We start from the raw sequence: 62,262 nt of genomic DNA, 5'->3' as shown, positions 1-62,262 counted from the left end.
TAGCACTAGTTTGTTATATCACCAACATTTTCTTACCAAAAATTAAGGACTGTGATAATATTACATCGTTCTGGACTTTCCAAGTGTTACCAGTATATACATATAACATCATGAGCTTTAAACAATACTTTTATTTTTAATTCAATTTTTTGAGCAGAGGGCTGTTAGTTTTATTATAGTGGAAGATTATGGCTTCATAGATTTATATATATAAAAAATAAATGACTGTTCAGAGCAAGTTTATGCAGAATTATTACTTTTTAACACAATGTTAAGGCATATTGCCAACTGCCAGGTGACAAAGACTTCGTATATAACTCAGCCCACAATTTATCAGGCTCAAGTCCCCGATTCAAAACCTGCTGGATGAAAAAGTTTTTTAACCCTTGAACAAAACATGAAAAGGGGGGGACCATAGAATAAGAAATCTCCTGATCTGAAAATTCTGAAAAAATCATGAACTATCCCAATTTTCTCGGGATTTTTTGATTCCAGGTTTCCTTGATAAAAACTCAAAGAGAAGAATTAGAAGCATACACAAGCAGCCTGATAATTTTAGATGCATGATTTCGGAATATTATTTTTGTTGAAACCGTTGGGCAATGCTCTTCAAGTAGAACTCATGTACAGCAATCTTGAAGGCCAGAACCCACATTAATTGTGAACTAACCACACTTAGCAGTTCCATTGTGTTTGAACATTGCTGTTGAATAGATATTACCTATGAGACCAGCATCTGTAATTGACAAGATAAATATGAGAAGAATCCAGTAGAAAATACAAGCTATACCAACCATGAAACAAAATGAGGAATATCCTTGACAATCTACCATGTGCAAGGCAAGCACAAGCATTACAGGAGTTTTGAAATATAAAATTTCTAGAAGTCAGGAAGCATACATTGGTCAGTAAAATCTATTTTAATATTTACTCAAACCTGGGAGATGTTTGGTTGATTAGTTTTACCATAAAAGGGTTTATTAAAATTGAAATGAATGAATTCTACCAGAACTTTTGTTTGGTTGCTTTCCATAAAATCTGTTTTGCCATGACTGAAAGGTCATATAACCTGAAACATGAGTTCTACGAAAAACGAATCTCTCCTTTTTCATAAGACATAATTCACAAAAAGCATATTTTATAAATATTTCTTTAAATAAAGCTTACAAGCAATCAAACAGCTCCATACTGAAGGTTCATGTACTATCATATGCTCCTAAATTGAATCTCTGACATTTTCTTTAAAAAGAAAGAATGAATTCCATTTGAATGGAAAGAAACATATTCCATACTTCGCAATGAAGGGTTTCTCTGCGCACTGACCACCTAGTTTAGCAAAGCAGACTCGCAAAAGATCGCACCTTCAAATTAACTGACATAAATCAAGGAAGAAGGGATTTATGGAGAGTGTTAATCCTTCTGGCGATGTGGTCAATCAATATTGAACTAGTCGAGCTCAATCTAATTCTGCCATTGATGCTGCTGAATTCAGATATGACGTAAATTTCAATATAATATTATATACTCTTCCATACAAAGGGGAAAAGAGGAAAGAAATCTAAGAACTTTTCTGCTAGTTACTCCTTTGGGACTCCCCACATGCTATCTATAACAAAATCATTGGCATCATTTATCACTGAAGAAACAAGCAGCAGCAATGATTCAGTGGCAGTAGTACAATAATAGTACAACTTTTAACAATAAATTAGGGATCTAAGGAAAAAAAATAGGTAAATTAGGGAAAATAGTAAAGCAGCTTCCCCAGTTAGAAAATTATTGGATTTGAGGAGCCTGAATAGAAGATGAATTGCTATCAGCGCCATTAAAAAAAGCATGTTTGAGTCATGTCACCAATCTAGGCTAATATTCCTTGAAAGGAACAGATTGTCAATGTATTCTATAATGGGACTACAAGCATCGATATATCTCCTCATTTCCTTCTGTACAGAGTTTTCTGCAGCAACAGTGGAAGCCCGTGACGTGCCTAATGGACAGCCAAAATCTGGAATTTGTATAAAAAGAAATTAGCTGGCACAACAACTACTTAGATATTGAACTTCAGTACAGAATGAATCAAATGTCAAAATGATTTATAACCATGGACAAGTGAAGTAAGCTAACCAGTTTCATTTAACCTCAATAATAGCTGTTCTCTCGTCGGAAGAGTACACATCCCGGCACCAACTGCTGTCCTGACAGCCCAGGTGTGAAATGGTGCACAAACTTGTCCATATGCAGTTAAAGCAGCCTCTTTTAATGAGCATTCACTGAGAGATATAAACATAATGTATGCACCAGATCAAATCTGAACTAACCACAGATAAACTGAGAAACAAGAAGAATTGGTGTTGCAAAAAGCTATTTGCAATGGAGTGCTTAAATATACATGTGATTCATCATTCCTTGTATGTAGGCAAGTTTCATGTCAATCAGGAGGAACAGTCTGATGTATTAGAGCTGCCTACATGCAAACAAACATAATGCTTACATTTACAGCTTAAAAACAGTCAAGATTCAGAACATAGAAAGTGCGGAGAGTCAGAAAGTGCGGAGACTCCTTTGATAGTCATGTAGTTATAAGTACACACATTTTTTTTAAAAAAAGAAACACTATTTTTGTGCCTGTCTTGAAACAGAGTAAAGATAAAACCTGAAACAAATTGCATGATAGAACAAAAGGAGTGGATCATCAATCCTCAAGACCATAGTGGAGACATCCACCTAAAGGCATGTGGACATAACCACATGTTATCATTCTATATAGAGAAGTGTATATTTGGGATCCATGCCCCCTTATCCTCCTTAGGTGAAAGGGGCTCAAGACACCCTCTCATTCCCAATACATCTAGGGAATGAGAACCTACATCTTAATTATCACTCAGTACTGACATCAGCTGTCCTACTTCTTGATAGATTAAATCTAATGGAAAAAAAAAACAGTGCCTTGCTTCATCTCTGGAAAGCTTCTTTTCATTTGTGTGGTCCAATGATTAGATCAATTAATAAAATGTCCGAGTACTCCAATCCCATGCCCTTCTTTCCCAGAAAATAAATAGTGCTAAAAATTGATCGTTTCATCAAATCTCCATACATAAGACTAAAACTTTGAATAGGAGCTCCATTGTTTTCCTATCAAGCATCCCCTTAAGCTTCAGTCCACCTTTGTTAGTTGTCTGGAGATTTATAGCACCAATAATTTGGTAAAACTGAACCTGAACCTATTTCTTCCTTGTCATCTGCCCTCTGGTGTTCATTTTCAAAATAATTTAGGAATCACCCTTTTTCATGTTACTTTTCATCTGAACTATATTCTGTCCTATTAATTGAGATTCGAGAGTAGTCTACTCTAGATGGACTGACTGATGACCCTTTTCTCTCGAGCTTGTTACATGCTTAGTACAATTTGGCAGATGAGAACCAAATTTTATTACCATATTGAATGATAACAATAAAAAGAGTAACTTTTTGTGCTTTGTCATTTGTTTTGTGACTTCCTAACAGCTCAAACTGCAAGTATTTATGTTCCATGTGCCTTTTCCTCATTTTCGGACAAAAAATTTAAACTACCAACTCTCCATTCTTGCTGATCTAAAGTTTTTGGGGTCCCATTGATTTAGCAGATTTAGTATCTCCCACTAACCAACACTTGCACCATTGCATTGAAGTTCATATGCTCGAAATATATCCATCCACCAATCACTCAAGCCACCAATTTAACATGTTTTCCCAATCAACTTCCTTTTATTATTTCTTTTTTTTCAATTTTCTCATCATATTCAGATTCCCATTTTGTATCAGCTTGTGAATCTAGAAATATTTTGAGTAAACTCGGATTTTTTTTTTTATGGTTCAAGATAACCAGCTGAACAATGAGCTACATTCTGACTACAAAGTAACCCTTCAAAAATTCTTTACTTTTATGTTTAGCATCTAGGACGTGCTTCCTCTTATGGAGCATTTCCAGCTATCTTTCTTCTCATTGTATCATATTTGCAACTTGAAGACAGTACCAATTCCAAATGTGGTTGCATCCTAACTATTTACAAAGTCATCCCTTGCATATTGATTTGTCTACTCATTGCTGCCTCTTATGATTCCAAAGGGGACTTTGCAACTATGAACTGTCAAGCCTGCCCAACCAAAACTGTTCTAGTAGATAAACCTTGTTCAAGCATTGGTTCCTGAGAGCCCTTCCAGTCATTCTATTTTTCATCCATGAAATGAAAAATAACATGCTCGGCATTTATGGATAAACCCTGCTGGCATGAAGAAGAGGTTTGCGAAAATGGCTACAAAAAGCAGGATCCTTTTCTTCATGCATTAAGTGCAAAATTACATCCTCACTCTGCCCATGAGCCAAAAAGCAGCCATAGCAAGTCCTTCATAATATGACAAGTGTCTCCACTAGTGACTTGCCATTGATATCTAATATGTTCTGCAGCCCACATGGACATTGGAGTATTGGATCCCATGCATTACTACTAAGGAATTATCCCTCCTTATGAAACTCACATGTTTCTTGTTATCATTCGATCCAGTATCCTGCAGATTGCCTTAAGCATTTTAATGTGGTCAATATATCACAAGTGTTCAAACTACAGTGGCCAGCTGATCTAAAATGATTTGCAATCTATTCACTCCATAGTGATTTGTTTCCATTTGTTGGCATACATGCTCATTTGGAACCTCTCATTTTTTTACATAACATGAAGGTATCAACACTGGCAATTCTTATACCATGACTGATTCATGCAGATCACATTAGTTATCTAATCTAGCATATATATATATAAATATATTCGGTTGACTCTGCTACACTTTGTAGCATTAAACACCACCTTCGAAGGGTCTATTATAACAAAACTCCAGATCTATAAATCTAGCAGCATATAACCCCTATTTATATTTTTGCCGCATGGAAGTACAAAGTGTCATCACAAGCATAACCCTCATATCATGATTGGTCCCTACTTCTATGCACTCGATTTCATAACTAGCATGATGGTTGTTCACTTTGACACCTGGACGTATTAAGTGTATTCAAGTTTTCATCACATCTTTGTTTGAACTCAAGCATACACCATGATATGTTTACATCAAGCTTGGAACAGAAAGATTAATGAGTCATATTATTGCATTTATTCAACTCATACACTTCTTGTTAAGTCCAGACCAATATATTGTTTCATTTTCCAAATATATAAAGGTGGTCCTTACCTTCCCTTCCAGTCTCATTAATGCTCTACCTCATTTTTTTTCCCTGGATCAACATTGCATGGTGTGTTTTTTTCTCTTTTTTTTTCTTTTTTGTTTTTTTGGTGGGGGGTGGGGGGGGGGGGGGGGGGGGGGTTATTTTTAGAAATCAATATATTATAATGTGTTGCAGTATGCACATGCACATATATTATCTCAGACAACTTCCGACATTTAATTACATTCACATACTATTTGAGAAGGGCATCGCCTAATGAGTTTTATAAATTGATTTATTCCTCTTAACCGCCAAATAGACTAAGCCAGGTAAAGTATATGGGTGGGTTGACATCATGTTGCAGCTATTCACAAAACCCAAACAAAAGATTAAGAAGTATTCACACCGCCCAAAAAAAAAGATGAAGGTTAGCATTTACAATAATAAATAAAATAAAGATAAGTAGATAGAGATGGAAAAGGAAAAAAAATGTGAAAAAGGAGTAAGACATACTTAGATGATAGAAATCTCTCAAACAAAGCTTTGATGAGGTCAAGACCTAGTCTGACTCTACGCAAATTACGCGAGTGGCTTCCATGCTTTGTAACCATATCATGTTCGACATCATGGTCTAGGATATTGTTCAAAGTATCATAAGTCTTTGATGCTTCAATTAGGTCATTTACCTGAAGAAATTAATCAGAACAAAATTTATCAGTTTGAATATCTGATCTCAAAATTGAATATTATTGAATACATTAGCGAGAATGAAAAACAAATTTCACAGATAACAGTAGGATTATAGATTTACGGCCATGTTCAAATCAATAGTGGATCTCATAAATGCAAAGCGTATGCAAAAGGATGACTTGCTTCTCAATTATTACCAAATCTTTACATGGACATACTCTTAAGTAATTTTGATAAAACAATTCAAAAATTTAATGAAACTGAAACAAGTGATTATTGGTGCTTATACAATGAATCAATGCTCATATTCATAAATATTTGGAAAAAAATGGGAGCGGTCTCGTATCTGCCATTATTATGTTTTAAGTTGCAGGCAAGTGTGGTATTGAGAATCAGGGTAATATATCGATAAATTGATTTTTTTTCTTAAAAAATAGTCGAACCCAAGGTTTACAATGCACCAATAGTCAGTTCCCATATTGCGTCTCAAATCAGTATGCCATTCTTGATGGAGAGATGAAGGCTATAACTGCTCCTCAATCAATTCATCATCATTCTGTCCTCTATCAATGCAACTCCTATACTACTCTGAGATGCACATTACCAAAAAACATTCACTCTGCCATTTGTAATTTAACATTCCAACCACGACAGAATTTTTGCAGGTTAATTAACTTATGTTCCACAATAGCTTACACTCTCTAGTGCATCTCCTGTCAAAAAATTATGGAGGAAAGAAAAGGAGGGAAAAAAGAAAGAGAGAGCAGGAAAGAGCCGACCTTGGACACGTACTCCATCTCGGCGAACTTGAAGGCGAAGCCGAGGCAATTGAATAGGACGGAGACGAGCGAGCACGCGTCGGAGAAAGCGGCAACCTTGAGGTCCTCGGAGCTGGACTCCCGCGATCTCGCCAGCTCCTCGAAGGCCTCCGCCACGGCCGCGAGGGGCGTTCCCGACTCAGACTCCTTGAAGGAGGAATCGGTGTTGGTCTCGGTGAACGAGCCGAAGGGCGTCGACGAACAAGACTTCATCTCCTCCCCCATCATCGTATCTCGCCGGAATCTTCTTAGATGAACGGTGAGAAGGCCGAACTCAGACTCTGTGGGATGGGAGGAGTGGGGATTAGATTAAAATTCCCCTTCCGAAGTTTTCGGAAATGGAGGGAAGAGAAGAGGAAAGGAGTCCATCGGCCGAAAAACGAGAAGGGTTGGTGGAAACTGGAGTCCATCGTGCGTTCCCCTCAAAGAAGCCAAATGCAAGCCTCGGCTTTTCCTACGGAGGCGGTTTACCTCAGAAACTTCCCGTTACGTACTTTATATTTCCCTTTGGACGAGTTAAATTTAGACCCAAAAACGTAAAAAATGATGAGAGGCACAGGTTTTATCATACGGACCGCATGCTAGCATGGTGGCTATAGGTGGTTAGATTCGCCATCTCGATTTCTAGTGCGAAGCGGAAAGCTGCTTGAACGGATTTTCGTCATGCCCGATGTAATTTATGAGCTAGCTCTATTATTTTGGATGGTGACTCGACCATGGTCATCAGTTGGATCCGGAGGGGCCAAGGGGTGAATGGCCGTGACCACCTATTGCTTCGAGATATCTGGACAATACTGAGCGACGGAGGGGCCTTCCAGGCCAAGCATGTTTTTCGAGAAACCAATAGGGCTGCAGATTGGGTGGCTACTTATGTAGCCAGTCATTCCGGTAGTACCTTGTGGGTTGGAGACAAGAGTTGCCCTGGGCGCTCCGAGGCATTTTGTTTTCTAACTTTCTTGGGTGCATCCGTACTCGTCAGGTATGATCTATCCGCTTTAGCAAAAAAAAAACATAAAAAGTTTTAATTAGTCATCAAAATTTTATTTTCATTGTAATAGAATTCACTCGCCTATCTAAATTCTAACATTATTAATAAAATAAAATATAAAAATAAAAATCCAAATTATGACTTTCATGCGATCCCAAAATGCTTTGTCCTCCACGATTCATCCACTTGCACAAATCTTAAAGGTCTCCATACTCTTTCATTTATCCATATGTATAAATTTTAAAGCGCTCCATTCTCGATCACTTAAAGAACTTCATCCTCTATCATCCATATGCTTACACATATCTCAAAATGGTACATTCCCTAACATTTATCCGCTTGCACAGATCTCAAAGCACTTTATTTGTCATTTATTCATCTGCACACATCTCAAAGCGCCTCATCCTCAATCATCCATCTACTAACATAGATATTAAAGTACTCTATCATCTATCATTCATCTACCAACATAGATCTTAAGGCACTTTGCCCTCTATCATCCAACCATCTACACAGATCTCAAAGTGTTCTATTCTCTCTTATCTATCCACCTAGATAGATCTCAAAGTACTCTGTCCTTTCTTCTTTACCAATATACACAGATCTTAAAGCACTATATCCCTATCATCTATCTGCCTGCATAGATCTTAAAGCACTTTGTCCTTTGTCATCCATCCAATGCACATATCTCAAAGCCCTCATCTTCTATTATCCATCAATCTGTATGGATCTCAAAGCACTCTATCCACTATCATTCATTTGTCTGCCCAGATCTCAAAGCACCCCATCCCACCTACATAGATCTCAAAGGCTCTATTTTTTATCATTCATCTGCCTGCACTGATCTCAAAGCACTCCATCTTTTATCAATTGTCCACCTAAATAGATGTCAAAGCATTCCATCCTCTATCATCATCCGCCGCATAGATCTCAAAGCCTCCACCTAAATAGCGCATATTATTATTAGCAAAGGAGTAGGAAAGCTAAACTAAAGAACGACATACAGTGTCTCCAAACGCATCAGCAACCAGTAAATAGGCTGATGCCCAATTTGGGTGGTAACAATGCACCCTTTTCCCAGCTCACATCAGCTTCAAGACTTCAAGTGCTTTGGAGGCCCACCAATCTGCAACACGATTGCCTTCATGGTAGAAATGTGAAACTTTGAAAGCCCAATAACCCGCTTCAGCTGCACTATATCATCGAGAAGAGGTTTCATATGTTGCATATTATAATTAGTACCCTGCGTTCGGGGTATGACAGTAGTTGAGTCCTCTTATGAGTCCTCTTATTAAGCCGCTGCTAACTCAGCCTAAGGGACAGGGCAAGTCGAAGTTTTCCTCCCCCCTACATATATTAAGGACCCATAAGAATCCCTAATAATGTATCTGGCTTCCGCCAGCTTACGGCTGACCGGCTATGGAAGTTAACCCTCAGAAAGGTTACTTTAGACTAAAGCTAATCATGGGCTTAGTCTGGGTACAGAAAATATCAAATACTATATATACATCCAGCCGAAAGTCTAATTAAAAATAAATAGAGTTTAGATCCAAAGTCCAGCCCATGAACAGCTCTACTCCAAAGCTTCGGACCAGAATCCAAAGTTTTAAGATCTTGGCTCTGCCTAACATCTTAATACCAACTATTAAACTGTCGGGTTATACTTTCTGGTGGGAATATAGGATTTGAAAAAATCCTCAGATTTCTACTTTAGCCAAGCTGTATAGGCCAAAATTGCTTTGATCCCCTACTCCACCTGGGAATTGGATTAGTATTCAACCAATTCCAGCGGAGAATTAGGGATTAGTTTCAAAAGAAAAGACAACAAAGATATGGCTAAAATATGACAAGCTGGAAACCATAGTATCTCTCTCTCTCTCTCTCTCTGATCTCCATTAGAATGAATGGTGTTGCGGTGATGGCCTTTGGCCGGAGCCTCACACAACAGCATAACCCACATTAAGCTAGCAGAGAAAGAGGACTGCATTCCTCCCGAGGTATTGTCTGCTTTGGGCGCTCCGGCCCGCGCGTCCAGCGCAGACGGAGGGAGACCACTGCCCTCATGGTTTTGCCCTTCAAAAGGCGCCTCGAGAGGAAAGGATTTCCATCTCCCATTTAAGGCACATAACCTTTCTGCTACTAGCTGATGTGGGACTTAAATTCAAGGCCCCCTCCCCCCCCCGCAACATAGCCCCCCAAGCGGGAAAGTTCTTGAGCCTCTGCAGTCCCGAGGGGTAGTCAACAGTGGGAGGAGGCGCCACCAACCTGGCGCGCCATCTGTTGCGGGGACGGACGTTTTGACCGGAGCCTCGCGCAACAGCATAGCTCACATTAAGCTAGCAGAGAAAGAGGATTGCATTCCTTCTGAGGTATTGTCCGCTTTGGGCGCTCCGACCCGCGTGTCCAGCGCAGACGGGGGAGACCACTGCCCTCACGGTTTTGCCCTTCAAAAGGCGCCTCGAGAGGAAAGGATTTCCATCCCCCATTTAAGGCACAGAACCTTTCCGCTACTAGCCGATGTGGGACTAAATTCAAGGCCCCCTCCCCCCGGCAACATAGCCCCTCTAGCGGGAAGGTTCTTGAGCCTCTGCAGTCCCGAGGGGTAGTCAACAGTAGGAGGAGGCGCCCCCTACCTGGCGCGCCATCTGTTGCGGGGACGGACGTTTTGACCGGAGCCTCACGCACAGCATAGTCCACATTAAGCTAGCAGAGAAAGAGGACTGCGTTCCTTCCGAGGTATTGTCCGCTTTGGGCGCTCCGGACCGCGCCTCCAGCGCAGACGGGGGGAGACCACTGCCCTTTGGGCGCTCCGGCCCGCGCGTCCAGCAGACGGGGGGAGACCACTGCCCTCACGGTTTTGCCCTTCAAAAGGCGCCTCGATTTAACGAGAGAGTGCTGGAACAGCTCAGCTCGGTAGAGCAAGGTATTGTCCGCCCACATTAAGCTAGCAGAGAAAGAGGACTGCGTTCCTTCCGAGGTATTGTCCACTTTGGGCGCTCCGGCCAGCGCGTCCAGCGCAGACGGGGGGAGACTATTGCCCTTTGGGCGCTCCGGCCCGCACGTCCAGCGCAGACGGGGGGAGACCACTGCCCTCACGGTTTTGCCCTTCAAAAGGCGCCTCGAGAGGAAAGGATTTCCATCCCCCATTTAAGGCACAGAACCTTTCCGCTACTAGCCGATGTGGGACTAAATTCAAGGCCCACTCCCCCCCACAACATAGCCCCCCCAGCGGAAAGGTTCTTGAGCCTCCGCAGTCCTGAGGGGTAGTAAACGGTGGGAGGAGGCGCCCCCTACCTGGCGCACCATCTGTTGTGGGGACGGACGCTTTGGCCGGAGCCTCGCGCAACAGCATAGCCCACATTAAGCTAATAGAGAAAGAGAATTGCGTTCCTCCCGAGGTATTGTCCGCTTTGGGCGCTCCGGCCCGCGCGTCCAGCGCAGATGGGGGGAGACCACTGCCCTCACGGTTTCGCCCTTCAAAAGGCGCCTCGAGAGGAAAGAATTTCCATCCCCCATTTTAAGGCATAGAACCTTTCCGCTACTAGCCGGTGTGGAACTAAATTCAAGGCCCCCTCCCCCCGCAACAAATGGCAGTTTGAGATTCGACTAATTGATGAGGAGTAAACGGAAAATAGGTTTGATTTGAATTGAAATATATTTTTTGACAATTATATATAGGCATGACAACAACTCTTTCATCACTGTACATTTCACATATTTATTTTTTAATTTTGTATGGCACAATAATATAAATTTTTAATTGATAAAAAAGAAAAAAAAAAGTTTGGCCGACCCTATCTACTGACGAAAGAAAAAAATAATTTAATTTTTTACAGAACTAATCCAACCAAAAAATGGGTATACATTTCAAAAAAATATTTTTTTTTAAACAAAAATTATAACAACGCTTTAAAGCGCCGTTATAAAAAGTTAAACTCGGATTTCAGCGACGCTTTTAAGCATCACTAAAAAGCATTTCTAGAAATCAACCCTTTTGTGACGCTTTTAAAAGCATCGGCAAATTTTTTTCTCTCACACATTTCTGGCACTTTTGCAACGTTTTGAAAAACATCGGCAGAGAAATTATCGATGCTTATAAGTGTCGGTATAGACTCTAAAAGGCGTCAGAAAAATTCATTCATTTTTGTTGTAGCGAGGGGAGATAACTCTCCAGCATGAGTCGTTTTTCAGAAAAAGCAAGGTTGGAGATTGGGCAAATCATTTGGGTCGTGAAATGGGGGAGAAGTTGGACCGAATTGTCCAAGAGAAGCTGGCTGGATCCGGTCTGACCTTGCAAGAGTCGTGACTTCTTAGAGACGCTTGGCTGTGCCCACCATGCATGCCTCCAAAAAAGTTCTCCAGCCTCCTGATGATGATGATGGGGTGGCAGCTCAATATTCATCTCTTTTTCATGTATCGCATCTAATCCCATAAAGCATTAAAGCTGTGCTTCCCTTCTGTACGCGTGCGACCGTCTTCTCACTTATTCAAGATAACTTTTCATGCAGCAAGGATCCTCTAGTTTGAGATTAATATTTAAACATATGAATCTTAAAATAAGTTATAAAACTAGCTAGTTCTCAAACTGATGCGGTGAAAGGTTGCTATGATTTGTTGGGGGTGGGCATGAGCGACGGACAATATGTTGTGCCATTCATGGGTGCAGTACGATTGGAAATCTGTTAGGATAACTAGTTTGAGCTATTCATGGAACGGATGTAAGGTAGAACCATCATCAAATTTTTTGCCTCTGTTTTCATATTTTATTTGGTTACTCTTTACCTTAATTTTAGTTAAATTTCAACTTTCTTGGATCAAGAATTCTCGTCTTCTTCCTCCTCTAAACATGCAGAGGAGCATTTGGCTGCAAGCTAAGGATTGCCATGTCTCCCTTCTCAGATGGGGCCCATGCCCGTGGACTTTTGTGAGATTGTCCAAAACTCTCTCCACCTTTGAATTGAAGGAGACTACAGGAATGGTGCAGTAACCTTTTGTTGCGAAAATTGGTGCGGTAAGGAGGTGGTTGAATGTCAGACTTGCATAGCCTATAATATACAAAACATGCAATAAATGTTTGCCGGGTCACGAAATCTTTCACGAGGGATGCAATATTTGCCATGCCGTGTTGTTATTTGTCCGAAACTGGAACATACTGCAGATCGAGTTGACAGAATTCCACAGGAATGGCCCAAGATATTAAGGGTTTGTTTGAAAAATTTAGCAGAATTGGACGGAATTTCTTATAGAATTATGTATTACACAGCCTATTTAAGTAATCGCCCATATCAACTAAATTTTTTTAGAGCCCAAATTCTATGGAAAGAAAAAAGAATCTTTATAGATTAATTTTTTTAATTCTCCAGTCCATCAGACCTATAGATGGGATACAGGCTAAAACTATGACATTTCTTCTACGCAGACTAATATGCCCGATTTCTATAGAAAATTCAGCCCAGCACTACAGAATTTTTTAAGGAAATCCTAAAAAAAATCCGCAATGTCAAGATGGTATGTTAAATGAAAATGGCGGACATCAGATGAAAACTCAACATGTGGTTAATCTAAAGGAAAAAAAAGGAGGGCAAGGGTACCCTACCAAAGGAGCCGACGATCTCATACCCTCATTTCCGAATGGGAAGGATGCTATCTCCCGGCAGGAATATAACAATAATGGCTTTTGTATCCTTCCATATGTCATGGCCATCCATGACCATAGAAGGATGTTTACTTCTTGCCCGAGCCCCAAGGAAGGATTCATACAGCTGAATCGTAAATAAACAAGCTGGCTAGAAACAAGTTCACATCTTCCCCCTTACTCGTTGCCTATCCCATCATCCACGAGATTAAATAACATAACAAGGCCATCCATTTGATGAGCTTACCTTCAAATATGGAAAAACACGCCAATGGTTGGTCATGGATACTTATTATCATGCCGACTCTTTTCAATATGATGCTTTGCATATTTTATAAAAAAAGCATCCACTTATTAGCTATATTCTCTTTCCAATGTAGTTAATTAGTCAATCCCCTAGGAACCAACTTCTTATCTCAATGCTTTCTTAGGCAGCAAGAATTATCAAGTTGGAGTATCTTTTAAGTCTTTTGACTAATTCCACCCCCGAATAAATATAACATGATATAACATACACCACAATAGGCAGCCTGGCCCATGTAGCAGAATTTAATTAAGTGGCAAAAAAATAGTAGATCATTTTCATTTCAAATAAAAAAAATGATTGAAATGCTAAGATAAGAAGCCGATTATTTTCATTTTTGAAACTTTCAGCACTAAGTTTCTCAAAATTTGGAAAAACTCACACTTTTGGAGAACAGAATAGTAAAAATTTCGTTCACAAAACATATTATTACCATGATTAGTTGATTTCGTTCACAAAACATATTATTATTTATTTATTAGTTATATATTTTTTTCAATGTAGTTAGGTAGCCAATCTCCTTCAATATGCAGGAACGAGCTTCTTATTTAAAGGCTTTTTTTTTTTTTTTTGCTAATAAAAAAGGGGAAGAGGGGGGAAGGGCAAGCCCACCCCGCGTAGCAGCCCCACACTGGGCCCCCACCCCGCCAGGAGCATATTCGATGCGGGCAGAATGACCGTTTGGTATAGGCCCAGCTCACCAGACCCCATCCATATTTTACTCATACCCTTCCCATTCGTGGCCCCGGCTCAGTTACCCCACTGGGCCCTGGCACGAGTACCCCGTGTGAGTACGTCACACCTGGCACCACCCAGACTACCAGCCGACCAGTAGCACTTTCAGACCCCGTGTCCAGGCGCGGGGCATCCGGTCCCCAGATTTAATCGACGCCCGTGCATTTCGAACCTGAAACCACTTGGTTAGAAGCAAACGCCCCGTTCCAACTGGGCTACCACCTTGGCTTTCTTAGGCAGCAATGATTATACGCTTGGGTTTCGCTGCTAGAATAGAAATAATATTTTGTAACATGCACCACAATAAATAACTTGGCCCGTGCTGCAGACTTTAATTAAATAGTCAAAAAAAAAAAGAGAAGTAGATCATCTTCTTATGAGCATCGAGTAAATAAATACATAAAAGATTAAAAGAAAGACCAAACAAATAAAGCCGTCTTCCGCCATCATCGGCCCTTCGGTCCACCGCTTTCTCCTCCATTCCCGCGACTTTCTAGAGGTCGCCTTCCCGTTCTTCTAAGCAGCCTTCGTCTGCTCCCCGCCGATCAGATAAAACAGAAAATATTAAATCAAAATAAAAGAAATGATTCAAACGTGAGGATAATAAGCTGATCGTCTTCGTTTTTGAAACTTCTAACACTTAATTTTTCGAAATTCAGGAAAAATCACGTCTTTTGGAGAACGGAATGGTAAAAATTCGATCGTTTTGATTTGGATACCATGGGCAAAGAAAGTTTTAGCTGGAAAGGGGAAGGGCTTGACGTCGCGCGACGATCATCCTCCTCCTTAAACTTTGATTACTTGTTCTTGAACTTCTGAAAGTCAGCCTCCAAGACGTCGCAATCTCTACCATGGGCTGGTACGTATATCTCATAGCTCTTCTTCGCCGCTCCGTTCTTTCTGAAATCCGACCACAAGTAGCCGACAATCATCCATCGAGACCACCGAGAGTGAGAAAGAGAAGACGAGGGAGAGATCCCATCGAAGGAGGGATGCTCTACCCAAAAAATAAAAAATAAGGGTGAAAAATTCTGAAACGGGATTACATGCCACGCAAAAAAAAAAAAAAAAAAAAAGGCCCGGGGACAGGCCGTGCGTCTCCCTCCACCATACTCAAAAAAAAAAAAAAAAAACGATCAATTCCATCAAATCAGACCCCACCTGATGGCGCAAGTAATAATATTCTGTCCCATTCTTTAACTTCTTATATAGAGCCGTATCGCTGGCATTGCAGCTGCAGAGAGGGCGTCCGATTGGATATCCAGTGTCTCGACCAAGAAAACCAGCAGCCCCAGAGTCTAATGGATTTTTCTCTTCCTTCCAATCCTCAAGGGAATCCTCAAGAGGGGAGAGGCGAAGTCTCCACCAAGGAGCACAACGATCACCTATCCTCGCTGCCAAGGCAAAGAGGATTGCTACGTCCCATCAGAATGTACAAAGGGTTTTGGGTCGCTGAAAGTTTACTTCCACGCGTGATGGACCTCCAAGATCATTTCAAGCCTCGTCCCTCCGACCTCATCCTCGTCACCCCGCCCAAATCCGGCACCACATGGCATAAAGCACTCCTGTTCGCTATCATGAACCGCACCAACTACACCTTCGCTCAACACCCTCTGCTCACCCGCAACCCCCATGAGTGTGTACCCTTCTTAGAGGTCCCCTTTCGCCATCGATTCCCCGATCTGGAGGCGATCCCTCCGCCGAGGCTCCTCGCCACGCACTTGCCTTACTCCATATTGCCGACCTCTGTGGCTGACTGCGGTTGCCGGCTAGTTTATCTATGTCGAGACCCCAAGGATGTGGTGGTCTCGCTGTGGCACTTCGCGCGTAAGGGCAGGCCCGACATGGGTCTGAGCGAAGCCTTCGAGTTGTTTTGCGACGGGGTCTCGTTGTCCGGGCCGATCTGGAATCATATTCTCGAGTACTGGAGGGAGAGCCTGAGGAGGTCTGAGAAGGTGCTGTTCTTGAAGTACGAGGAGATGATGGCCGAGCCGGTGGGGAACGTGAGAAGGCTAGCGGAATTCGTGGGGCGTCCCTTCTCGGAGGAGGAGGAGAAGGATGGGGTGGTGGAGGAGATTGTACAACTGTGCAGTTTTGAGAAGCTCAGCAGTTCGGAGGTGAATAAAAAAGGTATATACGAAGCAGGGGAGCTAACCGTGCCGCATGAGTCGTTTTTCAGAAAAGGCCAGGTTGGAGATTGGACAAATCATTTGAGTCGTGAAATGGGGGAGAAGTTGGACCGAATTGTCCAGGAGAAGCTGGCTGGATCCGGTCTGACCTTCCAAGCATCGTGAATTCTCAGAGACACTTAGCTGTGCGCCTGTGCCCACTATGCATGCATGCAAAAAAATTCTCCAGCCCACTGATGATGGGGTGGCAGCTCAATATTTATCTCTTTTTCATGTATCCCATCTAAAGCAAGCTGTGCTTCCCTTCTGTCCGTGTGCAGCCATCTTCTTACTTATTCAAGATGCCTTTTCATGCAGCAAGGATCGTCTAGTTTGAGATTAATATTTAAATATGAATCTTAAAATAAGTTATTAAACTAGCTAGTTCTCAAACTGATGTGGTGAATGGTTGCAATGATTTGTTTGGGGTAGGCATGAGTGACGGACGTACAGGAGGTTGTGCCATTCATCGGTGCAGTATGATTGGAAATCTGTCTGGTGGGTAACTAGTTTGAGCTATGCTTGGAACGGATGTAAAGTAGAACCATCATCAATGATGTAAAGTAGAACCATCATCAATTTTCTTGCCTTTGTTTTATTTTTTATTTCGTTACTCTTTATCTTAATTTTAGATAAAATTCAACTTTCTTGGCAACCCTTATCCTTATCCTTTCTTGATAATATTTTAAGGTTTCCGAGAGAGTTGAATTTTAAAATCTTTCACGAGGGATGCAATATTTGCCATGCCGAAATGGAACATACTTCAGATCGAGTTGACAAGGTTCTAGCGGAATGGCCCAATTACACGATGCTTTCCAGGCGTAGCCCCTGACAATTACAAAACCAATCCCATAAATCATAGTAAGTTGCGCTCTCGCCGGGTAATCATGGTATACTAAGAATTTGTTTGAAAAATCTAGTTGAATTGGACTGAAATGTTTGTAGAATTATAGATTATATAGTCTATTTAAGTAAGACCAATATCAAATCAATTTTTCTTCAGCCCAAATTCTATAGAAAGAATATATATATATAAAGGTGTTTCGCATGAATATCCTTCTAAATATTGAATTTTATATTAATATATTTCTAAATTTGATATTTGCATATATACCCCAAACGCTTGTTTTGCTATGCTGCTATCTTTTTATTCTTATTTTTGCATATGTACCCACGCCATCTAATGCGGTTAAAAAATTAATGATTTCAAATTAAAATGACTAAAATGCCTTTAATAGGTAGATGTGCAAAAAGAAACATTTATAAGGCAATCGCGATTGAGAAAAAATTAGTAATTTTAAAATTTTATTGTATTATTAATTAAAATAAATATGGTTTTCCTTAGCGGTGTTAGAAGAACCGTTATATTAGGGGCATTTGTGCAAAAATAGTGTTTTTATGAGAGTACAGAAATAAATATAAATTTTAAAAGAGTATTCACTCAAATTTGAATTTTGAGAAGGGTATTCATGCAAAAAACTATTTTGCTAATCCTACAGTCCAATAGGCCTGTAGATGGGATATAGGCCAAAACTAGGACATTTCTTCGGAAAAACAAGCTGAGCAGACTAATATGCCCGATTCTTATAGAAAATTCACTCCAATTCCACTGGATTTTTCAAGTATATTCTAACTGGAATTCGCAATGTCAAGATGGCATGTTAAATAAAAATGGTAGACATCAGACTGATGAAAACTCAACATGTGGTTAATCTAGAGGGAAAAAGGAGACCAAGGGTACCCCACCAAAGGAGTCCACGATCTCATACCCTCCTTTCCATATGGGAAGGATGCTAACTTCCAGCAGGAATGTATCAATAAAGGCTTTTAGATGCATGAAGACTTCCTTCCATATGTGATGGCCATTCAAGACTATAGAAGGATGTATACTTGGCCGAGCCCTAGGAAAAGATTCATACAGCAGAATCGAAAATAAACAAGCCGGCTAGAAACAAGATTAGGCCGCCTCTTTTCAATATGATGCTTGGCATATTCAATAAAAAAATATAAATGAAGCGGTAGTCGCGAAGTAGGGTTTTGATTACAGTTAACGTGTTCCGATAAATAATTGTGATTATGGTTTCCATCATCCACGAGATTAAATAACATAACATGGCCATCGATTTGATGAGCTTACCTTGAAATATGGAAAAACGTGTCAATGGTTGGTAAGGGACAAGTAACATTAGGCCGACTCTTTTTAATATGATGCTTAGCGTATTCAATAAAAAAATATAAATGAAGCGACAATCACAAAGTAAGATTTTGATTAGATTAACATGTTTTGATAAATAATTGTGATTACAGTTCCCATCATCCATGAAATTAAATAACATAACAAGGCCATCGATTTGATGAGCTTACCTTTAAATATAGCAAAATGCATCAATGGTAGGTAGGGTCCGTAGGGATACCTAACATTAGGCCGACTCTTTTCAATATGATGCTTAGCATATTCAATAAAAAAATATAAATGAAGCGACAATCACGAAGTAGGGTTTTTATTACGGTTAACGTATTTCGATAAATAATTGTGATTACGGTTCCTATGTTTTGCGAGATTAAATAACATAACAAGGCCATCGATTTGATGAGCTTACCTTGAAATATTATAGTATCTGCATGAGGAACTCTAGAGGTCAGCCTCTTGACTGACCACGTGTATGTTGGTGATTTGATCAAAGGTGGGCGAACGTTTTAGAGCCCAACACCTCCTTGACCTAAGAAAACTAAAACAAAGAGAGGTTAATCGAGCATCGAAGTAGATCGAAGAGAATAGAAAGAGTCCGAGGGTTTTGTTTCAGAGGAAGGAAGATGCGGTTCTCGTTCTCTTTATTCATTTAAGTTCAACGATTTCTTTGATTTATTTTTGTTTTCGTGCGTGGATCGATCCGATCTGACGTTATCAAGTCTTCATTTCATCTGAGTTTTGAAAGATTTGGTTTTCATGTTTTATTTTTTAAAGTTTCTTTTTGACCGTGTTGTCCTCTCAACATTTCCAGGGGAAAAAAAAGAAATTTATGCATTGATCATATTAATTTTGCCGCGGCTTTTTCTACGGAGGCGGTTGACCTCAGAAACTTTCCGTTACGCATTACTTCCTTCCAATTTGGGGCTGTAAAATTTAAACCCCCAAAACATAAAAAAATTTAATTAGCCATCAAAATCTTATTTTCATTGCAATAGAATTCACACATCTATCTGAATTCTAACACTACTAATAAAATAAAAAAATCAAATCATGATTTTCACGCAATCTCAAAATGCTTTGTCCTTTATGATTCATCTACTTGCACAGATCTTAACGGACTCTATATTTTATCATTTATCTATTTGCATAAATTTCGAAGAGCTCGATCCTTTATCACTTAAAGAGCTAGATCCTCTATCATCCATCTGCTTATGCAGATCTCAAAGCACTCCGTTTGCGTATTTCTTCCTTCTTATCTGCCCTCTGGGGTTCATTTTCAAAATGGTTTAAGAATCATCCTTTTTCATGTCACTTTTCATCTGAACTATATTCTGTCATCTTAATTGAGATTCGAGAGTAGTCTACTCTAGATGGACTGACTGATGACCCTTTTCTCTCAAGCTTGTTACATGCTTAGTACCATTTGGCAGATGAGAACCAAATAGGATTTTATTACCATACTGAATGATAACAATAAAAAGAGGAAGTTGTTGCGCTTTGTCCTTTTTTTTTTGTGACTTTTTAGCAGCCCAAACTGCAAGTATTCATGTTCCATGGGCCTTTTCCCTCATTTTCGGATAAAAAATTTAAGCCACCAACTCTCCATTATTGCTATTCTAAAGTTTTTGGGGTCGCATTGATTTGGCGGATTTAGTATCTGCCATTAATCAACTTCCTCTTACTACTTTTTTTTTTCGATTTTCTCATCATATTCAGATTCCCATTTCGTATCAGCTTGTGAATCTAGAAATATTTTGAGGAAACTGGGATTTTTTTTATTTTTTATTTTTTTTATGGTTCACGATAACCAGCTGAACAATGAGCTACATTCTGACTACCAAGTAACCCTTCACAAATTCTTTACTTTTATGTTTAGCATCTAGGACGTGCTTCCTCTTATGGAGCATTTCCAGCAATCTTTCTTCTCGTTGTATCATAATTTGCAACTTGAAGACGGTGCCAATTCCAAATGTGGTTGCATCCTAACTATTTACCAAGTCATCTCTTGCATATTGATTTGTCTACTTATTGCTGCCTCTTATGATTCCAAACAGGGACTGTGCAACTATGAACTGTCAAGCCAGGCCAACCAGAACTGTTCTAGTAGATAAACGTTGTTTAAGCACTGGTTCTTGAGAGCGCTTCTGGCTTCCGGTCATTCTATTTTTCATCCATGAAAAGAAAAATAACAAGCTCAGCATTTATGGAGAAACCCTGCTGGAATCAAGAAGAGGTTTGCGAAAATGGCTGCAAAACCAGGATCCTTTTCTTCATGCATTAAGTGCAGAATTACGTCCTCACTCTGCCCATGAGCCAATGATTCAACAGCTTCTAAAGCAGCCATGGCAAGTCCTGCATAATATGATAAGTGTCTCCACTAGTGACTTGCCATTGATATCTAATATGTTCTTCAGCCCGAATGGACATCAGGGTATTGGATCCCATGCATTACTACCAAGGAATTATCCCTCCTTATGAAACTCGCATGTTTCTTGTTTATCATTAGATCCAGTATCCTGCAGATTGCCTTAAGCATTTTAATGTGGTCAATATATCAACAAAATGTTCAAACTACAGTGGTTAGCTGATCTAAAATGATTTGCAAGCTATTCACTCTATAGTGATTTGTTTCCATTTGTTGACATACATGCTCATTTGGAACCTCTCTTTTTTAACATAACATGAAGGTATCAACACTGGCAATTCTTATACCGTGATTGATTCATGCAGATGATCACATTAGTTATCTAATCTAGCATATATATATATATATATATATATATATATATATATATATATATATATATCGGTAGACTCTGCTACACTTTTTAGCATTAAACACCACCTTCGAGGGGTCTATTATCACAGAACTCCGGTATCTGTAAATCTAGCAGCATCTAACTCCTATTTATACTTTGCCGCTTGGAAGTACAAAGCGTCATCACGAGCAAACCCTCATATCATGATTGGTGACTACTTCTATGCACTCGATTTCATAAAATAGCATGATGGTTGTTCACTTTGACACCTGGACGTATTAAGTCTATTCAAGTTTTCATCACATCTTTGTTTGAACTCAAGCATGCATCATGATATGTTTACATCAAACTTGGAACAGAAAGATTAACGAGTCATATATTTCCTTTCCAATGTAATTAGGTAGCCAATCTCCTTCAATATATGGGAACCAGCTTCTTATATAAAGGCTTTCTTAGACAGCAAGGATTATCAAGTATGAGTCCTAACATCTGAATACCATCCATCAACATGTCGGATTATACTTTCTGGTGGGACTGTAGGATTAAGAAAAATTCTCAGATATCTACTTTATCAAATAAGCCAAGTTGTATAAGCCAAGATGGCTTTAATTTTCTATTCCGCCTTGGAATTGGATAGATACTCAACCAATTTCAGCAGAGAATTAGAGATTTGGTGCAACCAAATGTTGATTTCAGCCTAGCCTAGTAGTAACGACATGTTCGGAATCTTCATGTTGGTCATTACAGATGTCATACTTTTGAAAATGTTGACGTTCTTAGCTTCTTTTTTTTTTTTGGTGAAAACGGCAATTTCATATAGCTCTAACGTGAGTACACCTTGCCATATCTGAAGAAAGCAAAAAATACAGTGGGGGCGGGAGCCCCGCCGTGGAAGTCCAACAAAAGTTCCCTGAATGTCGTGCAACGTAAGAGGCGACCCAGTCTGCCACACTGTTCGCCTCCCGGAACACATGTACTGCCTCGAAGTCGTCCATCTCCAATGCCATCCTGCGGGTCTCCCGAATGAGAGGATGTCCATCACCATATCTGTCCGCACCCTGAATCCAGTCGATCACTATAGAGGAATCCCCCTCGAGATGCACCCGCCTAGCGCCAAGCACCCGTCTCGCATAGGACACACCCTCCCAAGCTGCCCGTAGCTCGGCACCCACTACTGTGAGCCCAGGCGTATATCGGCCACCCGCCACTACCAGCCGTCCAAGATGATCTCTGATGACAAATCCAACCCCGCCGGACCTGCCCTCTAATGCAACACTACCATCAAAACTCACCTTGAGATAGCCGGGGGGTGGGGGCACCCAAGAAGCAAACACAAACCTGGGCGCTAGAACAGCACAATGAGTACCCCAGATGTCCCTGGCCGTCCCGGAAGGGCACAAGTCGAGGCTGGAAGAAACCTCCCCAGCCTGAAGTACAGCTCTGTCCACCACCATCCTCGTCGTGAGCCTCCTGTCCTCAAACAGACGTGCATTCCGATCCAACCAAATATGGTAGGCCAGATATGCTCTAAGTATACCCGCCTGGACGAACCTAGGGCTCCGCATGGAAGCCCGCAACATATGTAACAGATCCTGTGCCGACTCCACTGAACAAGGAAGAGGAACCGGTGACCTCCTCCATATCTCCCTAGCCCTGGGGCACTGCAGAAGGACATGCTCAATGGTCTCTACCACATCTGTGCACAACACACAAAACTGGGGGATCCGCACTCCCCGCCTGACTAGCACACTTCTGGTAGGTAGGCATCCCCAGGCCACCTTCCAGATAAAAAGTGCCACCCGCGGATGGATACGCATCCTCCAAATCCATCCCCCCTCGATCTGCCTGACTGGCTCCCCACTGAAAAGTACCATAAGATCCCTAGCCCGCACCTGTGACCGCCCCGATGGTACCCAAATCAGCCTATCAGACTCCCCTCTAGAGGGCACCGGAATAGCCAAGATCAACTCTGCCAGCTGCTCCCCAAACACCTCTCGGACCAACCCCACCCTCCACCTGCCCTCATCTGGGAACATCAGATCGCTGACCCTACAACCGGCTAAGCGTCCGGAGTCCACCATGGTGGGCAAGCGGCTGATCGGCTGCGCAGTCACCCAACGGTCCTCCAGCACATCAATCGAGCGTCCATCACCAACAGCCCATCTGATCTCCGGCAGTACCGCCCCAGCTCTGGCACACATCTCCCTCCACACTGGAGAGTGGTGACGGGCTGCTCTCCCTCCAGGAATCAAAGCTCCATACTTAGCCCTCAACAACGAGGACCACATGCAATCGGGCTCCATAACAAATCTAGCGACATGTCGCGCCGCTAGAGCCTCCCGTCTCACCATCAAAGACTGTACCCCTAAACCACCCCTCCTCGTCGACTGACACACCACCTCCCATGCCAGCAGATGAATGCCATCTCTACCACCCTGCCTCCCCCAGATAAAACATCTGAGAAGCTGCTCAATGGTCCTCAAAACCGCCACCGGGATGAATGTAGTAGAAAGTAGATAAGTAGGGATCGAGGAAAGGACTGACCGAACCAGCGTGATCCTCCCCATCATGGATAGTGAGTGCCTCTGCCAACCCTCCACCCTCTGCCGGATGCTAGCCTCCAGAAAAGTACAATCCCTGCCGCGAAGCCGCCGACCAGACAGCGGAACTCCCAGATACCTCAACAAGCCATCCTGCTCAGCCACCCCCAAAATCTCCATGATAGGGTTCTTCTCCTCTCGTCTGGTCAACGGGCTGAAGCAAACTGCAGATTTCGAAAAATTAACCCGTTGACCAGATATAGCACAGTAGTCCCGTAGAACCCTACCCAGCACTCGGGCGTCCTATCGTGTCGTTCGGGCCAGTAGCAAAAGATCATCCGCAAACAGCAGGTGAGAGATCGCGGGGGCACCCACTACCGGTCTGTAAGCATCCAGCTCCTGAGAAGATACAGCCTGATGCAAGAGTCTGGATAAAGCGTCCGCACAGATAATGAACAATAGGGGAGAAAGCGGGCATCCCTGCCGCAAACCACCTGACGACACAAAGAAACGGGAGGGTGTGCCATTCACCAAGATGGCGAAAGAAGGAGCCCTGACACAACCCATAACCCACTGAATCCAAGTCTCCGGGAAGCCAAACACCTGCAGAGACTGGTGGACAAAGTCCCACCGCATCCTATCATAGGCCCTCTCCATATCAAGCTTGACCCCCATCAAGCTCCTCCTCATCGGGGCCCTCCCCAGATCGAACATGAACTCCTGAGCTATCAATACATTGTCGGAGATGCTCCGACCACCTATGAAAGCACCTTGCTCCAAACTAATCAATCTCGGGAGTAAGTCCCTCATCCTGACAGCAAGAATCTTCGCCGTTGCCTTATACAAAGTGGTACATAGGCTGATCGGTCGAAAGTGACCCGGCTCAGTAGCATCCTGCCGCTTTGGAATCAAGGTGATGAAGGTCCTCTGCCAATCCGGTGACATCACAGCTGTGGAAAAGAACTGCTGTATGGCCGCCGTCACATCCTGTCCCACTACCATTCAGTACCTCCGGAAAAATAACGGTGGAAAACCATCTGGCCCTGGTGCCTTCTCCCCCTCAAGAGACCACACTGCCGCCCTGATCTCCTCCTCTGATACCGGTCTAATCAGTGCATCTGTCTCCTCCTCCGACACCCTCACAGTAGGCATCGGCATCTCCACTCGACTCCCCCCATCCAACGGCTCCGTCCACCTCAATCTAAAGAAACTCTCCATAATCCTCCGAATCGTGTCCGGGTCCTCCGACAGCTGCCCATCCTCCCTCCTGATAACTCTGATCCTGTTCTGATGCCTTCTGATCACTGTCGCCTGATGAAAGAATCTAGTATTCCGATCTCCCTCCAAGATCCACTGGACCCTGGACTTCTGTCTCCATAATGTATCCTGCTGCCTGAGTAGGGAATCATGCAAGGCCAAGTGCGATCTGAGCTCCCCCATCTCCACCTCCGATAACCCTCCCATCTGTACCTCCTGAGACTGTAATCTGTCAATAGCCGCCTCCTCCTCCTCTGTTCTCCTGAAGATGTTCCCCACCTAATCTGTCAACCGTCGTTCTTAGCTTCTTTCATGAATGAATATCAACCTTGACAAGTACTTGGCACGTGAAGTATCCATGATTGTACTTTGTGGTCAAAAGAAAAGACAAAAAGATGTGGTTATAATATGATAAGTTGGAAACCAGAGTGAGTCCCACGATCCACCTCCCCCCATCTCTCTCTCTCTCTCTCTCTCTCTCTCTCTCTCTCTCTCTTGATGAGATCCATTAGAATGAATGGCACTATGAGATTCAACTAATTAATTGATGAAAAATAAATAGAAAATGGATTTGATTCGAATTGAAATATATTTTTTGTCAATTATATATGGTCATGACCATCGCTATCCAACCTCCTCCCGAACAACTCTTTTATCACTTTTCATCATTGTACATTTCAAATATTTATTTTTTAGAAAAACTATAACTTTGTATGGTACAATAATACAAATTTTTAATTGATAAATAAAAATAGTTTTTTAAACTTAAAGGTGCGAGCTAATCTATTGATAACTTAATAGTTGTGATGCCAGAGTAATTTTTTTAAAAGAAAAATATTCACCAAAATCATTCACTTTTATGGAGATTGTGGTTGTTTTGAAGCTTCTAACACTAGTTTTTTCATAATTCGAAAAAAAATTACATCTTTGGGGAACGGAATGGTAAGAATTCTGTTCACAAAACATATTATTACCATGGTTAAATGATTACCTATCTTTCACAAAATAGTGGATACATGAATATCCACTTATTAGCTATATTTTCTTTCCAATGTAACTAGGTAGCAAACAGCTTCTTATATAAAGGCTTTCTTAGACAGCAAGGATTATCAAGTTTGAGTCCAATGGATTTTTCTCTTCCTTCCAATCCTCAAGAGAATCCTCAAGAGGAGAGAGGCGAAGTCTCCACCAAGGAGCACAGCGATCTCCAATCCTCGCTACGAAAACATAAAGGATTTTTTGCACATCCCCTCAGAATGTACAAAGGCTTTTGGGTCCATGAAAATATGCTTCCACGCGTGATGGCCCTCCAAGATCACTTCAAGCCCTGCCCCTCCGACCTCATCCTCGTCACCCAGCCCAAATCCGGCACCACCTGGCTTAAAGCACTTCTGTTCGCCATCATGAACCGCACCAACTACACCTTCGCTCAACACCCTCTGCTCACCCGCAACCCCCATGCATGTGTGCCCTTCTTAGAGGTCCCCTTTCGCCATCGATTCCCCGATCTGGAGGCGATCCCTCCGCCGAGGCTCCTCGCCACCCACTTGCCTTACTCCATATTGCCGTCCTCTGTGGCCGACTGCGGTTGCCGGCTAGTTTATCTCTGCCGAGACCCCAAGGATGTGGTGGTCTCGTTGTGGCACATCGCGCAAAAGCTCAAGCCCGACAGCATGGGGCTGAGCGAAGCCTTCGAGTTGTTTTGCGGTGGGGTCTCGCTTTTCGGCCGATCTGGGATCATAATCTCGAGTACTGGAGGGAGAGCCTGAGGAGGTCGGAGAAGGTGCTGTTCCTGAAGTACGAGGAGATGAACGTGAGAAGGGTAGCGGAGTTCGTGGGGCGTCCCTTCTCGGAGGAGGAGGAGAAGGATGGGGTGGTGGAGGAGATTGTACAACTGTGCAGTTTTGAGAAGCTCAGCAGTATGGAGGTGAATAAAAGAGGTGTATACGAAGTAAGGGAGACAAGCGTGCCGCACGAGTCGTTTTTCAGAAAAGGCAAGGTTGGAGATTGGGCAAATCATTTGAGTCGTGAAATGGGGGAGACGTTGGACCGAATTGTCCAAGAGAAGCTGGCTGGATCCGGTCTGACCTTCCAAGCATCGTGAATTCTCAGTGACGCTTGGCTGTGCGCGCTAGGTATGCATGCAAAAATATTCTCCAGCCTACTGATGATGGGGTGGCAGCTCGATATTCATCTCTTTTTCATGTATCGCATCTAATCCCATAAAGCATTAAAGCTGTGTTTCCCTTTTGTACGTGTGCGACCAACTTATTCAAGATGCCTTTCATGCAGCAAGGATCCTCTAGTTTGAGATTAATATTTAAATATGAATCTTAAAAGAAGTTATTAAACTAGCTTGTTCTCAAACTGATGTGGTGAAAGGTTGCTATGATTTGTTGCATGGGGGTGGGCATGAGTGACAGACAATTATATGTTGTGCCATTCATGGGTGCCGTACTATTGGACATCTGTCAGGGTAACTAGTTTGAGCTATTCATGAAATGGATGTAAGGTAGAACCATCATCAAATTTCTTGCCTCTGTTTTCATAATTTATTTGGTTACTCTTTATCTTAATTTTAGATAAAATTCAACTTTCTTGGCAATCTTACAAGAGTACCAAGAATTCTCGTCGCCTTCTTCCTCTAAACATGCGGAGGAGCATGAGGCTCCAAGCCAAGGATTGCCATGTCTCCCATCTCAGATGGACACCGTGTCTGTGGTCTTGTTGGTCTTGAACTCCTAGTGCTTCTCTCAACTGATGGAACTTCTCCTTTGGCAATGCTTTGGTGAAAATATCTGCTACTTGATCCTCTGTCCTGCAAAACTCCAGCTTCACTTCTTCTTCTTCAATGGCATCTCTGATGAAATGATGCTTAATTGCAATATGCCTGGTTCTGCTATGAAAGACATGATTCTTTGCCATTGCTATGGCTGATTTGTTGTCACAGAATATTTTAGTGGCTTCCTCTTGCTTCTCACCAATGTCTTCTAAAATTCTTCTCAACCAAATTGCTTGAGATGTGGTGAGAGCAGCTGAAACATATTCAGCTTCTGCTGATGATTGAGCAACTGATTGTTGCTTCTTTGAGGACCAAGAGAACACACCTGATCCAAGTGAAAATGCATAACCAGAGGTGCTCTTCATGTCATCTACACAACCTCCCCAATCACTATCACAAAAACCAATCAACTTCACTTCAGAACTTTGGGAATATTGAATTCCATAGCTCATGGTGCCTTGAATGTATCTAAGTACTCTTTTTGCTGCTGCATAGTGGATGTCACTTGGAGAATGCATGAATCTTGAAAGCATACTTGCTGCAAACATAATGTCAGGCCTTGTAGCTGTAATATAAAGCAAGTTTCCAACAAGACTTCTATACAGAGTTGCATCGACCCTTTTCCTTCCATCTTCTTTCATCAGTTTTTCATTGACAACAAGGGGTGTAGCTATTGGTTTACAACCAAACATTCTAAACTTCTTCAGAATTTTTTCAGCATACATTTTTTGTGAAATGAATACCCCTTTTTCATCTTGATAGACTTCAATACCCAAAAAATGATGTAGCAATCCCAAATCACTCATTTCGTACTTTCTCATCATTTCTTTCTTAAATTTTTCAATCATTTCTGCATTGCTTCCAGTTAGCACCAAATCATCAACATAAAGAGCAACAATAAGAATATCAGTTGTACCTTGATTTTTGACATGCAAAGTAGGCTCACTTTTGCTTTTCTCAAAGCCTTGTTCATTGAAGTAGCTGTCAATTTCACTGTACCATGCTCTAGGTGCCTGTTTCAGCCCATAGAGTGCTTTCTTCAGCTTGTACACTTTTTCTTCTTGGCCTTCAATGATAAATCCTTGAGGTTGCTCAACATAAATTTCTTCTTTCAACTCCCCATTTAAAAATGCTGATTTCACATCAAGTTGGTACAACAACCAACCCTTTTGTGCTGCCAAAGAGATAAGTGCTCTCACGGTGTCAAGACGGGCAACCGGAGCAAATGTTTCTTGGAAGTCAATACCGGGCTGTTGTGAATAGCCCTTTGCAACCAGTCTTGCTTTGTTTTTCTGAACAGAACCATTTGTATTGAATTTCACCTTGTAAACCCACTTCACATCGATAACTTCTTTGTTTTCTGGACGATCAACAAGCTTCCATGTATTGTTTTTCTCAATCACTTCAATTTCTTCTTCCATAGCTTTCTTCCAAGCTTCTTCTTTGACTGCCTCTTCAAAATTTTCTGGTTCCACAACACAAAAATTGCATCTTGCATACACATCACTCAAATTTCTCAATCTTACCGGAGTTGAGCTTGATGATGATGAACTTGAGCTTGGGGCTGATTGTGTGCTTGGAGATGATGGTGGTGAAGATGAACTTGAAGGTTGAGAGCTTCCATCATTATTTTGATCTTCTTGAACTACACTTTGTTGTGGAATAGTCACCGGAACAAATTGCTCTTCAACTTTGCCTTGCTCCCAATTCCATTTAGCTTTCTCATCAAATATTACATCCCTACTAATGATTATATTGTTGGTCTTCAAACTATACAACCTATAGCCTTTTGACATTGAGCTGTAGCCAACAAAGATGCATTTCTCACTAGCTTCATCCAGCTTGTATCTTTTCTCTTTTGGAATTTGAGCATAACAGAAACAACCAAATACTTTAAAGTGCTTTACTGATGGTTTTCTACCACTCCAAGCTTCAAATGGTGTTTGATGCCACACTGCCTTTGTAGGACACCTGTTTATTAAATAAACTGCTGTATACACAGCTTCAGCCCAAAAATGCTTCGGTAAACCAGCTTCATGCATCATAGACTTGGCCATTTCCATTACAGTTTGGTTCTTCCTCTCGGACACCCCATTTTGTTGCGGAGTGTAGCCAACTGTAAGCTGTCTTTTCATCCCTTCATCTTCACAGAATTTTTGAAATTCATTCGAAGTGTACTCCTTTCCTCTGTCACTCCGCAGAATTTTTATAGGACGGCCACTTTGCTTCTCAACAAGACATTTAAACTTCTTAAAGATGCCAAACACTTCAGATTTTTTTCTCATGAAGTAAACCCAAGTCATACGACTATAATCATCAATGAAAAGTATGAAATACCTATTTTGAGAGTGAGAAGGAGTGTGCATAGGCCCACACACGTCTGTATGCACTAGTTCCAGCACCTCTTTTGCTCTCCATGCCACTCCTTTTGGAAAAGATTGGCGATGATGCTTCCCCATGGCACAACCTTCACAAACTTCACTTTTCTCTTCAATCATAGGCAGTCCTTGCACCATATTTTTCTTGTACAACAGGTTGAGGTTTTGAAAATTCAAGTGACCAAATCTTCTATGCCACAACTATGATTCATCAAGCACATTAGCTTTCAAAGCAACACCTGTAGCATAATTGAAAGTGAGTGGAAAACTTCGGTAAGGGCCCATTTTAACATCAGCCACAATTGATTTTTCTCTTCCTTGGTCAAAAACTCTGCAACCATTGCCTTCAAAATGAAGACTATAACCATGCTCCAAAAGCTGTCCAACACTCAGTAGATTTTGGTCTAACTCCGGAACAAATAACACATCACGAATAATCTTTCTGCCCTTCTTTGTTTGGACACCAATGCTGCCTTTTCCCTTCACTTCTACTACTGAACCATTTCCCATCTTCACCTTAGAATTAAATGAAACATCCATATCCAGAAAAATTTGTTTTTCTGGTGTCATATGATTGCTGCACCCACTGTCAAGGAACCACACATCATTCTTTTGTTCAGAAACATGTTGGCAAGCATAAAATAAATTCTCTTCACTCTTTCCTTCTTCCTTTTCTTCTGTAAAGTTTGCTTGCTGCTCATTCTTGAATCGACAATCTTTTTGCAAATGACCAAACTTCTTGCAATTGTAGCATTGAGGCTTCCCTTTAAACCAGCAATTCTTCTCAAGATGGCCAAATTTGTTGCACACATTGCATCTTTGTGAAGAACCTTCTCCACCAAATCTTTTGTCAAAATTATTTCTACCTCTTCCTCTTCCTCTAAAATTTCTACCTCCTCTTCCTTGTCTACCTCCTCTGAATGAGTCTCCCCCATTTTGATCATAAGCCATTGATTTCTTTTCAAAAAATTTTGATCTAATATTCAGCTTAGATTGGAAAGCACTCTCTATTGACTTCTCGGAGTGCCGTTCCAACCTTTGCTCATGAGATTTTAAAGAGCCTAACAGCTCTTGAACACTCAATTTAGAGAGGTCTTTAGTTTCTTCAATAACAGCAACCATGGAGTCAAATTTTTCTGGTAGACTAATTAGTATCTTTTCCACAAGTTTACGATCAGACATTTCTTCACCATAAATTTTCATTTGGTTTACTAACTCCAAAAATCTGGTTGAGTAATCTTTCACACTTTCATTTTCTTTCATTCTCATATTTTCAAAATCTCTTCTAAGAGATTGGAGTTTGATGGCTCTCACCCTTTTATCTCCTTGGAACTCTTCTTGCAATGTCTCCCATGCTTGTTTTGCTGTTTTTGCTCCCATGATTCTTGGAAAAATAGCTTCTGAAACTCCCCTTTGTATCATTCCAAGAGCTCCTGCATCTTTGCTCTTATTTTCTTTCAACTCCTTTTGCTGGGCTTCGGTTAGAGTTGAAGGGGATTCTAAAATTTCATAACCAGATTCTACTATATCCCACAAATCTATGGAGACAAATAAGGTTCTCATCTTTATACTCCAGAAATCATAATTCTCACCTGAGAAAATAGGAACCTGTACACTGCTCCAATTTACGCAACTTGTGCTGGCCATTTTTCTCCTCCAAAATCTTCTTTTTCTTCTTCAAATTTCTGCCTTCAACACCTCTTTCAACCTGGCTCTGATACCAGATCTGTTGGTTGGACACACCAGCAATTATAAAATAACAAAGGCAGAATTAAATTCACAAAATAAGTTGCTGTAAATCTGGATTATGTTCAGCAAAACAGGGGAAAACAGTGGAAGGGGGTACACCCACCGTTCAGCCGTTTCTACCTTTTTTTTTTACAGCATATCATGTCTCTTCAACTTCTTCTCCACTCATCTATTCATACTTTGACTCTAGTTAGCAAAAGTAACTATGGTAAACATTAAATAGCATTTAATTAGACAACACATTAACCATAACAGGTCTTTTGTCGGACGGTCCAAAACTGTGTGTCTCCACCTTTGAATGGAAGGAGACTGGTTCAACTTATTAGGCGAATTGGTGCGGCAAGGAGGTGGCTGATATCAGAGTTGTTTAGTCTATAATATAGGGGACCCGATAACAAGCACACATGATCAAAGCTTACTGGTTTGGCTTTGTGAAGCAAGATGGTTGGATTATGCATGAAGGAAACCATCTATATTTCCACACACTCTCCTACCAACCAAGAGAAAAAGATTGCCGACGCAGTCATGTTAATTTCTTTTTTACTCTGAAAATAGGATTCAGTTTTGACTTTTTCAATCTCGTTGGAATTTAATTCTTTGTTTTAAAAGAGAAAGCAAATGCTTCAAATCTTAGCTAATAAGACAGGGTAGTTTCTTGCGAGTCAATGGAGCCATTTCTCATTCTTTTCCCCCCTTCTCTTTCTCACATGGACTGGGAAGGTTAGCGGACAACATTTGGACCCATCTCAGCGTCTTATGATTGGGTCCCCCCCCCCCAACACGACACTTCCTTATGACGGTAAAGTTGCCTCACAACATATTATTACTATGATTAGTTGATTACCTATCTTTCACAAAATAATGGGTACACGAGTATCCACTTATTAGCTATATTCCCTTTCCAATGTAGTTAGATAGCTAATCCCCTTCAATATGTGGGAGCCAGTTTCTTATCTAAAAGCTTTCTTAGACAGCAAGGATTATCTAGTTTGAGTTTCTTTTGCATCCTTCGACAAATTCCAACCACGACAGAATTTTTGCAGGTTATTATTATTTTTTTTGGGTGAAAACGGCAATTCATATAGCTCTAACGTGAGTACATCCTGCCAAATCAGAAGAAAGCAAAAAATACAAATATGGCGGTAGCTCTACTGTGGATGTCCAGTGGAACTCCCCGGAGTGTCGTGCAACATAAGAGGCGACCCAGTCTGCAGCCGTGTTCGCCTCCCGGAAAATGTGTACGGCCTGAAACTCGTCCATCTCCATAGCCAATATGTGCGTCTCCCAAATGAGCGGATGCCCATCTCCATACCTATGAGCACCCCGGATCCAATCTATGACTATGGAGGAATCCCCCTCAAGGTACACCCGTCCGGCCCCGAGCACCCGCCTCGCATAGGATATGCCCGCCCAAGCTGCCTACAGCTCTGCCCCAGCAACCGTGAGACCTGTCGAGCCCCGCCCTCCCGCTGCAACCAAACTCCCAAAATGGTCTCGGATAACAAATCCAACTCCTCCCAACCTCCTGTCCGTCGCCACACTGCCATCAAAATTCACTTTAAGATAACCAAGGGGTGGGGGTATCCAAGAAACAACGGCAAACCTGGACGCTAAAACAGCACTGCGGGTACCCCAGATGTCCCTAGTTATCCCAAGTGAAGACACGGTAGTACAAGAAAAGACCTCCTCGGCCTGAAGCACAGCTCTCTTTATCACCATCCTCGCCGAGAGCCTCCTGCCCTCAAACAGTCGAGCATTCCGGTCCAACCAGATGTGGTAAGCCAGGTATGCCCTAAGAATCCTCTCCTCCGCAAGCCTAGAGCTCCGCACCGTGGCCCGTAGCAAGTGTATCAGATCCTGTGTCGTCTCTACTGAGTGGGGGATAGGAGTAGGAGACGACCTCCATATCTCTCTAGCCCTAGGGCACTGCTCTTTTTGTCTTATTCAACCAATTATGACATCCCTTCTTCCCCGCTTGACGACCTCAGAACAATACATTTTTGTTACCACGAGATGTATTGGCTGCTGCGGATCATTTGATCGGAATGAAATTTGGAATGGGTACACTTGACGATATGAATCACTTGAAAAATAAACGTATTCGTTCTGTAGCAGACCTGTTACAGGATCAATTCGGATTGGCTCTTGTTCGTTTAGAAAATGCTGGAGATCCAGACACCAGAGAAAGGAAGCCGCCTTTCTCAATTGGTCCTCGGGAAAGTTGCTCCGGAAAGGAAGAGCTTCTCCCAGTCAGTCTAGAAAACAGAGTGGAAGGTCCGAGGGAAGGCGGTGGGTCATCAAAAAGTAGTTGAATCGAACGTTGACCTTGACTTGACAGATTCATCCAATCCAATTGAACCTACACTTTCTAATAATCAATTTGATATACTCGCTACTCCTACTCCTCTCGTACTAGCTTCTCGGCAGTGGCTGGGTTTCGATCATGGTCGTTGGGCTTCCTTGATTGTCATATGAGAAGAGTCTGCCTCTCAGTCTGTCTAAAATTCCTACGTGGATAGTAGTATCCGGACACACCTCGCACCCCTGAGGGACCCACATGCCCCGTCTGACTAGCATACTCCTGGTAGGAAGGCAGCCCCAAGCCACCTTCCAGATGAAGAGCGCCACTCGTGGATGAATCTGCATCCTCCAGATCCAACCTCCCTCAATCCGTCTAGCTGGCTCCCTACTGAAAAGAGCATGTAGATCCCTAGCTCGCACCTGTGATCGGCCCGACGGCGCCCCGACCAGCCTGTCAGACTCCCCCTGAAATGGCACCGGAAGACCCAAAATCATCTCTGCCAGCTGCACCCCAAACACCTCTCGTAACAGCCCCTCCCTCCATCCGCCCTCATCTGGATCCAATAGGTCACTGACCCTCTGGCCCGTTAGTCGCACCGAATCCACCATGGTCGGCATACGGCTGATCGGCACAGCAGTCACCCAACAATCCTCCAAGACATCGATGGAGCGACCATCACCAATAGCCCATCTAATCTTCGATAGGACCACCCCTGCTCTGGCACACATCTCCCGCCACACCAGAGAATGGTGGCGGGCTGCTCTCACACCAGGAACCAAAGCTCCATACTTGGCCCTCATCAGTGAGGACCACATACTATCAGGCTCCATGACATACCTAGCAACGTGGCGAGCCACTAATGCCTCCCTCTGTACCAGTAAGGACTGCACCCCCAAACCTCCATGTCTAGTAGGCTGGCACACCACCTCCCACGCCAGCAAATGAATACCACCTCTATCGCCTTGCCTCCCCCAAATTTCTGACTAGCTGCTCAATGGACCTCAGAACTGACACTGGAATGAAGGAATGGGAAAGTAAATAAATGGGAATCGAAGAGAGTACTGACCGAGCCAAAGTGACCCTCCCCATCATAGATAGTGAGTGCATCTACCAACCCTCCATCCTCTACCTGATGCTAGCCTCCAAGTAGGAACAATCTCTCCCGTGCAATCGCCGGCCAGAGAGCGGGACCCCCAAGTATCTCATCGAACCATCATGCTCGCCCACCACCAATATCTCGCTAATGGAGTGTCTCACCTCCTGTCTGGTCGACGGGCTAAAACAAACTGCGGATTTCGAGAAATTAACTCGTTGACCAGACATGGCACAGTAGTCCTGTAGAACCCTGCCCAGAGCCCGAGCATCCCAGCGTGTCGCACAAGCTAGCAACAGGCAGTCATCCGCGAAAAGCAAGTGGAAGATCGAAGGGGCATCCAACACTAGCCTGTAAGCCTTCAACTCTTGAGTAAGCACGGTCTGATGCAGCGCTCTGGATAGTGCATCCGCGCAGATGATAAATAGAAGAGGGGATAGGGGACAACCCTGTCGTAGCCCACCCGCAGACACAAAGTAGCGAGAAGGCGTGCCATTCACCAGAATGGTAAAGGATGGAGTCCTGACACAACTCATGATCCACCAAATCCACGCCTCAGGAAACCCAAACCCCTACAAAGACTGATGAACAAACTTCCATCGCATCCTATCGTAGGCCCGCTCCATATCAAGCTTGACTCCCATCAAGCTTCTCCTCATCGGGGCCCTCTCCAAGTCAAACATGAACTTCTGGGCAATCATGACATTGTCGAAAATGCTCCGACCTCCTATGAAAGCTCCCTGCTTCGGACTAATCAACCTCGGTAGAATGTCCCGCAACCTGACGGCAAGGATCTTTGCCGTAGCCTTGTACATAGTGGTGCACAGGCTAATAGGTTGAAAGCGACCCGGCTCAGAAGCATACCGCCGTTTCGGTATAAGGCAATGAAGGTCCGCTGCCAGTCCGATGACATCACTGCTGTAGTAAAAAACTGTTGTATGGCCGCCGTCACGTCCTGTCCCACTATCAACCAGTACCTCCGAAAGAGCAACAGTAGAAATCCATGCGGCCCCGGCGCCTTGTCCCCCTCAAGGGACCAAATCGCCTCCCGAATCTCCTCCACCGAAATCGGTCTGATCAATGCTGCAGTCTCCTCCTCCGACACCCTCGTCGCCGGCATCGACATCTCCACTCGGCCCCCCTCTCCTGAATGCTCTGTCCACCTTGCTCTGAAAAAGCACTCCACAATCCTCCGGATCATAGCAGGGTCATCTGACATCTGGCCATCCTCACTCCTGATAACTCTAATCCTGTTCTGGTTTCTCCTAATCATCGTTGCCTGATGAAAGAATTTGGTGTTTCGATCTCCCTCTAAAATTCACTGTACCCTGGACTTCTGTCTCCATAGTATCTCCTGCTATCTTAAAAAGGAATCATGTAAAGCCATGTGTAATTCAATAGGTGGTCATGCCTGATGTAATTTACGAGCTAGCTCTATTATTTTGGATGGTGACTCGACCATGGTCATCAGTTGGATCCGGAGGGGCCAAGGGGTGATGGCCGTGACCACCTATTGCTTCGAGATATCTGGACAATACTGAGCAACGGAGGGGCTTTCCAGGCCAAGCATGTTTTTCGAGAAACCAATAGGGCTGCAGATTGGGTGGCTACTTATGTAGCCAGTCATTCCGGTAGTACCTTGTGGGTTGGAGACAAGAGTTGCCCTGGGCGCTCCGAGGCATTTTGTTTTCTAATTTTCTTGGGTGCATCCGTACTCGTCAGGTATGATCTATCCGCTTTAGCAAAAAAAAACATAAAAAATTTTAATTAGTCATCAAAATTTTATTTTCATTGTAATAGAATTCACTCGCCTATCTAAATTCTAACATTATTAATAAAATAAAATATAAAAATAAAAATCTAAATTATGACTTTCATGCGATCCCAAAATGCTTTGTCCTCCACGATTCATCCACTTGCACAAATCTTAAAGGGCTCCATACTCTTTCATTTATCCATATGTATAAATTTTAAAGCGCTCCATTCTCGATCACTTAAAGAACTTCATCCTCTATCATCCATATGCTTACACATATCTCAAAATGGTACATTCCCTAACATTTATCCGCTTGCACAGATCTCAAAGCACTTTATTTGTCATTTATTCATCTGCACACATCTCAAAGCGCCTCATCCTCAATCATCCATCTACTAACATAAATATTAAAGTACTCTATCATCTATCATTCATCTACCAATATAGATCTTAAGGCACTTTGCTCTCTATCATCCATCCATCTACACAGATCTCAAAGTGTTCTATTCTCTCTTATCTATCCACCTACATAGATCTCAAAGTACTCTGTTCTTTCTTCTTTACCAATATACACAGATCTTAAAGCACTATATCCCTATCATCTATCTGCCTGCATAGATCTTAAAGCACTTTGTCCTTTGTCATCCATCCAATGCACATATCTCAAAGCCCTCATCTTCTATTATCCATCAATCTGTATGGATCTCAAAGCACTCTATCCACTATCATTCATTTGTCTGCCCAGATCTCAAAGCACCCCATCCCACCTACATAGATCTCAAAGGCTCTATTTTTTATCATTCATCTGCCTGCACTGATCTCAAAGCACTCCATCTTTTATCAATTGTCCACCTAAATAGATGTCAAAGCATTGGGTAGTTCTAAATACACCCCCCCTATTGCTCAGGACACCCCCCAAAAATTAAAAAAAAATTAAATACTCTCTACACCCCCCCATTTGCTAAGGACACCCCTAAAAAATTAAAAATTCCTAAATTACCCCCACCCTCCCCACCCCCCACCTCCCCACCCCCGCCTCTGCCTCCTCCTCCTCCCCCCTCCTCATCCTCCTCCTCCCCCTCCCCCTCTTCCCGCCCACCTCTGCCTCCCCCTCATCCCTCTCCCCTCCTCCTCCGCCCCGCCTCTGCCTCCTCCTCCTCCCCCCTCCTCATCCTCCTCCTCCCCCTCCCCCTCTTCCCGCCCACCTCTGCCTCCCCCTCATCCCTCTCCCCTCCTCCTCCGCCTATTCACCCTCCTCCTCCTCCTCCCTCCTCCCTCCTCCTACTCCTCCACCCCTCTACCTCCGCCCCCCATCCCCATCCCCTCTTACTCTGCATCCCCCTCCGCCTTCTCCCCCTTCTTTGCCTCCTCCTCCACCCCCTTCTCCTCCACCTCCCCCTCCTCCTCCTCCTCCTCCACCTCCCCCTCCTCCAACTACCCCTCCTACCCCTCCCCCCTCCGCCGCCTCCTCCCCACCCTCCTACCCCTCCTCCCCTCCCCTCCGCCGAACAGAAGGATTCTGTTCGGTTGAGGGTTGCCGAACAGAAGCCTTCTGTTCGGCACTGGATCGCCGAACAGAAGCATTTTGTTCGGCGATCCAGTGCCGAACGGAGCACGAAACGGAGGAGGAGGAAGGGGGGTGTACTGAGAAAATTTCAAGGGCAATATGGTAATTACACTAAAGGTTAGTTTGGGTATTTTTTTTTTAATTTTTGGGGGGTGTCCTGAGCAATAGGGGGGGTGTATTTAGAACTACCCCAAAGCATTCCATCCTCTATCTTCATCCGCCGCATAGATCTCAAAGCCTCCACCTAAATAGCGCATATTATTATTAGCAAAGGAGTAGGAAAGCTAAACTAAAGAACGACATACAGTGTCTCCAAACGCATCAGCAACCAGTAAATAGGCTGATGCCCAATTTGGGTGGTAACAATGCACCCTTTTCCCAGCTCACATCAGCTTCAAGACTTCAAGTGCTTTGGAGGCCCACCAATCTGCAACACGATTGCCTTCATGGTAGAAATGTGAAACTTTGAAAGCCCAATAACCCGCTTCAGCTGCACTATATCATCGAGAAGAGGTTTCATATGTTGCATATTATAATTAGTACCCTGCGTTCGGGGTATGACAGTAGTTGAGTCCTCTTATGAGTCCTCTTATTAAGCCGCTGCTAACTCAGCCTAAGGGACAGGGCAAGTCGAAGTTTTCCTCCCCCCTACATATATTAAGGACCCATAAGAATCCCTAATAATGTATCTGGCTTCCGCCAGCTTACGGCTGACCGGCTATGGAAGTTAACCCTCAGAAAGGTTACTTTAGACTAAAGCTAATCATGGGCTTAGTCTGGGTACAGAAAATATCAAATACTATATATACATCCAGCCGAAAGTCTAATTAAAAATAAATAGAGTTTAGATCCAAAGTCCAGCCCATGAACAGCTCTACTCCAAAGCTTCGGACCAGAATCCAAAGTTTTAAGATCTTGGCTCTGCCTAACATCTTAATACCAACTATTAAACTGTCGGGTTATACTTTCTGGTGGGAATATAGGATTTGAAAAAATCCTCAGATTTCTACTTTAGCCAAGCTGTATAGGCCAAAATTGCTTTGATCCCCTACTCCACCTGGGAATTGGATTAGTATTCAACCAATTCCAGCGGAGAATTAGGGATTAGTTTCAAAAGAAAAGACAACAAAGATATGGCTAAAATATGACAAGCTGGAAACCATAGTATCTCTCTCTCTCTCTCTCTCTGATCTCCATTAGAATGAATGGTGTTGCGGTGATGGCCTTTGGCCGGAGCCTCACACAACAGCATAACCCACATTAAGCTAGCAGAGAAAGAGGACTGCATTCCTCCCGAGGTATTGTCTGCTTTGGGCGCTCCGGCCCGCGCGTCCAGCGCAGACGGAGGGAGACCACTGCCCTCATGGTTTTGCCCTTCAAAAGGCGCCTCGAGAGGAAAGGATTTCCATCTCCCATTTAAGGCACATAACCTTTCTGCTACTAGCTGATGTGGGACTTAAATTCAAGGCCCCCTCCCCCCCCCGCAACATAGCCCCCCAAGCGGGAAAGTTCTTGAGCCTCTGCAGTCCCGAGGGGTAGTCAACAGTGGGAGGAGGCGCCACCAACCTGGCGCGCCATCTGTTGCGGGGACGGACGTTTTGACCGGAGCCTCGCGCAACAGCATAGCTCACATTAAGCTAGCAGAGAAAGAGGATTGCATTCCTTCTGAGGTATTGTCCGCTTTGGGCGCTCCGACCCGCGTGTCCAGCGCAGACGGGGGAGACCACTGCCCTCACGGTTTTGCCCTTCAAAAGGCGCCTCGAGAGGAAAGGATTTCCATCCCCCATTTAAGGCACAGAACCTTTCCGCTACTAGCCGATGTGGGACTAAATTCAAGGCCCCCTCCCCCCGGCAACATAGCCCCTCTAGCGGGAAGGTTCTTGAGCCTCTGCAGTCCCGAGGGGTAGTCAACAGTAGGAGGAGGCGCCCCCTACCTGGCGCGCCATCTGTTGCGGGGACGGACGTTTTGACCGGAGCCTCACGCACAGCATAGTCCACATTAAGCTAGCAGAGAAAGAGGACTGCGTTCCTTCCGAGGTATTGTCCGCTTTGGGCGCTCCGGACCGCGCCTCCAGCGCAGACGGGGGGAGACCACTGCCCTTTGGGCGCTCCGGCCCGCGCGTCCAGCAGACGGGGGGAGACCACTGCCCTCACGGTTTTGCCCTTCAAAAGGCGCCTCGATTTAACGAGAGAGTGCTGGAACAGCTCAGCTCGGTAGAGCAAGGTATTGTCCGCCCACATTAAGCTAGCAGAGAAAGAGGACTGCGTTCCTTCCGAGGTATTGTCCACTTTGGGCGCTCCGGCCAGCGCGTCCAGCGCAGACGGGGGGAGACTATTGCCCTTTGGGCGCTCCGGCCCGCACGTCCAGCGCAGACGGGGGGAGACCACTGCCCTCACGGTTTTGCCCTTCAAAAGGCGCCTCGAGAGGAAAGGATTTCCATCCCCCATTTAAGGCACAGAACCTTTCCGCTACTAGCCGATGTGGGACTAAATTCAAGGCCCACTCCCCCCCACAACATAGCCCCCCCAGCGGAAAGGTTCTTGAGCCTCCGCAGTCCTGAGGGGTAGTAAACGGTGGGAGGAGGCGCCCCCTACCTGGCGCACCATCTGTTGTGGGGACGGACGCTTTGGCCGGAGCCTCGCGCAACAGCATAGCCCACATTAAGCTAATAGAGAAAGAGAATTGCGTTCCTCCCGAGGTATTGTCCGCTTTGGGCGCTCCGGCCCGCGCGTCCAGCGCAGATGGGGGGAGACCACTGCCCTCACGGTTTCGCCCTTCAAAAGGCGCCTCGAGAGGAAAGAATTTCCATCCCCCATTTTAAGGCATAGAACCTTTCCGCTACTAGCCGGTGTGGAACTAAATTCAAGGCCCCCTCCCCCCGCAACAAATGGCAGTTTGAGATTCGACTAATTGATGAGGAGTAAACGGAAAATAGGTTTGATTTGAATTGAAATATATTTTTTGACAATTATATATAGGCATGACAACAACTCTTTCATCACTGTACATTTCACATATTTATTTTTTAATTTTGTATGGCACAATAATATAAATTTTTAATTGATAAAAAAGAAAAAAAAAAGTTTGGCCGACCCTATCTACTGACGAAAGAAAAAAATAATTTAATTTTTTACAGAACTAATCCAACCAAAAAATGGGTATACATTTCAAAAAAATATTTTTTTTTAAACAAAAATTATAACAACGCTTTAAAGCGCCGTTATAAAAAGTTAAACTCGGATTTCAGCGACGCTTTTAAGCATCACTAAAAAGCATTTCTAGAAATCAACCCTTTTGTGACGCTTTTAAAAGCATCGGCAAATTTTTTTCTCTCACACATTTCTGGCACTTTTGCAACGTTTTGAAAAACATCGGCAGAGAAATTATCGATGCTTATAAGTGTCGGTATAGACTCTAAAAGGCGTCAGAAAAATTCATTCATTTTTGTTGTAGCGAGGGGAGATAACTCTCCAGCATGAGTCGTTTTTCAGAAAAAGCAAGGTTGGAGATTGGGCAAATCATTTGGGTCGTGAAATGGGGGAGAAGTTGGACCGAATTGTCCAAGAGAAGCTGGCTGGATCCGGTCTGACCTTGCAAGAGTCGTGACTTCTTAGAGACGCTTGGCTGTGCCCACCATGCATGCCTCCAAAAAAGTTCTCCAGCCTCCTGATGATGATGATGGGGTGGCAGCTCAATATTCATCTCTTTTTCATGTATCGCATCTAATCCCATAAAGCATTAAAGCTGTGCTTCCCTTCTGTACGCGTGCGACCGTCTTCTCACTTATTCAAGATAACTTTTCATGCAGCAAGGATCCTCTAGTTTGAGATTAATATTTAAACATATGAATCTTAAAATAAGTTATAAAACTAGCTAGTTCTCAAACTGATGCGGTGAAAGGTTGCTATGATTTGTTGGGGGTGGGCATGAGCGACGGACAATATGTTGTGCCATTCATGGGTGCAGTACGATTGGAAATCTGTTAGGATAACTAGTTTGAGCTATTCATGGAACGGATGTAAGGTAGAACCATCATCAAATTTTTTGCCTCTGTTTTCATATTTTATTTGGTTACTCTTTACCTTAATTTTAGTTAAATTTCAACTTTCTTGGATCAAGAATTCTCGTCTTCTTCCTCCTCTAAACATGCAGAGGAGCATTTGGCTGCAAGCTAAGGATTGCCATGTCTCCCTTCTCAGATGGGGCCCATGCCCGTGGACTTTTGTGAGATTGTCCAAAACTCTCTCCACCTTTGAATTGAAGGAGACTACAGGAATGGTGCAGTAACCTTTTGTTGCGAAAATTGGTGCGGTAAGGAGGTGGTTGAATGTCAGACTTGCATAGCCTATAATATACAAAACATGCAATAAATGTTTGCCGGGTCACGAAATCTTTCACGAGGGATGCAATATTTGCCATGCCGTGTTGTTATTTGTCCGAAACTGGAACATACTGCAGATCGAGTTGACAGAATTCCACAGGAATGGCCCAAGATATTAAGGGTTTGTTTGAAAAATTTAGCAGAATTGGACGGAATTTCTTATAGAATTATGTATTACACAGCCTATTTAAGTAATCGCCCATATCAACTAAATTTTTTTAGAGCCCAAATTCTATGGAAAGAAAAAAGAATCTTTATAGATTAATTTTTTTAATTCTCCAGTCCATCAGACCTATAGATGGGATACAGGCTAAAACTATGACATTTCTTCTACGCAGACTAATATGCCCGATTTCTATAGAAAATTCAGCCCAGCACTACAGAATTTTTTAAGGAAATCCTAAAAAAAATCCGCAATGTCAAGATGGTATGTTAAATGAAAATGGCGGACATCAGATGAAAACTCAACATGTGGTTAATCTAAAGGAAAAAAAAGGAGGGCAAGGGTACCCTACCAAAGGAGCCGACGATCTCATACCCTCATTTCCGAATGGGAAGGATGCTATCTCCCGGCAGGAATATAACAATAATGGCTTTTGTATCCTTCCATATGTCATGGCCATCCATGACCATAGAAGGATGTTTACTTCTTGCCCGAGCCCCAAGGAAGGATTCATACAGCTGAATCGTAAATAAACAAGCTGGCTAGAAACAAGTTCACATCTTCCCCCTTACTCGTTGCCTATCCCATCATCCACGAGATTAAATAACATAACAAGGCCATCCATTTGATGAGCTTACCTTCAAATATGGAAAAACACGCCAATGGTTGGTCATGGATACTTATTATCATGCCGACTCTTTTCAATATGATGCTTTGCATATTTTATAAAAAAAGCATCCACTTATTAGCTATATTCTCTTTCCAATGTAGTTAATTAGTCAATCCCCTAGGAACCAACTTCTTATCTCAATGCTTTCTTAGGCAGCAAGAATTATCAAGTTGGAGTATCTTTTAAGTCTTTTGACTAATTCCACCCCCGAATAAATATAACATGATATAACATACACCACAATAGGCAGCCTGGCCCATGTAGCAGAATTTAATTAAGTGGCAAAAAAATAGTAGATCATTTTCATTTCAAATAAAAAAAATGATTGAAATGCTAAGATAAGAAGCCGATTATTTTCATTTTTGAAACTTTCAGCACTAAGTTTCTCAAAATTTGGAAAAACTCACACTTTTGGAGAACAGAATAGTAAAAATTTCGTTCACAAAACATATTATTACCATGATTAGTTGATTTCGTTCACAAAACATATTATTATTTATTTATTAGTTATATATTTTTTTCAATGTAGTTAGGTAGCCAATCTCCTTCAATATGCAGGAACGAGCTTCTTATTTAAAGGCTTTTTTTTTTTTTTTTGCTAATAAAAAAGGGGAAGAGGGGGGAAGGGCAAGCCCACCCCGCGTAGCAGCCCCACACTGGGCCCCCACCCCGCCAGGAGCATATTCGATGCAGGCAGAATGACCGTTTGGTATAGGCCCAGCTCACCAGACCCCATCCATATTTTACTCATACCCTTCCCATTCGTGGCCCCGGCTCAGTTACCCCACTGGGCCCTGGCACGAGTACCCCGTGTGAGTACGTCACACCTGGCACCACCCAGACTACCAGCCGACCAGTAGCACTTTCAGACCCCGTGTCCAGGCGCGGGGCATCCGGTCCCCAGATTTAATCGACGCCCGTGCGTTTCGAACCTGAAACCACTTGGTTAGAAGCAAACGCCCCGTTCCAACTGGGCTACCACCTTGGCTTTCTTAGGCAGCAATGATTATACGCTTGGGTTTCGCTGCTAGAATAGAAATAATATTTTGTAACATGCACCACAATAAATAACTTGGCCCGTGCTGCAGACTTTAATTAAATAGTCAAAAAAAAAAAGAGAAGTAGATCATCTTCTTATGAGCATCGAGTAAATAAATACATAAAAGATTAAAAGAAAGACCAAACAAATAAAGCCGTCTTCCGCCATCATCGGCCCTTCGGTCCACCGCTTTCTCCTCCATTCCCGCGACTTTCTAGAGGTCGCCTTCCCGTTCTTCTAAGCAGCCTTCGTCTGCTCCCCGCCGATCAGATAAAACAGAAAATATTAAATCAAAATAAAAGAAATGATTCAAACGTGAGGATAATAAGCTGATCGTCTTCGTTTTTGAAACTTCTAACACTTAATTTTTCGAAATTCAGGAAAAATCACGTCTTTTGGAGAACGGTATGGTAAAAATTCGATCGTTTTGATTTGGATACCATGGGCAAAGAAAGTTTTAGCTGGAAAGGGGAAGGGCTTGACGTCGCGCGACGATCATCCTCCTCCTTAAACTTTGATTACTTGTTCTTGAACTTCTGAAAGTCAGCCTCCAAGACGTCGCAATCTCTACCATGGGCTGGTACGTATATCTCATAGCTCTTCTTCGCCGCTCCGTTCTTTCTGAAATCCGACCACAAGTAGCCGACAATCATCCATCGTGACCACCGAGAGTGAGAAAGAGAAGACGAGGGAGAGATCCCATCGAAGGAGGGATGCTCTACCCAAAAAATAAAAAATAAGGGTGAAAAATTCTGAAACGGGATTACATGCCACGCAAAAAAAAAAAAAAAAAAAAAGGCCCGGGGACAGGCCGTGCGTCTCCCTCCACCATACTCAAAAAAAAAAAAAAAAAACGATCAATTCCATCAAATCAGACCCCACCTGATGGCGCAAGTAATAATATTCTGTCCCATTCTTTAACTTCTTATATAGAGCCGTATCGCTGGCATTGCAGCTGCAGAGAGGGCGTCCGATTGGATATCCAGTGTCTCGACCAAGAAAACCAGCAGCCCCAGAGTCTAATGGATTTTTCTCTTCCTTCCAATCCTCAAGGGAATCCTCAAGAGGGGAGAGGCGAAGTCTCCACCAAGGAGCACAACGATCACCTATCCTCGCTGCCAAGGCAAAGAGGATTGCTACGTCCCATCAGAATGTACAAAGGGTTTTGGGTCGCTGAAAGTTTACTTCCACGCGTGATGGACCTCCAAGATCATTTCAAGCCTCGTCCCTCCGACCTCATCCTCGTCACCCCGCCCAAATCCGGCACCACATGGCATAAAGCACTCCTGTTCGCTATCATGAACCGCACCAACTACACCTTCGCTCAACACCCTCTGCTCACCCGCAACCCCCATGAGTGTGTACCCTTCTTAGAGGTCCCCTTTCGCCATCGATTCCCCGATCTGGAGGCGATCCCTCCGCCGAGGCTCCTCGCCACGCACTTGCCTTACTCCATATTGCCGACCTCTGTGGCTGACTGCGGTTGCCGGCTAGTTTATCTATGTCGAGACCCCAAGGATGTGGTGGTCTCGCTGTGGCACTTCGCGCGTAAGGGCAGGCCCGACATGGGTCTGAGCGAAGCCTTCGAGTTGTTTTGCGACGGGGTCTCGTTGTCCGGGCCGATCTGGAATCATATTCTCGAGTACTGGAGGGAGAGCCTGAGGAGGTCTGAGAAGGTGCTGTTCTTGAAGTACGAGGAGATGATGGCCGAGCCGGTGGGGAACGTGAGAAGGCTAGCGGAATTCGTGGGGCGTCCCTTCTCGGAGGAGGAGGAGAAGGATGGGGTGGTGGAGGAGATTGTACAACTGTGCAGTTTTGAGAAGCTCAGCAGTTCGGAGGTGAATAAAAAAGGTATATACGAAGCAGGGGAGCTAACCGTGCCGCATGAGTCGTTTTTCAGAAAAGGCCAGGTTGGAGATTGGACAAATCATTTGAGTCGTGAAATGGGGGAGAAGTTGGACCGAATTGTCCAGGAGAAGCTGGCTGGATCCGGTCTGACCTTCCAAGCATCGTGAATTCTCAGAGACACTTAGCTGTGCGCCTGTGCCCACTATGCATGCATGCAAAAAAATTCTCCAGCCCACTGATGATGGGGTGGCAGCTCAATATTTATCTCTTTTTCATGTATCCCATCTAAAGCAAGCTGTGCTTCCCTTCTGTCCGTGTGCAGCCATCTTCTTACTTATTCAAGATGCCTTTTCATGCAGCAAGGATCGTCTAGTTTGAGATTAATATTTAAATATGAATCTTAAAATAAGTTATTAAACTAGCTAGTTCTCAAACTGATGTGGTGAATGGTTGCAATGATTTGTTTGGGGTAGGCATGAGTGACGGACGTACAGGAGGTTGTGCCATTCATCGGTGCAGTATGATTGGAAATCTGTCTGGTGGGTAACTAGTTTGAGCTATGCTTGGAACGGATGTAAAGTAGAACCATCATCAATGATGTAAAGTAGAACCATCATCAATTTTCTTGCCTTTGTTTTATTTTTTATTTCGTTACTCTTTATCTTAATTTTAGATAAAATTCAACTTTCTTGGCAACCCTTATCCTTATCCTTTCTTGATAATATTTTAAGGTTTCCGAGAGAGTTGAATTTTAAAATCTTTCACGAGGGATGCAATATTTGCCATGCCGAAATGGAACATACTTCAGATCGAGTTGACAAGGTTCTAGCGGAATGGCCCAATTACACGATGCTTTCCAGGCGTAGCCCCTGACAATTACAAAACCAATCCCATAAATCATAGTAAGTTGCGCTCTCGCCGGGTAATCATGGTATACTAAGAATTTGTTTGAAAAATCTAGTTGAATTGGACTGAAATGTTTGTAGAATTATAGATTATATAGTCTATTTAAGTAAGACCAATATCAAATCAATTTTTCTTCAGCCCAAATTCTATAGAAAGAATATATATATATAAAGGTGTTTCGCATGAATATCCTTCTAAATATTGAATTTTATATTAATATATTTCTAAATTTGATATTTGCATATATACCCCAAACGCTTGTTTTGCTATGCTGCTATCTTTTTATTCTTATTTTTGCATATGTACCCACGCCATCTAATGCGGTTAAAAAATTAATGATTTCAAATTAAAATGACTAAAATGCCTTTAATAGGTAGATGTGCAAAAAGAAACATTTATAAGGCAATCGCGATTGAGAAAAAATTAGTAATTTTAAAATTTTATTGTATTATTAATTAAAATAAATATGGTTTTCCTTAGCGGTGTTAGAAGAACCGTTATATTAGGGGCATTTGTGCAAAAATAGTGTTTTTATGAGAGTACAGAAATAAATATAAATTTTAAAAGAGTATTCACTCAAATTTGAATTTTGAGAAGGGTATTCATGCAAAAAACTATTTTGCTAATCCTACAGTCCAATAGGCCTGTAGATGGGATATAGGCCAAAACTAGGACATTTCTTCGGAAAAACAAGCTGAGCAGACTAATATGCCCGATTCTTATAGAAAATTCACTCCAATTCCACTGGATTTTTCAAGTATATTCTAACTGGAATTCGCAATGTCAAGATGGCATGTTAAATAAAAATGGTAGACATCAGACTGATGAAAACTCAACATGTGGTTAATCTAGAGGGAAAAAGGAGACCAAGGGTACCCCACCAAAGGAGTCCACGATCTCATACCCTCCTTTCCATATGGGAAGGATGCTAACTTCCAGCAGGAATGTATCAATAAAGGCTTTTAGATGCATGAAGACTTCCTTCCATATGTGATGGCCATTCAAGACTATAGAAGGATGTATACTTGGCCGAGCCCTAGGAAAAGATTCATACAGCAGAATCGAAAATAAACAAGCCGGCTAGAAACAAGATTAGGCCGCCTCTTTTCAATATGATGCTTGGCATATTCAATAAAAAAATATAAATGAAGCGGTAGTCGCGAAGTAGGGTTTTGATTACAGTTAACGTGTTCCGATAAATAATTGTGATTATGGTTTCCATCATCCACGAGATTAAATAACATAACATGGCCATCGATTTGATGAGCTTACCTTGAAATATGGAAAAACGTGTCAATGGTTGGTAAGGGACAAGTAACATTAGGCCGACTCTTTTTAATATGATGCTTAGCGTATTCAATAAAAAAATATAAATGAAGCGACAATCACAAAGTAAGATTTTGATTAGATTAACATGTTTTGATAAATAATTGTGATTACAGTTCCCATCATCCATGAAATTAAATAACATAACAAGGCCATCGATTTGATGAGCTTACCTTTAAATATAGCAAAATGCATCAATGGTAGGTAGGGTCCGTAGGGATACCTAACATTAGGCCGACTCTTTTCAATATGATGCTTAGCATATTCAATAAAAAAATATAAATGAAGCGACAATCACGAAGTAGGGTTTTTATTACGGTTAACGTATTTCGATAAATAATTGTGATTACGGTTCCTATGTTTTGCGAGATTAAATAACATAACAAGGCCATCGATTTGATGAGCTTACCTTGAAATATTATAGTATCTGCATGAGGAACTCTAGAGGTCAGCCTCTTGACTGACCACGTGTATGTTGGTGATTTGATCAAAGGTGGGCGAACGTTTTAGAGCCCAACACCTCCTTGACCTAAGAAAACTAAAACAAAGAGAGGTTAATCGAGCATCGAAGTAGATCGAAGAGAATAGAAAGAGTCCGAGGGTTTTGTTTCAGAGGAAGGAAGATGCGGTTCTCGTTCTCTTTATTCATTTAAGTTCAACGATTTCTTTGATTTATTTTTGTTTTCGTGCGTGGATCGATCCGATCTGACGTTATCAAGTCTTCATTTCATCTGAGTTTTGAAAGATTTGGTTTTCATGTTTTATTTTTTAAAGTTTCTTTTTGACCGTGTTGTCCTCTCAACATTTCCAGGGGAAAAAAAAGAAATTTATGCATTGATCATATTAATTTTGCCGCGGCTTTTTCTACGGAGGCGGTTGACCTCAGAAACTTTCCGTTACGCATTACTTCCTTCCAATTTGGGGCTGTAAAATTTAAACCCCCAAAACATAAAAAAATTTAATTAGCCATCAAAATCTTATTTTCATTGCAATAGAATTCACACATCTATCTGAATTCTAACACTACTAATAAAATAAAAAAATCAAATCATGATTTTCACGCAATCTCAAAATGCTTTGTCCTTTATGATTCATCTACTTGCACAGATCTTAACGGACTCTATATTTTATCATTTATCTATTTGCATAAATTTCGAAGAGCTCGATCCTTTATCACTTAAAGAGCTAGATCCTCTATCATCCATCTGCTTATGCAGATCTCAAAGCACTCCGTTTGCGTATTTCTTCCTTCTTATCTGCCCTCTGGGGTTCATTTTCAAAATGGTTTAAGAATCATCCTTTTTCATGTCACTTTTCATCTGAACTATATTCTGTCATCTTAATTGAGATTCGAGAGTAGTCTACTCTAGATGGACTGACTGATGACCCTTTTCTCTCAAGCTTGTTACATGCTTAGTACCATTTGGCAGATGAGAACCAAATAGGATTTTATTACCATACTGAATGATAACAATAAAAAGAGGAAGTTGTTGCGCTTTGTCCTTTTTTTTTTGTGACTTTTTAGCAGCCCAAACTGCAAGTATTCATGTTCCATGGGCCTTTTCCCTCATTTTCGGATAAAAAATTTAAGCCACCAACTCTCCATTATTGCTATTCTAAAGTTTTTGGGGTCGCATTGATTTGGCGGATTTAGTATCTGCCATTAATCAACTTCCTCTTACTACTTTTTTTTTTCGATTTTCTCATCATATTCAGATTCCCATTTCGTATCAGCTTGTGAATCTAGAAATATTTTGAGGAAACTGGGATTTTTTTTATTTTTTATTTTTTTTATGGTTCACGATAACCAGCTGAACAATGAGCTACATTCTGACTACCAAGTAACCCTTCACAAATTCTTTACTTTTATGTTTAGCATCTAGGACGTGCTTCCTCTTATGGAGCATTTCCAGCAATCTTTCTTCTCGTTGTATCATAATTTGCAACTTGAAGACGGTGCCAATTCCAAATGTGGTTGCATCCTAACTATTTACCAAGTCATCTCTTGCATATTGATTTGTCTACTTATTGCTGCCTCTTATGATTCCAAACAGGGACTGTGCAACTATGAACTGTCAAGCCAGGCCAACCAGAACTGTTCTAGTAGATAAACGTTGTTTAAGCACTGGTTCTTGAGAGCGCTTCTGGCTTCCGGTCATTCTATTTTTCATCCATGAAAAGAAAAATAACAAGCTCAGCATTTATGGAGAAACCCTGCTGGAATCAAGAAGAGGTTTGCGAAAATGGCTGCAAAACCAGGATCCTTTTCTTCATGCATTAAGTGCAGAATTACGTCCTCACTCTGCCCATGAGCCAATGATTCAACAGCTTCTAAAGCAGCCATGGCAAGTCCTGCATAATATGATAAGTGTCTCCACTAGTGACTTGCCATTGATATCTAATATGTTCTTCAGCCCGAATGGACATCAGGGTATTGGATCCCATGCATTACTACCAAGGAATTATCCCTCCTTATGAAACTCGCATGTTTCTTGTTTATCATTAGATCCAGTATCCTGCAGATTGCCTTAAGCATTTTAATGTGGTCAATATATCAACAAAATGTTCAAACTACAGTGGTTAGCTGATCTAAAATGATTTGCAAGCTATTCACTCTATAGTGATTTGTTTCCATTTGTTGACATACATGCTCATTTGGAACCTCTCTTTTTTAACATAACATGAAGGTATCAACACTGGCAATTCTTATACCGTGATTGATTCATGCAGATGATCACATTAGTTATCTAATCTAGCATATATATATATATATATATATATATATATATATATATATATATATATATATATATATATCGGTAGACTCTGCTACACTTTTTAGCATTAAACACCACCTTCGAGGGGTCTATTATCACAGAACTCCGGTATCTGTAAATCTAGCAGCATCTAACTCCTATTTATACTTTGCCGCTTGGAAGTACAAAGCGTCATCACGAGCATAACCCTCATATCATGATTGGTGACTACTTCTATGCACTCGATTTCATAAAATAGCATGATGGTTGTTCACTTTGACACCTGGACGTATTAAGTCTATTCAAGTTTTCATCACATCTTTGTTTGAACTCAAGCATGCATCATGATATGTTTACATCAAACTTGGAACAGAAAGATTAACGAGTCATATATTTCCTTTCCAATGTAATTAGGTAGCCAATCTCCTTCAATATATGGGAACCAGCTTCTTATATAAAGGCTTTCTTAGACAGCAAGGATTATCAAGTATGAGTCCTAACATCTGAATACCATCCATCAACATGTCGGATTATACTTTCTGGTGGGACTGTAGGATTCAGAAAAATTCTCAGATATCTACTTTATCAAATAAGCCAAGTTGTATAAGCCAAGATGGCTTTAATTTTCTATTCCGCCTTGGAATTGGATAGATACTCAACCAATTTCAGCAGAGAATTAGAGATTTGGTGCAACCAAATGTTGATTTCAGCCTAGCCTAGTAGTAACGACATGTTCGGAATCTTCATGTTGGTCATTACAGATGTCATACTTTTGAAAATGTTGATGTTCTTAGCTTCTTTCATGAATGAATATCAACCTTGACAAGTACTTGGCACGTGAAGTATCATGATTGTACTTTGTGGTCAAAAGAAAAGACAAAAAGATGTGGTTATAATATGATAAGTTGGAAACCAGAGTGAGTCCCACGATCCACCTCCCCCCATCTCTCTCTCTCTCTCTCTCTCTCTCTCTTGATGAGATCCATTAGAATGAATGGCACTATGAGATTCAACTAATTAATTGATGAAAAATAAATAGAAAATGGATTTGATTCGAATTGAAATATATTTTTTGACAATTATATATGGTCATGACCATCGCTATCCAACCTCCTCTCGAACAACTCTTTTATCACTTTTCATCATTGTACATTTCAAATATTTATTTTTTAGAAAAACTATAACTTTGTATGGTACAATAATACAAATTTTTAATTGATAAATAAAAATAGTTTTTTAAACTTAAAGGTGCGAGCTAATCTATTGATAACTTAATAATTGTGATGCCATCAAGAGTAAATTTTTTTTAAATAAAGTATTCATCAAAATAATTAACTTTTATGAAGATTGTGGTTGTTTTGAAGCTTCTAACACTAAGTTTTTCATTATTCGAAAAAAATTACATCCTCAGAGAACGGAATGGTAAAAATTCTGTTCACAAAACATATTATTACCACGATTAAATGATTACCTATCTTTCACAAAATAGTGGATACACGAACATCCACTTATTAGCTATATTTTTTTTCCAATGTAATTAGGTAGCAACCAGCTTCTTATATAAAGGCTTTCTTAGACTGCAAGGATTATCAAGTTTGAGTCCAATGGATTTTTCTCTTCCTTCCAATCCTCAAGAGAATCCTCAAGAGGAGAGAGGCGAAGTCTCCACCAAGGAGCACAGCGATCGCCTATCCTCTTTACCAAAGCAAAGAGGATTTCTACGTCCGCTCGGAATGTACAAAGGGTTTTGGGTCCATGAAAGTTCGCTTCCACGCGTGATGGCCCTCCAAGATCATTTCAAGCCTCGTCCCTCCGACCTCATCCTCGTCACCCCGCCCAAATCCGGCACCACTTGGCTTAAAGCACTCCTGTTCGCTATCATGAACCGCACCAAGTACACCTTCGCTCAACACCCTCTGCTCACCCGCAACCCCCACGAGTGTGTACCCTTCTTAGAGATCCTCTTTCGCGATCAAATCTCCGACCTGGAGGCGATCCCTCCGCCGAGGCTCCTCGCCACGCACTTGCCTTACTCCATATTGCCGACCTCTGTGGCTGACTGCGGTTGCCGGCTAGTTTATCTATGTCGAGACCCCAAGGATGTGGTGGTCTCGCTGTGGCACTTCGCGCGTAAGGACAGGCCCGACATGGGTCTGAGCGAAGCCTTCGAGTTGTTTTGCGACGGGGTCTCCTTGTCCGGGCCGATCTGGGATCATATCCTCGAGTACTGGAGGGAGAGCCTGAGGAGGTCTGAGAAGGTGCTGTTCTTGAAGTACGAGGAGATGATGGCCGAGCCGGTGGGGAACGTGAGAAGGCTAGCGGAATTCGTGGGGCGTCCCTTCTCGGAGGAGGAGGAGAAGGATGGGGTGGTGGAGGAGATTGTACAACTGTGCAGTTTTGAGAAGCTCAGCAGTTCGGAGGTGAATAAAAAAGGTTCATACGAATTAGGGGGGTTAACTCTGCCGCGTGAGTCGTTTTTCAGAAAAGGCAAGGTTGGAGATTGGGCAAATCATATGAGTCGTGAAATGGGGGAGAAGTTGGACCGAATTGTCCAAGAGAAGATGGCTGGATCCGGTCTGAGCTTCCAAGCATCGTGAATTCTCAGAGACGCTTGGCTGTGCCCACCATGTATGCATGCATGCAAAAAAATTCTCTAGCCTACTAATAATGGGGTGGCAGCTCAATATTCATCTCTTTTCATGTATTCCATCTAATCCCATAAAGCATTAAAGCTGTGGCTCCCTTCTGTACGTGTGCGACCATCTTCTTACTTATTCAAGATGCCTTCTCATGCAGCAAGAATCGTCTAGTTTGAGATTAATATTTGAATATGAATCTTAAAATAAGTTATTAAACTAGCTAGTTCTCAAACTGATGTGGTGAAAGGTTGCTATGATTTGTTTGCATGGGGGTGGGCATGAGTGACAGACAATTATATGTTGTGCCATTCATGGGTGCCGTACGATTGGAAATCTGTCTCCGTAACTAGTTTGAGCTATTTATGGAACGGATGTAAGGTAGAACCATCATCAATTTTCTGGCCTATGCTTTCATATTTTATTTTGTTATCTTAATTTTAGATAAAAATCAACTTCTTTGGCAATCTTAAAAGAGTACCAAGAATTCTGGCCGCCTTCTTCCTCTAAACATGCGGAGGAGCATGAGGCTCCAAGCCAAGGATTGCCATGTCTCCCATCTCAGATGGGCACCGTGTCTGTGGTCTTTTGTCGGACGGTCCAAAACTGTGTGTCTCCACCTTTGAATGGAAGGAGACTGGTTCAACTTATTAGGCGAATTGGTGCGGCAAGGAGGTGGCTGATATCAGAGTTGTTTAGTCTATAATATAGGGGACCCGATAACAAGCACACATGATCAAAGCTTACTGGTTTGGCTTTGTGAAGCAAGATGGTTGGATTATGCATGAAGGAAACCATCTATATTTCCACACACTCTCCTACCAACCAAGAGAAAAAGATTGCCGACGCAGTCATGTTAATTTCTTTTTTACTCTGAAAATAGGATTCAGTTTTGACTTTTTCAATCTCGTTGGAATTTAATTCTTTGTTTTAAAAGAGAAAGCAAATGCTTCAAATCTTAGCTAATAAGACAGGGTAGTTTCTTGCGAGTCAATGGAGCCGTTTCTCATTCTTTTCCCCCCTTCTCTTTCTCACTAAGGCTGCAAATGGGTCGGGTTGACCCGAGACCCGACCCGCGTAGACCCGACCCGACTCCGAATTTTAAGACCCGCGGATCCGGGTCGGGTCCTAAAATTGGACCCGAATCATTTTCTGGATCGGATTTGGATTTACCGAACGGACCCGACCTGACCCGAATGGACCCAAAGAGAGAAAGAGAGAGGGGAAAAAAGCAAAAAAAAGTTTTTTTTTTCTTTTTTTTGTGTGGGTCATGGCACTATTGGTCCATCAGAATCCTCTCTCGGTCCATTACACTGTTGATACCTCTGGTGTCTCGGTAGCTCGCTTTTTTTTTTTTTTCTCCTTCGGTTTTTTGGTTTCTGTTTTTTTTAACTTTTACAAGGAGGAAGTGAGGGAACACCGAACTGAATATGGGTCATGTGCCAGTTTTCTGCAATGGAATTGGATTTTGGAAGAAGGTCCGGGATTTTTTTTGTCCTCATGAGAGGGGAGCTGGGAGACGCCGAGCTCCATCCAATCAGTCATATGGACAAAAAATAGTGTGATATGAAATTTGGCTTGTAGACGGACTTAGTTATAAAGTCGGGGCCATCTGTTCTGACTGGAGATCAATTGCAAGTCTTTCAAGTCATGGGTCACCCAGCACTTCATAATTATGATATGGCCAAATTAGATTTGCCTAAATTCTTTCTAAAAATACAAAAAAATTGGATCGGATTTGAATTCAAACCCGACCCGACTCGGATCCGGACCCGATCCGAACCCAACTCGGATCTGGGTCCAAAATTAGGACCCGAACAAAAAATCGGATTGGATCGGGGTCGCCTAGGACCCGATCCGATCGACCCATTTGCACCCCTATTTCTCACATGGACTGGGAAGGTTAGCGGACAACATTTGGACCCATCTCAGCGTCTTATGATTGGGTCCCCCCCCCCCCCACACTGACACTTCCTTATGACGGTAAAGTTGCCTCACAACATACTATTACTATGATTAGTTGATTACTTATCTTTCACAAAATAATGGGTACACGAGTATCCACTTATTAGCTATATTCCCTTTCCAATGTAGTTAGATAGCTAATCCCATTCAATATGTGGGAGCCAGTTTCTTATCTAAAAGCTTTCTTAGACGGCAAGGATTATCTAGTTTGAGTTTCTTTTGCATCCTTTGACAAATTCCAACCACGACAGAATTTTTGCAGGTTATTTTTGTTTTTTGGTGAAAACGGCAATTTATATAGCTCTAACCTGAGAACATCCTGCCAAATCAGAAGAAAGCAAAAAATACGAATGTGGCGGTAGCTCTACTGTGGATGTCCAGTGGAACTCCCCGGAGTGTCGTGCAACATAAGAGGCGACCCAGTCTGCAGCCCTGTTCGCCTCCCAGAAAATATGTACGGCCTGAAACTCGTCCATCTCCATAGCCAATCTGCGCGTCTCCCGTATGAGCGGATGCCCATCTCCATACCTATCAGCACCCCGGATCCAATCTATGACTGTTACGGGGGAACTTAGCCACCATGCCCCACGTGACCGGCACGCGCGCCCAGGAAGACTACGGCAGCCCCTTGATCCAGCAATCCGACCCCGAGTCGGACATCTTCGGCTCCGCAGCCCGACCCCGAGTCGGCAGCCCCTTGATCCAGCAATCCGACCTCGAGTCGGACATCTTCGGCTCCGCAGCCCGACCCCGAGTCGGCTGCCCCTTGATCCAGCAATCCGACCCCGAGTCGGACATCTTCGTCTCCGCAGCCCGACCCCGAGTCGGACATCTCTCGACAACGACAGGCTATTCCCCAGAGGCACGCCGCAGCCTCCTGCTCGACTACTCCCTGCAACGGTTGTATCTGGCGCTGCTCCACGATCCCCTGTAACAGCCGTACAAGGCGGAGCTCCACTACGCCCTGTCATGGCCGTACCCAGCGCTGCCCCACGACGCCCTGTAACGGCCGTGTCAGTGGCAGCTCCATCATGCCCCACGATGACGAACCCCCCTGAAAGACCCCCCAGCCTGGTATATATGCGGCTGGGGGGAGGAGGGGGGGGGGAAAGCGAGAACTTCCAGAGCATTCTCTTACTTGCTATTATTATCTCTCCTTCTCCTCCAATCTCCTCTGACTTGATCGTCGGAGGGCCCCCACTGCCCCAGTGGTGGTGCGAGGCTTGCTTGCAGGTTTCCCGGTGGAAGGTGGAGCGCAATCAACACCAACCAAGGCAACTCAAACGGAACCCCGTTCACACCGCTGTGCCAATCGTTCTCGGTTTGGACCACCAGCAACAGTTGGCGCTAGAGGAAGGGCATGAATCTCAGAGCGATCGTAATGGCACGGCGAGGTGGTCGTGGAGCTTCCAATGCCTCTGGTCGCGGGGCCTCTCGCGCCTCCGGCCGGGAGGCCGCTGCGTCTCCAACACATTCTCAGCAACACTCCACCGCTCCACCTCCCATTCAGATGGTCGAAGCCGCTCAGTTCGACCAGTTAGCCCAGCAGGTTCGCACCCTCGCGGAGGCAGTGCAGAACCTGCAGGGTGTGATGTCTCGGGCGCCGCAGCGGGCCCAGGAGCCGCTGCTCCCTGAGCGCTCACCTGTCCTCCTCAACCCGCGCTCCTTCCTCTCCCATGGGGAGGAGCGCCGGTGCGAGGAAGATTCTCGAGCACGGTCCATTCTGCCGGGACCTTCCAATCGGAGCTGCGCGGGGTACGAGAGGCGGGCCCGGGCGCGTTCCCAGACCCCCCAGTCCTCAAGGAACCCGCGCTCCAGTCGGTCCCCCTCTCGGTGCTCCTTGTCTCCCATCCATCGGTCGCGCTCCCTGGACCGGCGGGTGGACGATCTCCACCGACAACTCCAAGTCCTGAAGGGCCACTCCAAAGATCCCTTCGCCGACTTGGAGATCTCCTCCCAGCCGGCGCTTGCCTCGAGGATCCTGCGGACCCCGAATCCGCCGGGGTTTAAAATGCCGGCGATCGAGCCCTATGACGGGGCGGCGGACCCGCGGGATCACGTCGAGAGTTTCAGGACCCTTATGCTCCTCCACGGAGCATCAGATCCTCTCCTCTGCAAGGCCTTCCCGGCGACCCTCCGTGGCCCGGCAAGGGCGTGGTTCGCCGGCTTGGAGGCTAACTCAATCCAGTCCTGATGGAGTAATAGCCGAGTATGCCTTGAGGTTCGGATTTCCAGTGACCAACAACGAGGCGGAGTACGAGGCCCTAGTCACGGGACTCAAACTCACCAAGGAGCTCGGCATCCGGCGCCTGAAGGTCTTCACCGACTCCCAGCTGGTGGTCGGGCAGGTCCGTGGGGAGTTCGAGGCCCGGAACCCGACCATGCAGAATTACGTCCGGAAGGTGCAAGCACTCATTCCCGACCTCGGCAGTGTCGACATCCAGCAGGTTCCAAGAAGTGAAAATGCCAGGGCCGACAGGTTGTTCCGCTTAGTGGGCGCAGACGCGCACAACTTGTCGAGGGCGATCTACCTGGAGACCCTGGATGCCCCGAGCATCGGCGAGGCTGGAGCGGTGATGGCGATTGATTCGGAGCCGTCTTGGATGGACCCGCTCGTCGCCTACCTCGCCGAAGGGATCCTCCCTGAAGACGAAGATCAAGCTCGGCGACTTGTTATAAAGTCCGCCCACTACGTACTCTATGAAGGGAGGCTGTATCGGACCTCGTCCACCGCCCCCCTCTTAAAGTGCCTCCGCCCCTCGAAAGCGGCCTACGTCCTCGGCGAAGTCCACGAAGGCGTTTGCGGATCACACTTGGGGGTTAGGTCCTTGGCGCACAAGATCATGAGGCAAGGCTATTATTGGCCTACCTTGTTGGAGGACTCAAAGGATCATGTACGGAAATGCGACGCCTGCCAGCGCCACGCCAATGTTCAGAGAGTCCCTTCTGTCCCCTTGGCACCAATCACTGCACCCTGGCCCTTCGCCCAGTGGGGAATGGATATCCTCGGACCATTCCCCGTCGCTTCAGCTCAGCGGAAATTTTTGATTGTTGCAATCGACTACTTCACCAAGTGGGTGGAGGCAGAGCCGCTGGCCACTATCACGGAGGCGCAAGTCCGGAAGTTCGTGAAGAAGAACATCATTGTCCGATTTGGGGTACCTCGGGTCCTCATCTCGGATAATGGTCGACAGTTCGACAACAAGCATTTCCGTGACTTCTGCGAGGAGTTCGGGATCGAGCATCGGTTCACATCTGTGTCGCATCCCCAAACCAACGGCGAGGCCGAGGTCACAAATCGGACAATCCTCCAAGGAATCAAAGCGCGAATCGGTCGGACGGGGCAAGCTTGGGTCGAAGAACTCGAGAATGTCCTTTGGGCGTATCGGACCACGCATCGGACCCCTACCGGGGAGACGCCTTTCAGCCTAACCTATGGCACGGAAGCCGTTGTCCCCGTGGAGCTCGGACTCCCCTCACCTCGGGTGGCCGCGCACCGACCCGAGGCCAATTCGGAGCAACTCCGAGGGAACCTGGATCTCTTGGAAGAAGCGAGGGAAATGGCGCAGGTTCGGATGGCGATGTATCAGCGGAGGGTGGCCCGATATTACAACTCCAAGGTCCGACCGAAGCTTTTCAGAATCGAAAATCTGGTGCTAAGGCGAGCTAAAGCATCTCAACCTGCGGAAGGTGGGAAGCTAGCGCCAAATTGGGAAGGCCCGTATAGGGTTCGCTGGGTAAACCGACCTGGCTCCTACCAGTTGGAGGCCCTAGATGGTCGAGAAATTCCAAGGAGCTGGAATTCCGCTAACCTGCGGATGTATTACCAGTAGAACGACAATGCCAGAAAGACAGTTCAAAAATGTATAACACTTTTCATTTCAATAATTTCTGGTTACAATGGCGTGCTCGTGTGATTACAAGGAATTCCCAGAGGGGAATTAGGGTGTAAAGAAAGTAAAGAAGAGGTGGAGACTCCGAGGAGCTGAAGATCTGGGATCCCGAAACCTCCATCCGAAGCGGCTGCAATCCCACCGGAAGGGAGTGCTTCCAACCGGAGGCGCCATCGACGTCTCACGAAAAAGACGAGGAGCCGCCGCAGAAGAAGCTCCCGCTGCCTCCAGGGGAACGCCACCTCCAAGGGATATTCCGGTCCTCCCCAGTGTTAGGGGAGAGAAGGAATACAAGGGAGAAGAGCATATGGAGGCACGGTCCCGGATCAAGCGTCTGGCGCGGAGCTCAATCGGGAGGCCGAACTTCAAGGAGGGGAGACGTGATCCCGGATGAAACGCCTAGAGCGGAGTTCCGCCGGGGAGAACCTCCTTGTTGATCCCAGATGAAACGGCTAGTTGGCGGAAGTCGCGAAGGGCGCGCCTCCCGTTCCTTCGGTAGGGGTCTCTCAACCATGCGCCGGAGAGGAGGCCCACGATCCATGGCAACCTGAACAGCTCCGGCTTGGCAGGCTCCATCGCACCTGCACCAATATTTATAGCCAAACTGCGGCCCTCCGGTTGTTCCGATGCGGGTGGCTCCAATAAACGCGGGCGCATTGAATCCGGAGCCGATCCGGCTCTCGAGGCGTATCTTCCCGCGATTTTCTAAGCGTTATTCTCCTTAATCGCATTCTTTGTGCAGGACACTCCGGGTGGCCTGTACCCCTAGGTCCACATATCTCCGCTCGCGCCCAGGCCGCATCCGCCTCGAAGAACGCGCATATCGCGGCCGCTTAACTGACACTCCTCGCAAGCAGCAACTGGCGATCCGATTTCCCAGGTAACCCCTCAATTAGCATTTAATGCCCATCTGGTGTTCCCCAGGCGACGCTTGGAGAGGAGGAGAAACACGATCGCAGCTGGCCACGGAGAAATCCCGTCGGGCGGCAAGCGACAGGCGCACGACCAGCGAGCGGAATTTCCCGAGGCTCGGCCCTCGGATGCCAGGCTAACCCGATGATCATCCCGGGAGCAGACTAGCCTGAAGCCCCGACCGGTCGCCTCGGCTTGCGCCAGCCTTGGCCGACCAACGAGCGGAATTTTCCGAGGCTCGGCCCTCGGATGCCAGGCTAACCCGATGATCATCCCGGGAGCAGACTAGCCTGAAGCCCCGACCGGTCGCCTCGGCTTGCGCCAGTCTTGGCCGACCAACGAGCGGAATTTCCTGAGGCCTGACAACCCTCCGATGCCAGGCTAACCCGATGATCATCCCGGGAGCAGACTAGCCTGAAGCCCCGACCGGTCGCCTCGGCTTGCGCCAGCCTTGGCCGACCAACGAGCGGAATCTCCCGAGGCTCGGCCCTCGGATGCCAGGCTAACCCGATGGTCATCCCGGGAGCAGACTAGCCTGAAGCCCCGACCGGTCGCCTCGGCTTGCGCCAGCCTTGGCCGACCAACGAGCGGAATCTCCCGAGGCTCGGCCCTCGGATGCCAGGCTAACCCGATGATCATCCCGGGAGCAGACTAGCCTGAAGCCCCGACCGGTCGCCTCGGCTTGCGCCAGCCTTGGCCGACCAACGAGCGGAATCTCCCGAGGCTCGGCCCTCGGATGCCAGGCTAACCCGATGATCATCCCGGGAGCAGACTAGCCTGAAGCCCCGACCGGTCGCCTCGGCTTGTGCCAGCCTTGGCCGACCAACGAGCGGAATTTCCCGAGGCTCGGCACTCGGATGCCA

At 44.0% G+C, this 62,262-nt stretch overlaps 1 protein-coding gene and 4 pseudogenes across 5 annotated transcripts; 4 read left to right on the top strand and 1 right to left on the bottom strand.

The window, feature by feature from the left end:
• Positions 1-1,787: 1,787 nt before the first annotated feature.
• LOC103701016 (ACD11 homolog protein-like) lies at positions 1,788-7,287 on the bottom strand. 2 transcript variants are annotated; one of them, XM_088709178.2, is made up of 4 exons: positions 6,661-7,287; positions 5,705-5,877; positions 2,136-2,267; positions 1,788-2,002 (listed from the first exon to the last, which is right to left on the bottom strand). In XM_088709178.2, the coding sequence occupies exons 1-4, from the start codon at positions 6,925-6,927 to the stop codon at positions 1,909-1,911; spliced, it is 666 nt and encodes a 221-aa protein (XP_088565304.2). In that variant the 5' UTR covers positions 6,928-7,287; the 3' UTR covers positions 1,788-1,908. The 2 variants fall into 2 exon arrangements, with proteins under 2 accessions (XP_088565304.2, XP_008781169.2); XM_008782947.5 differs by having other exon boundaries at positions 2,122-2,267; positions 6,661-7,183.
• Positions 7,288-15,539: 8,252 nt separating this feature from the next.
• On the top strand, positions 15,540-16,909 carry LOC120112003 (flavonol sulfotransferase-like pseudogene; annotated as a pseudogene). The gene has a single exon (XR_016398145.1). The product of XR_016398145.1 is annotated as a flavonol sulfotransferase-like pseudogene (transcript).
• Positions 16,910-26,360: 9,451 nt separating this feature from the next.
• LOC148700490 (cytosolic sulfotransferase 15 pseudogene) lies at positions 26,361-27,530 on the top strand (annotated as a pseudogene).
• An 18,527-nt stretch (positions 27,531-46,057) lies between these two features.
• On the top strand, positions 46,058-47,426 carry LOC103701903 (flavonol sulfotransferase-like pseudogene; annotated as a pseudogene). The gene has a single exon (XR_015972271.2). The product of XR_015972271.2 is annotated as a flavonol sulfotransferase-like pseudogene (transcript).
• Positions 47,427-53,559: 6,133 nt separating this feature from the next.
• LOC148700492 (flavonol sulfotransferase-like pseudogene) lies at positions 53,560-54,795 on the top strand (annotated as a pseudogene). The gene has a single exon (XR_016398139.1). The product of XR_016398139.1 is annotated as a flavonol sulfotransferase-like pseudogene (transcript).
• Positions 54,796-62,262: the final 7,467 nt, after the last annotated feature.

Source organism: Phoenix dactylifera, chromosome 12, assembly GCF_051530095.1.
Source record: "Phoenix dactylifera cultivar Ajwa chromosome 12, Ajwa_hap1_PhDact_Kaust_v1.1, whole genome shotgun sequence".
In the NCBI taxonomy this organism is placed as follows: domain Eukaryota; kingdom Viridiplantae; phylum Streptophyta; class Magnoliopsida; order Arecales; family Arecaceae; genus Phoenix; species Phoenix dactylifera.
Note: the sequence above shows the minus strand (reverse complement) of the source record. Positions and strands in the feature narration are given on the sequence as shown.

Bases quoted from the DNA above. Each gene is read 5' to 3' on its own strand.
- LOC103701016 (XM_008782947.5), bottom strand. From the start codon at position 6,927: ATGATGGGGGAGGAGATGAAGTCTTGTTCGTCGACGCCCTTCGGCTCG. The intron at 5,878-6,660 runs GTCGGCTCTTTC...TAATTTCTTCAG, and splicing joins AGATGGAGTACGTGTCCAAG to GTAAATGACCTAATTGAAGC. The intron at 2,268-5,704 runs GTATGTCTTACT...TATATCTCTCAG, and splicing joins GAGAGATTTCTATCATCTAA to TGAATGCTCATTAAAAGAGG.